The 72089-nt window shown below is 44.2% G+C and overlaps 1 long non-coding RNA gene across 3 annotated transcripts; it reads left to right on the top strand.

Annotated features, from left to right (window-relative positions):
* The first annotated feature begins 47702 nt into the window (after positions 1 to 47702).
* LOC123159143 (uncharacterized) lies at positions 47703 to 51457 on the top strand. Of its 3 annotated transcripts, XR_006479550.1 has the most exons (7): positions 47703 to 47932; positions 48012 to 48629; positions 48888 to 49064; positions 49170 to 49280; positions 49615 to 49885; positions 50939 to 51067; positions 51160 to 51457. It is a non-coding gene; the product is annotated as an uncharacterized lncRNA (long non-coding RNA). The 3 variants fall into 3 exon arrangements; XR_006479549.1 differs by having other exon boundaries at positions 48440 to 49064; XR_006479548.1 differs by having other exon boundaries at positions 48012 to 49064.
* Positions 51458 to 72089: the final 20632 nt, after the last annotated feature.

Raw genomic sequence — 72089 nt, 5'->3', positions numbered from 1 at the left:
AGCACTAGTGCAGAAAAGCCTAAAATATGGCGTGCCACAAACAGTCTTGCTGACGTGGACACACAACACCATAAATATGGCACCATTGCTAAAAACTAGTGGCGGCGTTGGAGCCCATGTCAGCAGTATCCTACGTGTTGCTGGCGTCTTACCTGTCCAATGCCAGCAGTAAGTTCATCTTAACTTTGTCATGCCTCCTTGGCCAACGCCATCAAATGTTTTTTTTTGGTAATAAAAAAATTGTTCATCAACACTAGCTACTTACTTAATAGATACTCATTAGCACAATATACTCATCAACACTAGCTACTTACTTAATAGATAATTATTAACACAATATGCTCATGAACTTAACAAGTTAATTAAACTTCACAAATGTTTCTCATCAACTCTAGTTACTCGATCATCACCAACTAATAAGATGGACTAGCTAGTTAAAACTACTCTTCATCAAGGATTACACTCAGCTTGCGAAGCTTCTTTCTATTGCCCTCTCCATCTATTTTGAAATGAGCTATGTCCATCTTGAGGTCAATCCTCTCTGCCCTGAGGAGTTTTCTCTCCTACTTCAGTTTATCCCAATCCTCGATGAGCTTATCCCTCTCGTACCTCAGCTCATTAGTCTTCTTAATGAGTTGAACAGTCTCGTTGTGCAGCTCTTTAGTCTCCACCTTTAGCTCGTCATTTGCCCATTGCAGGTTGTTGATGCGTGATGAGCGTCTAAGAGATCTTTGTTGACCATGTCCACATCGTACACATCCTCGTTGTTGCCTCCGGAATTGGCCATGACCTATAAACACATCATATACGATCAAGAATACATGGCATTTTCTACACATACAAACACATACTATGATCGTGAATACATGGAATTTTCTACACATACAAACACATACTATGATCAAGAATACATGGCATTTTCTACACATAGAAACACATAATATGATCAAGAACACATGGGATTGTAGTGGATTACTAGGAGGATAGCAAATACTAAAATGTCACCGAAGAGCCTTGTGGGAAGCATATATTGTTGACTGAACTTTTGTATACATAAGTAACAATTTCTGTTTCAGTAAGCAACATATTCAGTTTCAGTAAAAAACATATTTAGTTTTAGTAACTTAATATGCGGTGATCTGTTATGAGATTCAGTGCACTTGGTTATGTTAATATGAATTGACAAATGCGGCCTGGAGGTGTTAATTGTGGTGTTGCTGAGTGGGTTGACCAGCCTTGTCCTCCAGTTCTTCAGAATTGTTTGTCCATGCTATGAGAAATGTTTCATGAGCAAAACCATGGGAGGGTAGCTGACAAGCAGGAATATGAGAAGCAGTTGACACTGACTTGGGAATGCACTAGAGCAAACACTACACTAAAAATGTATCAACTAAAAATGCCAACAATGTGGCGCTAACTTGGGAATGCACTAGAGCAAACACATTTGTAGAAATGCAACAAAGCAAACACATTTCATCGACAACACACATGATCACAATAACAATATTGTAGTGCCAGAAGAACACCACCACACATTTCTAAAATTATCTTCCACTGCCAGCCTACTCATTCTAATTCAATTTTGCCTACCATTCTAATTCAATTTGGCCTAGTCAAATCACTAAAACCCTAGCGATGCAAATCAAAACGAAATGAAATCCTAGCGACAGAGGGAGATTAGCTGTTAGCTCCGTCGTTGCCACTGAAACCCTGATGTAGGGGGATGAACCCTAGCCGTTAGTCATTTCCGTCTTCGTCGTCGCTGAAAGTATAATATTATTAAACACATTCTAATCAATTAAAAATAAATAGTTATAGATAAAAGTAATTCCAAAAATAAAACTAACTACAATATATATAAAAATGAACCCCACGTGCGTTTGATTAGTGCCCAAGGTTGCCCTACCAAAGCATTGGCTAACCAAAATTTTGGTTGAGGTTTTGGTTGCCCATGATTTTGCCAACATTGAAAGAAAAATGAACTAGAGTTGAGTTCATTGGCATGCCAAAAAATTGGCAATCATCCAAACAAAGACCAATCTTTGGGTCGTGGCCAAAATTTTGGTAAGGTGCACTTTGGCTACAATCCAAACACACCCGTAGTACTGGCGTGGCAACCCATGTTACGCCACAACTAAACATAATTGTTCTGGCGTTCTTTGTTATACCACGCCAACACTATATTACGCCTTTTACTATCCGTGGGACCCGTGTACCTGTGACATTCAACGATTATCTAGCGCCACCACTATGTCCCTAATAATGTTGTACCAAATAATCCAACACCACAACTATTTTAAAAAACTAGTGCTAGCGTTGGTTGAAAATGACGCGCCATCAATGAAAGTTGTGGCTAGCACTTTTTCCACTAGTGAAATATGGGCCACTTCTTGTCATTTGAGTATTTTGGTGAGTTTTACCTTGAATGGTGGGAGGGTTGTTACTTTTTTCTTTTCTTTTTGTAAGATCCCATTTTCTAAATTACGAGGAGCCTCGTGCGTTTTAGAGAGTGTTGCTACAGGCGCAGAATAAGAGCACTTGTCGAAACGCTAGACCTCTATAGTCTTACCCGAAAGAGAAAATACCCGTTGGCTCTCGGGTGTGTATGCACCTGACACAGGAAAAAAATAAGTACAAAAATAGTAAAAACAATCGAAAACTATTAGAAGCGAAGATGAAGAGTGGGTGTTCTTTCACGTGGCAGAGCATTTGTGCAGGGATCAACACCTTCAATAGAGGTGCCATTTGGAGGATCGGAGACTGTTCTCAAGTTAATATTTGGTCTGACCCGTGGATCGCTGGGAGCGCGGACGGACGCGTAGTGACCCTGAGAGGAGCAAATCTGCTGTCAAAGGTGGACGACCTGATCGATCCGGTAACAGGAGTATGGGATCAAGAGCTTGTGATGGATACGTTTTGGCAGGTTGATGCGGAGAGAATTTTGGCGATCCCGCTCGCGCCGCAGGGTATTATGGACGACTTTGTGGCTTGGAGATTTACGAAGAATAACATGTTCACAGTCCGGTCGGCGTACCATGCTGAGTGGGATCACCAGTTTGGACGATGGTTTGAGAGAACGGAAGGCCAACAATCACAGCGCTATCTAGTATGGGCGAAGCTGTGGGAGTCCTCATTGCCGGGAAAGATCAAGATCCACGCATGGAAAGTCCTGCATGGGTTCGTACCATGTTTTGGAGTTCTGGCAAACCGACATATTGCTTTGCCTAGGAACTGTCCGATGTGTGCAGGAGGCTGTGAGGACATCAAGCATGCATTATTTACCTGTCCAAGAGCGTCGGAAATATGGAGATGTCTAAAACTAGATGGATTTGTGGGGGAGGCGAGTAATGTAGACAGAGCTGGTTCTTCAGTTTTGGACCATATTTTATGTATGCCAACGAGAGGAAGCCTGCTTCCAGAGGTGAGTGCACAAACATTAATCCTCGTTGGGATATGGTATATCTGGTGGGAGAGAAGGCAACTAGTTCATGGAGAAGAGGTCCAATCGCCAGCTCGGTCGGCTTTGTCAATTTCTGCCCTAGCTGCAAATTATACGCATGCAAGGAAGAAGGAGACTGGGGTGAAGAAGGAACGATGGATCAAGCCTATGGACGGATGTGTTAAGCTCAATGTTGATGCAGCATTCCATGTAGAAACTCTCAGTGGAGCGGTCGGGGCAGTGCTGAGGGATGACAGAGGGGGATTCATAGCGGCGTCCAATGAAAAACTTGAGCATGTGGTGGACGCGGCAACAGCTGAAGTGTGACACCCGGATATTTAAGCTACAGTGAACCTCTGCTAATGATGCCACATCACCCCGATCACTGTTACTAATCTCGTGTTAGTTCGAAACCGGTTCAGATTCAAATAAAAAAAATCAAACAAACAACAAATATCTTCAAATATTAAAAACTAAAATGTGCTAAATGTGAAAAATAAATCCTAAGTATTAATGGTGGAGAAATCAACATTTTTAGAAGTATTTGAATACCCTAAAATAATTAAAACAGTGACCAAAACAGGCCCATTAATCCATTTTCATTTATGCAAAATCCAAATGAATTCAAATGCTCACCAAACCTTTTTGTGGCAATACGAAATGATGCCTAGTATTTGATCTGGCAAGTTTCTTATTTTACAAAATGCATTGGTGGCTCTACTTAATGCAAAGCAGTGTAGAAAAACTAAACAGAGAAATAAAAAATAAAAGAGAAGAAGAGTTAAAGCATAACACTGTTCACCTAAAAGCCTAGTACTATAGAAGGCCCAGCCCACCAGTGGGCTTTTCTCCTACCACTTGAACAGAACAGGGAGGCCATGGCGCTGGCAATGCTCGCACGCCGTCCACGCCGTGGATGTCGCGCTGTCGGCCATCCCGCGGCTCCCTGGATGGATAAGGCTACATCTCGACATCCCCGACGGAACCCTAGCTCTAGTTCTTCCCCACTCTTCCCTCTCGCGCCGTTTCCCTCGATCCCGAGCGCACCCGCAACACCGTCGCCATGGCCATCATCGATCCCGCGGCCACCGAACTCCTCAGCGCCTAGGAGCGTGTCCTGCTGCTTCTTCTACGACACCTACTTCGCCTACGAGGAGCAGACCGACCGGATTGGCCCGAGTGCAGGCAAATCGGCCATCTTCTTCCTTGTTCGTCGCCGCTGTTCTTCATCGGTCCGTGGCATCTGCAGCTCCTAAGCCACCAACGGGCCTCCGTGTGCCTCCGTGGTGAGTTCCTCGTCACTTCCCCTCTTGCCACGCATCGATTCTATGCCTTGTGTTGCTACTGCCATGGTCGCCGGAGATCAGTGTCGCCGCCGTGTTAACCGTCGTTGCTATTGTGCTCCTTTGGCCCAACCAAGCGCGCCACCCCACTCGTGGTCTCACGTAGAAGTTGCTAGTGCCCTTGGTGCATCAGCTGCGTGCCCGTGGCTTTGATCTACATCGAGCCCAAGCCCCTGCGTGCATTGCTAGCGCCTCTGCGTTTGCCCGCTTGTGCGTGGCCTCGCCTCTCCGCCCGCGCCTGCCGAAACCGTTGCTGCTACTTCTGTTAAACTACTGCTGTCGCTGAAATCTGCTCCCTCGCCCCGTGCAAGCCCCATCGCGGCCAGGCTGCGCCCTCCCGCGCCGCTGCCGTCGCTCGCCGGCCGCGCGCTCGCTCCTTCTTCTCCTTGCAGTGCCGCTGCTGCGCTGCTGTTGCTTCTTAGCTACTGATGTTGCTGTTTGCTGCCGTGTTGCCGCTGCTACTGCATCCTGCCGCTGCTACTCTGCTACAGTAACTGAATGTTACTGTAGCAGTAGCTAGCTTTGCTACAAATACACTGACTACCCCTCTGTACTGCAGCAAAACATCAACAAAAACAACTTCTAATGTGGGTAAAGATAATACGCGTAGAAAGTACACTTAGCAAACTCCGTTTTATCCCATTGGCCCAAATTGAAAATACGTAAGGATTAAATCCTATGAAAATCACAAAATCCCATGTTCGTATATTTTAACAGTTTCTGGAATTAACTTCAAGAGGCACTTTTCAAATACAGTTCCGATCAAGCAACTGAACTCTAACATGGATGTCAGTGATACTGTCATGTAGATCACAGAAAGAGGACAAAACTGGTAAAAGGCACTAATTCATAGGATGTACAGAACACTAACTATAGCCTCTGAAAAATAGCTAAGTGATGTTCAAAAGCTTAACAATTCTAAGACTTAGCCAATTTTTAGGAGATTCCATAATATTGATTAAAACTTTAGAAAATCATATAAAATAAACCGTAGCTCAGATGAAAATACTTTCTACATGAAAGTTGCTCGAGACGAATCCAGATACGCACCCTGTTCGTCCGTCACGCATCCCTAGCTTAGTGAACCCGCAACTTTCCTCCTCCGGTTCATCTGTCCGAAAACGTGAAACACCGAGGATACTTTCCCGGATGTTTCCCCCTTTCGCCGGTATCACCTAATACCACGTTAGGTCACCCCTAGCACCGCATATTGTCGTGTCTTGCTTTGTGTTACATTTGATTGCTCTGTTATTTATTGTGTTCCCCTTCGTTACTTCTTTCCGGTAGACTCTGAGACCGGTGCCGATGTCCGTGTGTTTGACTACACCGAAGATGACCCCTCCTTGCCAGAGCAACCAGGCAAGCCCCCCCCCCTTGATCACCAGATATCGCCTATTCTTCTCTATACTGCTTGCATTAGAGTAGTGTAGCATGTTATTGTTCGGTTACTCCTATTCTGTTGCATAGCTTGTCATTGTTGCTACAATCATTGATACCTTACCCGCAGTCCTAAATGCTTAATATAGGATGCTAGTTTGTCATCATTGGCCCTACATTCTTGTTAGTCTGCCTTGCTATACTATTGGGCCGTGATCACTTGGGAGGTGATCACGGGTATATACTATACATATATACATACTATACAGATGGTGACTAAAGTCGGGTCAGCTCGTTGAGTACCCGCAAGTGATTCTGATGTGGGGGCTGGAAGGACAGGTGGCTCCATCCCGGTAGAGGTGGGCCTGGGTTCCCGACGGCCCCCGACTGTTACTTTGTGGCAGAGCGACAGGGCAGGTTGAGACCGCCTAGGAGAGAGGTGGGCCTGGCCCTGGTCGGCGTCCATGGTTATTCATAATAACACGCTTAACGAGATCTTGGTATTTGATCTGAGTCTGGCCACTGGCCTATACGCACTAACCAACTACACGGGAAAGTTATGGGCACTCGACGTCGTGGTATCAGCCGAAGCCTTCTTGACGTCAGCGACTGGAGCGGCGCGCGCCGGATTGGACTGGTAACGCCTACTCTTGTATAAGGGAGGCTAGGTCTGCTTCCGGCCGCCTCGCAACATGCAGGTGTGCAATGGGCGATGGGCCCAGACCCCTGCGCGCATAGGATTTAGACCGGCGTGCTGACCTCTCTGTTGTGCCTAGGTGGGGCTGCGACGTGTTGATCTTCCGAGGCCGGGCATGACCCAGGAAAGTGTGTCCGGCCAAATGGGATCGAGCGTGTTGGGTTATGTGGTGCACCCCTGCAGGGAAGTTACTCTATTCGAATAGCCGTGATCTTCGGTAACAGGACGACTTGGAGTTGTACCTTGACCTTATGACAACTAGAACCGGATACTTAATAAAACACACCCTTCCAAGTTCCACAAACAACCCGGTGATCGCTTTTCCACAGGGCGACGAGGGGAGGATCGCCGGGTAGGATTATGCTATGCGATGCTACTGGAGATGCTACTTGGAGATGCTACTTGGAGGACTTCAATCTACTCTCTTCTACATGCTGCAAGACGGAGGCTGCCAGAAGCGTAGTCTTCGATAGGACTAGCTATCCCCCTCTTATTCTGGCATTCTGCAGTTCAGTCCACTGATATGGCCTCCTTACACATATACCCATGCATATGTAGTGTAGTTCCTTGCTTGCGAGTACTTTGGATGAGTACTCACGGTTGCTTTCTCCCCCCTTTTCCCCCTTTCCTTTCTTTCTGGTTGTCGCAACCAGATGTTGGAGTCCAGGAGCCAGACGCCACCGTCGACGACGACCCCTACTACACCGGAGGTGCCTACTACTACGTGCAGCCCACTGACGACGACCAGGAGTAGTTAGGAGGATCCCAGGCAGGAGGCCTGCGCCTCTTTCGATCTGTATCCCAGTTTGTGCTAGCCTTCTTAAGGCAAACTTGTTTAACTTATGTCTGTACTCAGATATTGTTGCTTCCGCTGACTCGTCTATGATCGAGCACTTGTATTCGAGCCCTCGAGGCCCCTGGCTTGTATTATGATGCTTGTATGACTTATTTATGTTTTAGAGTTGTGTTGTGATATCTTCCCGTGAGTCCCTGATCTTGATCGTACACATTTGCGTGCATGATTAGTGTACGATTGAATCGAGGGCGTCACAAGTTGGTATCAGAGCCGACTGCCTGTAGGAATCCCCCTTCCACACTCCTTGGCCGAAGTCGAGTCTAGTCATTGAAAAACTTTTACTAACATGGCTGTGTGGCTTACGGGCCCACGTCGCCATTGGGTGGTATTAGGATCTTTTACTCCTTGTCTATACTCGGGGACTCTGATCTCTCTTCTATTCGGGTTAAATGATTTTGCTAAAGACTAACTTTAGGTTCTCGAAAATACTTTCTCCCGGAGAGCCCCTCACTCCAGTTGATCGCTTGCTGCACCAGAAGATTCCGAAGATACTCTTTGAGGTTTTCCCGAGACCCTTGTGCCCACCAACTTTACAATCCCCTACCACCGATATACCCTTATGGATAACTACCTACAATTGTCGTTCATACCTTCATCCTCAGTTGCTCTTGTTATTACAAGATGCCCTAAATTGCTCTCCGTTGTTCCGAAAATCCTTTAAGCTTACTGCCTTGTAGTTCTTTACCACATGAATATCCTTATTGAAAATTCCTCGCACTTATTGAGTATCTGTTCACCCCCAGTTGTTCGTATGCTTCATAAGATACTCTGAAATACTATCCGACCTTCTGAGCATCCTCTTCAAACCATTGCTCTGCAAATACTTGAATGCTTACATTATGGATGCTCCCATATCACTAGCAATATTCACTAGTATCTTTTGACACCGTCATTTTGATCCTATTGATTCAACATGTGTGCGAATGCACACAATCATCTATCAACCCTTCTAAATTATTTTTCCGGCTCAGACGTCATTTTGAACATGAGTTGGTTCTCGACCAAACTATTTGTCGTCAATTGTGCCTCTGGTCTATCCAACTTATCCATCCTTGATCAGAGCGTCTGCTTCTGATCATTTGTTTTGGAAATCATAATTCCTTTGTTATCTAAGCATCGAATTATTCCGATGTTCTATAATATGATGCCCGTGCATTCTTTCTGGAGTACCAATACTCACATCAGCTCCGTTGTGGATCGCCCGACCCATTGTTGGATTTCATCCGACATCGTCCTTCATATTCAATAACCTTGTGAGCTTTTCCACGGGTATATAATGCCTTTGGTAAATTGTATCCTCTGCTTTGTCAACCATGCTCTACTTTCGAGCTGGTGATAATTATTCCTGATGTTTGTGGTATATGTTCCTAAGATGCCCCTATGGGTTGAACCTATGCCTTCCCTAACCGTATACACCCGAGAGTTTTCACGAGTCATACTCTTCTGGTGTTTTGCCAGATAATATTTCAACACTACAACTTCATTGAAAGCGAGAAGTGAATGAAAGGGTATGCATTGGAGAAGTGGGAGTCGACCTTGAACTCTGCGTTCATGCCCATGGACCCGATGTGGAACTTATCATGGAAGCTTCTTGCCAAATATTTACTCATTCGAGTAATTCTTTCGGTGTCATTAAATTGGACCCCTTGTAGTTATGGTTTCGACCATATTGTTCTTCTTTGTTCCCATTTCTCGGGCAAGTTTAAACATTTGTCTTCTGCGGATCAATACCCCAGTCCAACCTCTACTTTGATCCGTCTTCGAGTATTACCCCCCTGGTATCTCGAGATTATCTTGGAACTGCATAACTTCTTATGAGTTCTTCATCAAGTACTACATTCTCACTGATTACAGTTTTCATGGGCTCTGAGTTATTAAACACTCAAAGGCACCGTTAACTAAACCGAGTCTGCACTACGGTTCAACAACTTTTGATAATCTTCTTTAAGTACGAGTTTGTACCCGATCGCGTCATTTCTAGCCTGTTCGGCTACATCCTTACCATGCTAATTTTAATTTTAATTGTGCTACTTGGTCCTTCCCGGAGCACAAATTTCGACAGCGAGCTAATCTTACATCGATCTTCCTCGTCATATCATTTCACCTTGAACATCAAACTTGATTTCGAGTTTGTGTCGTACCCTCGGTTCCAATAACCTTTCGCTTCACCATTCATTTGACTTGATGTCATCGCCGATCGATTACATCTTCATGAAACTTCTCGACAAATGTGTCGTGATCATCATGACCATTCTGAGCTCTTATATCAATTGAATTCATGATGAGAAATACCATCCTTGCCCTCGCTGATTTGTGTTGTCATCGACCACTTTATTGCCTTCCCTCCAACCCAAACTTGTTCATGTCCTGGGTTATACCTTGACTTCCTTGCTACCAACATTTGTTCTTCGTTAGCTTGGAGTGTTACCATCTTTTATCTCAAGAATGTTGTTAGAATTTCACCACCTCTTAAGAAATTCTTGGTATAGTGATGCTTCTCGCCATCATCATTCTTTTCTTGGCCCCCGTGTTGAGTGAACTCTGTTGTGAGAATTTGATATCTCTAGCAACCCTATTGCTTCAAAGTTAATGGACAATAATTCCAATTTGGTGTGCTGGTGCTAAATCGCCATTCTGATGTTAGTCGTGCAACCCATCCCGCATTTCAAGTGCACCTTTCAACCAATGTTTAACTGTGGATGTTTTCCTCGAACATAAATCATTATATTATACCATTTGATCTGACAAATATTATCTCCTTGTTCACATAATTATGGAGATCCATCTTGTTGGAATTCTTGATAAATTGTCGCTGAGCCCATCAGCCACCTCCTCATTCCCTCCTTGGTTTATTAATGAACTATTGTTTCAGGAACCCGCTCCCGTAGTTCATTTCCCGAGAATCTTGCAATGTCATTTCGTCGCTTCGTGTTGCACCTTTTCTTCTCGGGCATCCCGAGTCTGAGGTATCATGACACCAATCGGATCTGAATCTCGGTCAGATATGATGGTTGGGACAACTTTCCAGGAGTTATGATGTTGGTCCTTTGATGACCCAGTAATATGATGTCTTGCCTACCACCCCTGGCTGGAGGACCTATCATTATAATTTCTTTTGCAAGGATAACCATTCTCCCTGGAGGAAAATGTAAGACTTATTTTATAAGTTGCTCCTGATGGATCATTTGTGTATCCAAAGTCCAGCCCTTGATTGAAACACCATGTCATTGCTACCTCGAAGCATGACTATGATACCCCGCTCATCAACAAGAACATTGGAGGCGCGATGCTAAATGTTTCTTGGTCAGTTATCCAAACACTGTTGTATGGGTAACATCTTGATTAATACTTGCCTCTTATCTGAATGGTTGGGTACTTGCTCTCCTACCCTGATGCCATGTTCTGCTTGTACATGGGAAGGATATACTCCTAATAATTGTGTGTAAACACAATTTTCCTTTCCATTGTTCTGTTTAATCTGATAATCGCGTTTTCCTTTCCATTCTTTTGTTTAACCCTTCCTGAATCTGACTTAACTGAGCAGAGATAACTCCCTGCTTAGGTAGGCACCTTGTTGTACCATTCTGTCTGTAAGACCCTGTTACTATTGTTGATGACATTTTGTTAACCACCGATGGGTGATAACTTTGCCAATTGGTTCGCCTTATTCAACAAGCAGGAAAATTGCTCTCTTCGTTCCCCGTCCTTGGTACCGACATTGTTCCCAGCATAGCTAACAAGCTATTCATTGACATGCCTCCGTGTCGCAGTTGTGCAAGATGTCACCACCCTTCCTACTTTCAACCCACATGGTGGGCCCATAACCCACAGGTCCACTGGATCGAAACCTGACTCTTCTTTACAACCCGGATTCTAATGTATCCTTTGCACCTGGCTTCATATGTGATTCACGAGCTAAATGCTATACCATTATTCATCCTAGAATCAAACACCATGTTATTCTCATTGTTCAAACCCCCATTCCAGCTTCTGTCTAGTCTTCGAATGATTGCCTACCCGTTTGAAACTTTGGTACCATTGTATATTGCACTCAACGAATTCACCGAAATACAACTCGTGGGGTACCTTGTGTATTTCCCATTGAGTTCACCGTCAGATGCCCAGCTTTGTGGAGATGCGTTCTTCCGGAGTTTTTCCCCTTGGTCGCGTTCGTAGGACGATGGAGATCCCGAAGAAAGGATAACACATTGATCATGGTGACTTGAAGCAGATAAATGAATACATCAACGAAAGGGATCAACCTCTTCGAAAGGGCAGCCAAGACCGAGAAGACTCGTTAGGTTTTTCACTACCAGCACCTTCCCCCCTTACCCCACCGCTTAAATCTCGGGACAAGATTTCTTGTAGTGGAGGAGAATTGTGACACCCGGATATTTAAGCTACAGTGAACCTCTGCTAATGATGCCACATCACCCCGATCACTGTTACTAATCTCGCGTTAGTTCGAAACCGGTTCGGATTCAAATAAAAAAAATCAAACAAACAACAAATGTCTTCAAATATTAAAAACTAAAATGTGCTAAATGTGAAAATAAATCCTAAGTATTAATGGTGGAGAAACCAACATTTTAGAAGTATTTGAATACCCTAAAATAATTAAAAGAGTGACCAAAACATGCCCATTAATCCATTTTCATTTATGCAAAATCCAAATGAATTCAAATGCTCACCAAACCTTTTTGTGGCAATACTAAATAATGCCTAGTATTTGATCTGGCAAGTTTCTTATTTTACAAAATGCATTGGTGGCTCTACTTAATGCAAAGCAGTGTAGAAAAACTAAACAGAGAAATAAAAAATAAAAGAGAAGAAGAGTTAAAGCCTAACACTGTTCACCTAAAAGCCTAGTACTATAGAAGGCCCAGCCCACCAGTGGGCTTTTCCCCTACCACTTGAACAGAACAGGGAGGCCATGGCGCTGGCAATGCTCGCAAGCCGTCCACGCTGTGGATGTCGCGCTGTCGGCCATCCCGCGGCTCCCTGGGTGGATAAGGCTACATCTCGACATCCCCGACGGAACCCTAGCTCTAGTTCTTCCCCACTCTTCCCTCTCGCGTCGTTTCCCTCGATCCCGAGCGCACCCACAACACCGTCGCCATGGCCATCATCGATCCTGCAGCCACCAAACTCCTCAGCGCCTAGGAGCGTGTCCTGCTGCTTCTTCTACGACACCTACTTCGCCTACGAGGAGCAGAGCGACCGGATTCGCCTGAGTGCAGGCAAATCGGCCATCTTCTTCCTCGTTCGTCGCCGCTGTTCTTCATCGGTCCGTCGCATCTGCAGCTCCTAAGCCACCAATGGGCCTCCATGTGCCTCCGTGGTGAGTTCCTCGTCACTTCCCCTCTTGCCACGCATCGATTCTATGCCTTGTGTTGCTACTGCCATGGTCGCCGGAGATCAGTGTCGCCGCCGTGTTAACCGTCGTTGCTATTGTGCTCCTTTGGCCCAACCAAGCGCGCCACCCCACTCGTGGTCTCACGTAGAAGTTGCTAGTGCCCTTGGTGCATCAGCTGCGTGCCCGTGGCTTTGATCTACATCGAGCCCAAGCCCCTGCGTGCATTGCTCGCGCCTCCGCGTTTGCCCGCTTGTGCGTGGCCTCGCCTCTCTGCCCGCGCCTGCCGAAACCGTTGCTGCTACTTCTGTTAAACTACTGTTGTCGCTGAACTCTGCTCCCTCGCCCTGTGCAAGCCCCATCGCGGCCAGGCTGCGCCCTCCCGCGCCGCTGCCGCCGCTCGCCGGCCGCGCGCTCGCTCCTTCTTCTCCTTGCAGTGTCGCTGTTGCGCTGCTGTTGCTTCTTAGCTACTGATGTTGCTGTTTGCTGCTGTGTTGCCGCTGCTACTGCATCCTGCCGCTGCTACTCTGCTACAGTAACTGAATGTTATTGTAGCAGTAGCTAGCTTTGCTACAAATACACTGACTACCCCTCTGTACTGCAGCAAAACATCAACAAAACGACTTCTAATGTGGGTAAAGATAATACGCGTAGAAAGTACACTTAGCAAACTCCGTTTTATCCCATTGGCCCAAATTGAAAATACGTAAGGATTAAATTCTATGAAAATCACAAAATCCCATGTTCGTATATTTTAACAGTTTCTGGAATTAACTTCGAGAGGCACTTTTCAAATACAGTTTCGATCAAGCAACTGAACTCTAACATGGATGTCAGTGATACTGTCATGTAGATCACAGAAAGAGGACAAAACTGGTAAAAGGCATTAATTCATAGGATGTACAGAACACTAGCTATAGCTTCTGGAAAATAGCTAAGTGATGTTCAAAAGCTTAACAATTCTAAGACTTGGCCAATTTTCAGGAGATTCCATAATATTGATTAAAACTTTAGAAAATCATATAAAATAAACCGTAGCTCAGATAAAAATACTTTCTGCATGAAAGTTGCTCAGAACAACGAGACGAATCCAGATATGCACCCTGTTCGTCCGCCACGCATCCCTAGCTTAGTGAACCCGCAACTTTCCTCCTCCGGTTCATCTGTCCGAAAACGTGAAACACCGGGGATACTTTCCCGGATGTTTCCCCCTTTCGTCGGTATCACCTAATACCACATTAGGTCACCCCTAGGACCGCATATTGTCGCGTCTTTCTTTGTGTTACATTTGATTGCTCTGTTATTTATTATGTTCCCCCTTCGTTACTTCTTTCCGGTAGACTCTGAGACCGGTGCCGATGTCCGTGTGTTTGACTACACCGAAGATGACCCCTCCTTGCCAGAGCAACCAGGCAAGCCCCCCCTTGATCACCAGATATCGCCTATTCTTCTCTATACTGCTTGCATTAGAGTAGTGTAGCATGTTATTGTTCGGTTACTCCTATTCTGTTGCATAGCCTGTCATTGTTGCTACAGTCATTGATACCTTACCCGCAGTCCTAAATGTTTAGTATAGGATACTAGTTTGTCATCATTGGCCCTACATTCTTGTCAGTCTGCCTTGCTATACTATTGGGCCGTGATCACTTGGGAGGTGATCACGGGTATATACTACATATATACATACTATACAAATGGTGACTAAAGTCGGGTCAGCTCGTTGAGTACCTGCAAGTGATTTCGATGTGGGGGCTGGAAGGACAGGTGGCTCCATCCCGGTAGAGGTGGGCCTGGGTTCCCGACGGCCCCCGACTGTTACTTTGTGGCGGAGCGACAAGGCAGGTTGAGACCACCTAGGCGAGAGGTGGGCCTGGCCCTGGTCGGTGTCCGCGGTTACTTCATAATAACACGCTTAACGAGATCTTGGTATTTGATCTGAGTCTGGCCACTGGCCTATACGCACTAACCAACTACGCGGGAAAGATATGGGCACTCGACGTCGTGGTATCAACCGAAGCCTTCGTGACATCAGCGACTGAGCAGCGCGCGTCGGGTTGGACCGCGTTAACGCAACTTCCTTTGTAATGGAGGTTGCTAGGTCTGCTTCCGGCCGCGTACGCAACGTGCAGGTGTGCAATGGGCGATGGGCCCAGACCCCTGCGCGCATAGGATTTAGACCGGCGTGCTGACCTCTCTGTTGTGCCTAGGTGGGGCTGCGACATGTTGATCTTCCGAGGCCGGGCATGACCCAGGAAAGTGTGTCCGGCCAAATGGGATCGAGCGTGTTGGGTTATGTGGTGCACCCCTGCAGGGAAGTTAATCTATTCGAATAGCCGTGATCTTCGGTAACATGACGACTTGGAGTTGTACCTTGACAACTAGAGCCGGATACTTAATAAAACACACCCTTCCAAGTGCCAGATACAACCCGGTGATCGCTCTCTAACAGGGCGACGAGGAGGGGATCGCCGGGTAGGATTATTGCTATGCGATGCTACTTCGAGGATTCAGTCTACTCTCTTCTACATGCTGCAAGACGGAGGCTGCCAGAAGCGTAGTCTTCGACAGGATTAGCTATCCCCTCTTATTCTGGCATTCTGCAGTTCAGTCCACTGATATGGCCCTTTACACATATACCCATGCATATGTAGTGTAGCTCCTTGCTTGCGAGTACTTTGGATGAGTACTCACGGTTGCTTTTCTCCCTCTTTTCCCCCTTTCCCTTCTACCTGGTTGCCGCAACCAGATGTCGGATCCCAGGAGCCAAACGTCACCGTCGACGACGACTCCTACTACACCGGAGGTGCCTACTACTACGTGCAGCCCGCTGTTGACGACCAGGAGTAGTTTAGGAGGATCCCAGGCAGGAGGCCTGCGCCTCTTTCGATCTGTATCCAAGTTTGTGCTAGCCATCTTATGGCAACTTGTTTAACTTATGTCTGTACTCAGATATTGTTGCTTCCGCTGACTCGTCTATGATCGAGCACTTGTATTCGAGCCCTCGGGGCCTCTGGCTTATAATATGATGCTTGTATGACTTATTTTACTTTTAGAGTTGTGTTGTGATATCTTCCCGTGAGTCCCTGATCTTGATCGTACACATTTGCGTGCATGATTAGTGTACGATTGAATCGGGGACGTCACAAGAAGCATATGCTTTGAGACATGGGCTCCTACTGGTGCAACAGGTGGGCGTGAACAAGCTGGTGGTGGAGGCGGATTGCCTGGAAGTAATCAACACGATGAACATGGGTGGATTCACGGCGACAGGAGCGGCGGCAGTGTATGCAGATTGCAATGTATTGGTAGTAGGTTATACTTTGGTGTCTTTCGTCCATTGCCCTAGGGAGGCAAACTGTGTCTCTCATGAGCTAGCTAGGCTGGCGGTTTCCAACCCACCCTCGCTGTGGGTCGAGGAACCACCGGCATCGATTATAAGGTGGCTGGTGGATGATGTAATGGTTATTTGATCTAATAAAGAGGCCGGAGTTTCAAAAAAAAAACAATCGAAAACAAACTTGACCTTCTTTGTACCCGTATAAAAAGTTTCACGAAGGGAAAACTCCCTCGACTTTAGGACAAAAAGTAAACAAATTTTTTAGGACAAAAAATGTGAATAGTAAGTTGTATATAGTGTTGGGTTTTTTTTTCAATCCAGAATACGATGAATGTCATTCCTTGGCGAAACTTTTTATACAAGTACAACAGAAGGTCAAGTTTGTTTTCAAAAAGTTTCAGAGTTTTTTGAATTTTTATACAATTACTTATCGTTACATCTTAGGTGCATATACACCCGAGAGCCAAGGGTATTTGTCCTACCCTAAAGACTATGTTTTGGTGATAGCGGATTATAACACAGACACACATCCCCGCTGCATGGGTTAAGCACAATAAGGCAGCTTGGAATTTTCTCGTTTTTGTTTATTATCTTTAGTTATTTTTTCATTTCTCTATTTATTTTCTCCTTTTGCTTTTAAAATATTCCATTCTTTTGTTTCTATGCGCATGCGTTATGCCCAGTAAGGCAGGTCGGAATTTTCACCTTTATTTATTTATTTTTCAATTTTCTTTTTTATCTCTCTGTTTGTTTTCTCTCTTCCGCTTTTTAAATATTTAATATTTTTTGTTTCTGTATGTCGACTCTTCTCCGTATCTTCATTTTCTGAAATAGATAATAATTCACTAAAAATTTTACCTTTTATTTTATTTATTTTCACATTGTATTTTTGTACTTTTCAAGGTAAATAACTTGATTTTAATATGACGAAGATGAATATATTGATGGAATATCTTCTTTTTTACTTTTTAACATTAACTCATTTTTAAGATATATGTACATTATGTACAAAAACCAAAATTTGAACATACATGAAGATTTTTAATTTGATATGTGTGAACTATTTTCACATACTAAGACATTTTAAAGAGGATTTATTATTTCATATATGTAAAAAAATGTTATCCTTTAAAAAATATAAATAATAAAATGAATATATTTCATGATTTCATGTCTTTTGAGAAATAGTTGTAACTTTATTTATGTTCGCAATCATTATAGCTACACTGCTTTGGATCCAAGATTCAAGAAATTACAATGTAACTCATACAACTAATAATTCCAACGTAATCTCTTAGTCATCTTTTGTAAAGGGACAATTATTGGACTGCAACTGTGGTACCGCAACTCATTCATCTGCACGAACTTGATCACAGATAAAGGTTTCTGGATGCCCCTTGAGCTTCCCATCCAAAAACATGGGAAGTGGTGAGCGATGAAAATACTTGGACCTGAGATGATCCCCTCAAAGTGCAAGTTGTTGGACCATCAGATCATCACCATAATGTAAAGGAAAGATTCTAACTCCCCAAAAAACCAAAAGAAATATAATGCAATAACAGAAACTCATCCAAATAACCGGCTCTACAATGACACGCACTCCTTTTTTACTCCATCAGATCTCTACAAAGAACCGATATAAGTTTATTTGTAAAAATACCACGATGACCACTAAATGTCGAGGAAAACTACATTTTTTTAAAGATTTGAGGTCCTCATCCCTCAGCACTAAGGGCATCTCTAACACCGACCCGCAAATTCCTTTGGTATATGTTCGTTTTTCTGTCTGGACGTGGTCCGCGAATATGATACGGGAGGGAGCCATCTAACGCTAATTACAAAGTATCCGGTTGGGAGGAGAAAAAGTAGGCGAAGACAATGCATGTGGTGGCTATTTGTGGTGTGATGTCCAGTTGGGAGGAGAGAGAGAGGAGAGGGGGGCCATGCATGTGAAGAGAGAGAAAAGAGAGGAGGACCACACAGAGGCTTTTGGTTGGTCAAGTGGATGTCTGAACTCTGTTATATTTCCCCTACTTTTGTTTCCACTCTGCCCAAAAACGGACGTCCGGACTGCTCCGCGGATTGATACAGGTCCCCATTAGATTGCAAAAGTAAACAAATGTGTCCGGTCGGACATATATCGAAGCTTTGCGGGTCTCCTTGAGATGCCCTAAGATGACATCTGGAGGTGACGGGGCCGAAATTCCCTCGTGCAGTGTTGCTAGGGTTCCTACGTAAAGGAAACTATATTTCAAGATTTTGTGTAGAAAAAAACAGTACCGGCTAATGGGCTGCATCAAGGCTAACCCATGTAGGATCCTTCATGCGCTATGAGCGAGATGCAGGGCTATGTGTTGTCTGTATCGATTCCTATTAGGAATTGCCTACAAACAGGCGGCTATCGGGTAGGCCCAACACTGTAGCCGAGCGGGAGGTTTTTTCCTATTTATTTTGTTTTTCCACCATTTGTAGCAAAAACTTTCCCTGGTGTTTTCCTACACATTGTACATTTTTCTTCTACATTAGTAAAAAAGATATACACATTAAAAAAATTCCAAATAATTAAATAATATTTTTTCAAATATATGTTTTGAAACCAAATTTTACCCATACATACTGGACATTTTTTATATATATAAAACATTTTCTTGTATATGTTTACCATTTTTTAATACATGTCTTAGAGGAACATTTTTAAACAGATGAAATAACATTGTTTTTACACATGCTTGTTTTCAATTTCTTCCGAATGCACACTGAAACATTTTTATATGATCAAACCTTATTATAAACGGTGTGAACATTTTTATATATTGTATAAATAGTTTTTTTAATGTCAAAATAATTTTGTTTGAAACACGTAAACATTTTTTTAAAATTTACCGTACATTTTTTTGTATGACAAGAAACATGTTTTGATTTGCAAGGACATTGTTTTATATTGTATATATATTTTTGAAAATCACATTGATTTTTTGAAATCATGAACATTTTTGTATTGTTACATACATTTTTTAATGATACAATTTGTTTTAAATGTTGAGGTAACAATTTTTAAAGTAAATTTACAAATTTTAATGTGCGTTGAACACTTCTAAAAAACTAAATTATTTTTATAATACATTTATTCAAAATTGAAAAAAGGCAAAAAAAAAGCAAATGACACCCGCATGATGAGGCCACATGGTCACGATGCCGGCTCATTACATAGGGGTATATCACCTAGAAGTCGCCGCGCGCGGCACGCTCCCACAAGTGAGACTCGTGGTCGCGCAAGCACACAGCCAACAGGTCATCGCTGATGTATAGAGGAGCGCCCAATGTGTGGGGCTCCCTGTTTTCTTAGTTACTTCATAGTATTTTTCTTTTGTTTTTCTATTCTTTTTTTCTTCTTTAAATAATTCGGTATTTAAACAAGTATTGAAATTTAAAAAAATGTTCAAGAGATAATAAAATGTCCATGGGTTCAAAATATATCAGGCATTTAAGAAAATATGTTCGCATATTAAGAAACGTTCACAATTTTGAAAAACATGTTTGTGTATTAAAAAATTATTTGTGAAATTGTACAAATGTTCATGATTTTTTTAAATGTTTGCGAGTTACAAAAAAAGTCATCCATTAAAAACGTGTTTGCTGACTAAAAAAATCATGTATTGGAAAAATGATCATATATTTCCAAATTATTCATCAAAACAAAAAATGTTTATGAATTTCTGAAATTTACCCCAATTTGCAAAAAAAACATTGATTCGAAAAAAATCGGTGATTCAAAAATAAAGTTCATGGGTTTCAGATTATTTTTCACAATTACAAAAAATGGTCGTGAAAAATGTTCAAGATTTATAAAAAAATCATGAATTTGAAAATGAACACTATTTTAAAAACTGTTAATGAATTTGAAAAATGTCCACAATTTAAAAGAAATAAAAATAAAAGTAAACGAACATGAAAAAGAAGAAAAAAGGGATGCAAAAGAAAACACACACAAAAACCCGGTTTGGGAAGGAGGTTATTGAACCTTCCAAAATCAGAAAGAGCAAATGGGGGAATCTTCCAAAATCAGAAAGATCAAATGGGCCGACCCAAATATACGTACCGGTAGCTGAGGGGGATGGGCGTACGAGCTCGATCGGGGCTCGCGTTGGTGAAACAGCGTTAGGCAATTTATACAATCGCTAGAATGCTTGGCCGGCGCTTGGGCTGACCGAGGCCTGCAATATTTTTTTCGCCTCGCGTTTTACTGGCGCGCGTCCTAGGGCTCGTTCATTCCCAGGTTTCTTTTCATTTCTTCATCTTTGTTCATTCCATGGGTTGGTTTTTCTCCTGAATTTTCAACATACTTATTGAACATTTCTTAAGATAGGCTTTAGTATATAATGAACATGTTTTCAAATACATAATGAACATATTTTTAAATACATGATGAACGGAAAACTCAAAACGGTGCCCGGGCTCATCTGCTCCCTCTCAGCAAAAAATTCAAAAAAAAAATACTAGAAAAATTCAAAAAAATTCCAAACTTTTTTGTGGTGGTAGATAATTTGACGCATGAGGTGCGCCCTAAAATTCAACTCATTTGGACATCTGAGCAGCTCTCGGCAAAAAAGACAAATCGGGTCAAAACAGTGCGTGAACAGTATACATTTTTACAGACCCTGATTTTGTCTTTTTTGCCGAGAGCTGCTCAGATGCTCAAATGAGTTGAGTTTTGAGGCGCACCGCACGCGTCAAATTATCTACCACCACAAAAAAAATTGGAATTTTTTGAATTTTTCTAGTATTTTTTTTGAATTTTTTTCTAAGCGTGGGTGCAGATGAGCCCGGGTGCAGATTAGCCGCACTCATGATGAACATATTTTCAAATACGCATGAACATTTTCTTAATGTACGTTGATCACTTTTTCCGAGAACAGTGGACATTTTTTAATGCACGATGACATCTTCTTTCAAATGCTGAAGATTTTTTTAATATAATGAACTTTTGGTAACATACGTTGAACAGAAATGCAAATTGATTATTTTTATAATATATGTTGAACTTTTTTCTCAATATATGATGAACATTTTACATAATGCACGGTGAACTTTTTGTAATTTATGGTGAACATATATTAAGAAATTTGTTCAACAAATATTACAAAAATGAACAATTTGCATTTTTTACAATAATGATCAATATATGTTGAACAATTTTCTAAATATATGTTGAATAAGGCACGCTGAACTTTTTGTAATATATGGTGAACATATATTAAGAAAATTGTTCAACATAAATTACACAAATGATCATTTTACATTTATTAAAAAAATGATAAATATATGGTGAACAAAATTTTACATGATGCGCTGTGAACTTTTGAAATTTATGGTGTATATAATAAGAAAATTGTTCCACATATATTACTTTTTTTTTAGAATCTTCAACATGTATTACAAAATGATCAATTTTTATTGAATGAAAAAAGATGAAGAAACGAAAAGAAACTTGGGCCCAGTAAAATGCAAAACGAAAAAAATATTGCAGGCCTCACTGAGCCCAACCGCCGGCCCAGCGTTTGCGGTATCGTATAAATACGCCGACGGTTGTTTTACAACATTAGCCATGCTGTGGCGGAGTTGCTAGCGCGCGAAGCTTCCAGCGGCAGGTCTCAGGTTCGAATCCTGCCTCCGCGTAATTTTTATTTCTTTTATATATTTGTCCAATTCGACGGAAATTATGAAATGAGTCCGCTGCGGCGGTGAAAATTGCGAACGGAATTTGTCCAATTCGACGGAAATTATGAAATGAGTCCGCTGCGGCGGTTTATACGCAGTTTAGATCTTTTTGTAACGAACTTGGTACTGACATGTAAAAATTATCAAAAATGGTACCAATCCGCATGTAATACCCCAATTGTGGTACTTCTGGGCAATTAACTCTCATGGTTCACACCCACCGACTGATCGGCCACCCACGACTTTACCTTTTCCTCACGCATTTCCTGTTCTAGCTTCGAAATCACTGATGTTAATTGCCTCTTTAAGCCCATACTAGTAAGGTAGATGGGCATTGTACGTAGCTTATATAGATAACCAAAGTATGAATTGATCACATTTTTTATGAATTACTATCGACATACCACATTATAATAGAGGTAAACGTGTAAATTGAGAGACATATATGCATGGCGTAGATGTAAATTGAGAGTCATATATATTTGTCCAATTCAACGGAAATTATGAAATGAGTCCGCTGCGGCGGTGAAAATTGCGAACGGAAAAAAGAGCCTCTCAGTGAGCCTTTTTCCCGCAAAAAAATAGGGCAGGTATGTTATTACATATAAAGCAAGGGGGTTCCCTGCAAAAGACCATGCCACATTAGAACCTGACAGGCGGGCCCTGCCAGTCAGATACACCGTCAATACGTATTTATATGCAGTTTAGACCTTTTTGTAACGATTAGCCTCAAACTTGGTACTGACATGTAAAAATTACCAAAAGTGGTACCAATCCGCACGTAATGCCCCAATTATGGTACTTCTGGGCAATTAACTCTCGTGGTTCACACCCACCAACTGATCAGCCACCCACGACTTTACCTTTTCCTCACGCATTTCCTGTTCTAGCTTCGAAATCACTGATGTTAATTGCCTCTTTAAGCCCATACTAGTAAGGTAGATGGGCATTGTACGTAGCTTATATAGATAACCAAAGTATGAATTGATCACATTTTTTATGAATTACTATCGACATACCACATTATAATAGAGGTAAACGTGTAAATTGAGAGTCGTATATGCATGGCATAGATGTACATATAGTTTTCATAGTTTATCCTATTGAAAATCATTACAAAAATATTTGAAGACTGCATGGCATAATATTACACGAAACTCGTGTGAAATATATGCAACACATTTATGTCATATTGTAATTTTAGTCGCTACTGTTGTCATAAGCCTTGACAAAAAATAAATAATAAAGTAAAAATGAATGACACTTATTTTAGAAGAGGACAAAAGTGGAAGGACTAAAGTATGGAAGAGTCTAGAACTAATAAGAAGTGTTTGTGATATGAGGTTTGTAGATATTGTGCGCTGTAAATGATACACTAAAAATGAATAAGAAAAAAGTTTGGATAATGAAAGGTTGCATGATTATAGAGCAAAGGAGAAGTGGTTGTGTTTCGAAGCTTGTGCATACTGTGCATTCTAAATTATAAAGTCAACAAATGGTAATTCATTTAAAGCAATGTTGCAATGTTTTCAAATAATTAAAGTATGGAAAATCCTAGAATAAAGGAAGCTTGTGCATACTGTGCATTTTTGTAAATTATAAAGTCAAAAAAGATAATTCATTTAAAGCAATGTTGCAATGTTTTTAAATAATTAAAGTATGGAAGATCCTAGAATAAAGGATTAGTGCTTGTATCGTGAGATTTGTGCCTAGAGATTAAGCTCAACCATGAATATCTAACGACCAATAGTGCTAGGATTTGCAACCTATTTTTCATCAATTGACTTCAACCAACGGTCAATATTCAAAGTTATTCATACACTATCTAGTAGTATATATATATTGATAAAAGCAATGAAAGCAAAGTACAAGCTGCATAACTAGCTAACTACTACATAAACATATTGTAACCAGCTTTATATTATAAGTTTCCTAAAAAAAGATCTATGTTATAAGTTTTGTTACATTTAAAATGATCGAGAAATAACTTTTCTAAATTACATCTAACAACCACCCTTCAACCAAAACATACTGAAAGGATCGATATGGTTGACTAGAGGGGGGGGGGGTGAATAGGCAACTAACAATTTTTAAGCTTTTTTCTTTACCAAATTAAACTTTGCAACAAAATAGGTTGTCTAGATGTGCAACTAAGTGAGCAACCTATATGATGCAATAACAACTAGCACATAAGCAAGCAATGGATGTAACACAAGTAGGCTTGCAAAAGTAAAGCCACGAATTAACCAAGAGTGGAGCCGGTGGAGACGAGGATGTGTTACCGAAGTTCCTTCCTTTTAAAGGGAAGTACGTCTCCGTTAGAGCGGTGTGGAGGCACAATGCTCCCTAAGAAGCCACTAGGGCCACCGTATTCTCCTCACGCCCTCACACAATGCGAGATACCGTGATTCCACTATTGGTGCCCTTGAAGGCGGCAACCAGACCTTTACAAACAAGGTTGGGGCAATCTCCACAACAATTAGAGGCTCCCAACGAAACCACGAAGCTTCACCACAATGGAATATGGCCTCAAAGTGACCTCAACCGTCTAGGGTGCCCAAGCACCCAAGAGTAACAAAATTCACACTAGAAAGTATGGGGGAACCAAATATCCTTTGGTGGAAGTGTAGATCTAGGTCTCCTCCTTCAAACCCTAGCAAATCAACAAGTTTGAGTGGCTAGAGAGAGAGATCGGGCAAGAGAGCTTGAGAGCATTAATGGTGGAGTGAGAGAGGTAAGAGGTGGGCGTGGTAGGTGGAAGAACCACCTTATATAGCAGCCCACTTAAATCCAACTGTAACTGCGTTTTCAGTACTGCAGCGGTACAACCGCTCCTTGTCCCGGTACAACCGGGACTCACGATGTAGCTGCAGAACCCTACCAGGCGATACAACCGGACCATCGGGCGGTAGTACCGGTCATTAGCAAATAACCGGACCAACCGCCCAGCCACCGCACAACTACTGCACCGAAACAGAACGGAGTCACCCTTGAGGGCGGTAGTTGGGCGGTGCAGGGCCGGTGCAACCGCCTGGCCTTGAGCGCTTGAGCGGCTAAGGTATGAGCGGAAGAACCGCTCGAACCTCCGGTTGTACCGGTTGATAAGGAACAACCGAACCTATCAGGCCACCACCGCCCAGCCACCGCATCAAAACAGGAGCCTGATCGGTACATGGGCGGTGCATGGCCGGAACAACCGCTGCTGGTCTTTGCAGAGTCAGGTGGCGGTACCACCGCCCGAAGGCAGCGGTACCACCGCTCAACAAAGGCAGAGAAGCGTCAAGAGCCAGCGGTACAACCGCTCGGACGAGCGGTACAACCGCTGGGAAAACACAACAAAGATTAGATTAAAAAAGGAGGCACTCTCTCGACAAAAGAGGGGTGATGGAGGTGTGCGTGAATGGAATCCCCTATTCTTCCCAAAGTGGATTCCCTCTAGATAGTACGGGATCCCTACGACCAAAGAGATAAAAAGCGTAGAGGATTCCGTCTTCAAACGATTCCTTCGAGAGAGAACCACTAACCGATGAAAGCCTAATCATTGAGAACTTGAAACATTTAGCACAGGATTAGACCAACAAAGGGTTGTCATCATCATCCAAAACATAAGGTAGGGAAATGCCCTTTCAATCTCCCCTTTTTTGGTGGATGATGACAACAACACGATATAAGATAGAAGTCTATAGAATCTAGACGGAGCTCCCCCTAGATGTGAGCCCCAGGTCGAGACTCCCCCTAGATTTTATAGGCTGGCCACATAAAGCATATAACATGAAGGTAGACAACACAAAGAAACAAGAGCAATACTACCAATAAAGACCAACAAGCATAAAGATAAGATAGCAGGAGTGGCACAAAATCCACACAAAGCAAACGAGAACGACCAAAGGTTCAACTGGAGACCACAGACAAGTTCAACACGAGACACACACTACGCAACCACCCATGGAACTCCCGAGTCCTATCACACTCTCTCCCCCTTTGGCATCAGGACACCAAAAAGGAAGAGAGCGAAGCTATCGCCCCAGGCTCAGTCGTCCTCCTCTGACTCCTCGGTAGCATCTGGATCTTCATCATTGTCAGAATCTTCACCATTATCAGAAACTTCATCATCGTCCCGATCTGAGTCCTCCATGATATCATCAGCAGCAGAAACGGTGGTGGAGGGCTGAGGAGGGGCTTCATCATCAGTCCAGGTGCTGTGGGAAGATATCCAACGCTCCTCTGGTGTGATGATCTTCTCAGAACCACTCTGAACCGACATGCTGAGGTGCCTCATCATAGCAATTTGGCGACGCCGTGCAAGCTTCTCATTGACATGTGCCTCATACATCCTCTTCTGGATGTCAGACTGAAGGCAGAAAGTCTTCTTCACCTTCGCAGCGAGCTTGTTCACCCATGATGGCTTGGCCCCTGGTTCCAACACAAAATTCTCATCATCAGAAGTGGCATAGACATCCTCGGGAGCATCAGCAGGGAAACGTGGCTCGGCGTGCTTCTTCTTCCTAAGGAGCTTGACTTCGTGAATGGTAAGATTGTCAGGAGAGGTGAGGGGCTCTCTAGGACGGCGAACTTCCCACATGGAGTTCAGAAAGCACATGACAAACGGAGCATAAATGGGGACCTTCCTGTAGATGACCATGTTGTACATCTCGTGCCACAGCCAGTTGGACACATCAAACGTCTCCCCGGATCCCACCTTGATCTTCATAGCAACCATCAAGTCAACAAGATAGCCATGGATTTCATCTTGATTCCCCACTTTGGGCAGAAGCACATTGCGAAAAACACGATGCATGATGTCATAGACCTTCACCAAATCCTTAGATTCACCAATAATACCACGGCCCCGAATGTACAGAGGGGCAAGCTTCTCCTTAGGCATGGGGTCAGGATGATCATGGGGGCGAATGCCACCCCTTCCTTCCAGACCGGTATCATCGTACCCAATAGCATTGCAGAAGGTCCTCCAGGGAACTTGAAAGAGCTCATCACGACACATGAAAGTGAGGGTGCGCGCGTCATCTTCTCCAAAGTGAACGGTGGCATAGAACTGATGGATGAGTTGAACATCAAAGTCACAGTTGACGGACATGAGCTTGACAAGATCAAACTCCTCACAAAGAGCCAAAGCCTCACCAAAATACTCCAGGTTGTTCCGCCAATGATCAAGATCGATGGTCCACTGCTTGGCATATCTATTCTTGTTGTGCTCAAAGAGTTCATGAACAATTCGTACTTGCATCTCATTCTGAAACTGAACAGTGGTCCAACGAGGAGCTACAGGAACCACATAAGGATTCTTTGAGCGGAAGGCTTCCCAATCCTTGGCTTTCCAACGGTGGAGTGGCATTACCACACGTTGCTTGGCAGCGGCAGACTTTTCACGGCGAGTGGGCTTGGTGGGGATCACAACTTCCTCTTCAGACTCAGCCGGGCGCGGAGCCCTGCGAACCCTCTTCTTGGTCTTGCGAGGAGCAGAGCGAGAACTGGAGCCACCTGAACACAAACACGAAGGGGACACACGAAAACCAACAAGAATGAGAGGAAAGCATACGAAAAATGCAACACCATAGAAACCAGAACAGTGTTGTGTGGTGCATACATTCCGGTTGTACCGGATCTCCCACCGGTAGAACCGCCCCACCGGTTGTACCGCCCGTCTGGGCGGTAGAACCGCTGTCAGTGGCACTACCAGGGTAGTTAGATCTGTTCAAGACGTGCAACTCACCCAAGCAAGATTCGGAGTTCTAGGTACTGCACATACACAAGAAAAACAACGATCTCTCCCAACCAAAGAATGAACACTAAACTAGGAGGGTAAAGTAATGCCCTAAGACAAGATGAAAACCTAGAACAAAGAACGAAGGACAAGGGCATTACCACCATCCATGGGAGAAGACTGGAAGGCTTCCACGGAGAGAATCCACGGAGAGCCCTCGGTCCGAAGCGCGGGGCGCACTCCAGGGCGGGGCAGAGGTGACTGGCGGCTAGGGCAAGGAGGAGGCGAACGGGGACGAAGGGAAAAAAGAAAAACCCTTCACCCCGTCGGATATAAATAGGCCCATAGCCGCGCGGCGGTAGAACCGCTCCTAGGACCGGTTGTACCGCAAGTCAGGTGCTGACAGATTGTAGTGGGCGGTACTTCCGTTTCCTGAAGGGCACCGGAAGTACCGCCCGGAGACAACTGGTAGAACCGGATGGAGAAGCCCCAGTGAAAATGGGCGGTATAACTGCCCAAGCACCGAAAGCAACCCAACTGGGGCAGCACAACCAGGTATCAGTGGTAGAACCTCCCGTGACACCGGTTGTACCGCCCGACCACCAAAGCCCAGACCAAAAAAGAAGAGAACAAGACAAACGGGACAACAAATAGGAGAAACCAAACACTAAGAACAGGGAAAAGAACGAAGGGAAAACAAAAGCAACCGCACACAAGCAGAGCGAGCTCAGTCCTCTCTCTTAAGAGAGGGCGATGGCCAAAGCCGCCTATGTTTGAGTCAAATGGTATGGCACCTCGAAGAATTATCCTTGGGCCCATGACCAAAACTCATCTTTGAAGCACAAGTACCATCAAAAATGGCTAATGTGAAGGAGGTGATCGATTTATGCATGATGGGGGGAGGGAGAGCTCATTGAGAGAACAACACTCCCCCTATGTCCATGCCTACACCTAAACTAGACAACAAGTTGAGTGTGGTGGTGGGTACACGGGTTCAAGTCACATTGCTCAAATCAATGATATTTAGCTCATGCCTTAACTCGCGAAATCTTGTTTCATCCAAGGGCTTCTTGAAAATATCTGCAAGGTTATCATGAGTGTTGACATACTTGAGCTCGATCTCCCCTCGCCTAATGTGATCCCGGATGAAGTGATACCGAATCTCAATGTGCTTCCTCTTGAAGTGTTGTACCAGGTTGAGAGAAATCTTGATGGCACTTTCATTATCGCACCAAAGAGGCACTTTATCACAAATGACACCGTACTCCTTTAGAGTTTGCCTCATCCATAGGAGTTGAGCACAACAACTACCGGCCGCCACATACTTTGCTTCGGTGGACGAGAGAGACACACAACTTTGCTTCTTGGAAGACCAACTTACCAAAGAGCAACCAAGAAATTGGCACCCTCCGGAAGTGGACTTCCTATCCACTTTGTCCCCCGCCCAATTGGAATCCGTGAAACCTTCAAGCTTGAAATTTGCTCCTCTTGGGTACCATAAGCCAAAGTTTGGGGTATGAGCCAAATATCGAAAGATTCGCTTGACCGCCACATAGTGACTTTCCTTTGGTGCGGCTTGAAACCATGCACACATCCCCACAATCAACATGATATCTGGTCTAGATGCACAAAGGTAAAGCAGGGAGCCAATCATGGAGCGATATACCTTTTGATCCACCGCTTTACCATTGGGATCGATGTCAAGTTGGCACTTGGTAGGCATTGGAGTAGTAGCCGGCTTGACATCACTTAGCTTGAATCTTTTAAGCATGTCTTGAGTGTATTTGGCTTGGTTGATAAAGGTTCCTTCTCTCCTTTGTTTGATGTCAAAACCAAAGAAGAACTTCAACTCTCCCATCGAAGACATCTTGAACTTGGAGGTCATGAGAGCGGCAAATTCCTCATTGAAAGCTTTGTTAGGAGAACCAAAGATAATATCATCAACATATAGTTGGCATACAAACAACTCCCCTTTGACCTTCTTAGTAAAAAGAGTGGGATCGATTTGTCCTACTTCAAATCCACGATCTTGTAGCAACTCGGTAAGGTGGTCATACCACGCACGTGGGGCTTGTTTAAGGCCATAGAGTGCCTTATCGAGTTGATACACATGATCGGAAGAAGTAGGGGTCCTCGAACCCGGGGGTTGCTTGACATAGACCAACTCATTAATAGGACCATTAAGAAAAGCACTTTTCACATCCATTTGTTGCAACTTAAAGTTGTGATGGGAAGCATAAGCAATCAACAAACGAATGGATTCAAGACGAGCAACGGGAGCAAAGGTTTCACCGTAGTCGATACCCTCAACTTGGGAGTAGCCTTGTGCTACCAATCTCGCCTTGTTGCGAATGATGTTCCCCTGAGCATCTTGCTTGTTCTTGAAGATCCACTTGGTTCCAATGACGTTGTGGTTCCCCGAAGGTCTTGGCACCAATCTCCACACCTTGTTGTACTCGAAGTTGTTGAGTTCTTCATGCATGGCATTGAGCCAATCCGAGTCTTCGAGCGCCTCATAGACCTTTTGGGGTTCAACACAAGAGACAAATGCATGATGTTCACAATAGTTTGCTAATTGTCTACGAGTGCTCACCCCCTTTCTTAGGCTTCCAACCACGTTTTCCATGAGATGGCCTTGGGTGGTGAGCTTGGAAGCAATCTTCACGGCACGACGCTCTAATTCCTCCTCGGATGTGGAAGGAGAAGGGTTAACTTGATCATATTGAGCGCCGTCTTGAGCTTGTTCTTGATCTTGAGCTTGCTCATGATCTTGAACTTGCTCGAGAGGGAGAACTTGACCTTGGGCATCATTTAGAGGTTCACCACCATCTTGAGGTTGATCTTGCCCTTGGTCTTGTTCATGAGGGTGAGGGCCTTCACTTTGTTCTTCGGAAGCGTGTGGGTCTTGGGGAGGTGATGGCTCCACTTGAGTGGAGCATTGTCCTTCTCCTTCGGCCACAAGGGGTTCCTCAATGGGTAGGATATGACCAATACCCGTTCTTCTTATGGCTTGGGGAGGAATTTCATCACCTACATCATAAGTACCACTTTGCTCCACTTGGGAGCCGTTGTTTTCGTCAAACTCCACGTTACACGTCTCCTCAATGAGTCCGGTGGACTTGTTGAGGACACGGTAAGCATGAGAGTTTGTAGCATAACCAACAAATATGCCCTCAAGAGCTCTAGCCTCAAATTTATACAAACAAACACCTTTCTTGAGAATGAAACACTTACAACCGAACACCCGGAAGTACTTGAGGTTGGGCTTGTTGCCGGTAAGTATCTCATAAGGAGTCTTGTTCAAGCCTTTGCAAAGATAGAGCCGATTGGATGCATGACATGCGGTGTTGATGGCTTCGGCCCAAAAGTTGTATGGAGACTTAAACTCCGCCATCATGGTCCTAGCCGCATCCATCAATGTCCGGTTCTTCCTCTCTGCAACACCATTTTGTTGAGGGGTGTATGGAGCAGCATATTGGTGCTTGATCCCCTCATCACTAAGAAACTCATCCAAGGTGTAGTTCTTGAACTCGGTGCCGTTGTCACTCCTTATTGTCAAGATCTTTGCATTGTGTTGACGTTGAGCTTCATTTGCAAAGTCGGTGACGGTTTGTTGAGTCTCACTCTTCCTCTTGAAGAAGAATACCCAAGTGTATCTTGAATAGTCATCCACAATCACCAAGCAATACTTTCTACCTCCAAGACTATCAAAAGATGGAGGCCCAAAGAAATCCATGTGAAGGAGCTCCAAGGGTCTCTTCGAGTAGATTATGGTTGATGGAGGGTGAGCCTTTTCATGAAGCTTTCCTTCGATACAAGCACTGCAAGCACGATCTTTGGCAAAACTAACATTTGTTAGTCCACGGACATGGTCCCCCTTGAGAAGACTTTGCAAAGATCTCATATTGACGTGGGCTAAACAGCGATGCCAAAGCCATCCCATGTCAACTTTAGCCATTAGGCATGTCGCGGTCTTAGTGGGTCGCTCCGAAAAGTTAATAACGTAGAGAATATTCTCAACATGCCCAACAAAGGCTACTTTAAGAGTCTTGCTCCACAAGAGGGCCACGGTATCAATGTCAAAGAATGTAGCAAAACCCATGAGTGCAAGTTGACGAACGGAAAGCAAATTGTATGCAAGGGACTCAACAAGCATGACTTTCTCGATCGTAAGATCATGAGAAATGACAACCTTGCCGAGACCCAATACCTTAGAATGTGATGCATCACCCCACTCGACATTGGTGGGCATAGATGGAATCTCTTGCACGTCCACCACCAAGTCCTTGCTCCCGGTCATATGATTTGTTGCTCCACTATCGAGCAACCATGATCCCCCACCGGAAGCAAACACCTACAAGAGATCAATGCTTGGTTTTAGGTACCCATTTAGTAATGGGTCCTTTGATGTTAGTCAAGGGTCTTGGGTACCCAAATAGACCATTCAATGTACTCATAGGGAGAACCAACAAATCTAGCATAAACATGTCCATCACTAGCACGGCACAACACATATGATGGGTTAAAGTCGCCGGCTTTGTTGGGGGAAATGCTTTTGCCCTTTTGAGTGTCAACCCCCTTCACTTTTTCCTTCTTCTCCTTAGAAGCACCCTCTCCATCTTTTACAAAAGTTTGCTTGAGAGGAGGAGGACGTTTGGTCTTGTCATTCTTCTTCTTCTTGCTCTTGGACTTAGGTGCAAATCCAATTCCTTCCTTGGCCACAATTTCCTTTTGATTGATCAAGAGGTCGTTGAGGTTCTTCTCACCTTGAATGCATGAAACAAGGCCTTTCTCAAGTTGATCCTTCAACTTGTCATTCTCCTCCACAAGATGCACATGCTCACAACACGGGTTAGTAGCACATGCATTATCAATTAATACCATATGAGGAAAGGTGCCTTTTTCCTTGGTTAGCTTAACTTGGAGTTGAGCATGAGACTCTTTGAGGTTAGCGTGAGCACCCTTCAAGACCTTGTGAGCCTTGTCAAGTATCTCAAACTCCTCTTTGAGTCTAGCATGATCAACCCCAAGTTTAGACTTCTCGGAAGTTAGCACACGAGACACGACAAGAGCATGATCAAGATCTTTCTTTAACTTAGCATGGTCATCATTGTGTGACTCCTCAAAAGTCAAACGATGCACACGCTCTTCCTCAAGAGCATTAGAGAGATCCGATATCTCATCAGCATAGTCACGACTATGACCTTCCATCTTAGAGATGGTTTCTTCGTGAGCCTCGTTCATGTCATTGGCCTCACCAAGTTGTTCCAAGAGAGCAACAAAATGCTTCTTTGACTTGCCCTTGAGCTTACTCATAAAAGACTCAAACTCATTCACTTCTTCATTAGACCCATCATGTTCATCAATGCAATCCTCCATGGAGGGATTAGTAATGATGGTGGTTTTAATGTTGGGGGTTACCTTGTTTGAAGCTTTAGCCATGAGGCATTTGGCGGTGATGTTTTCGTTGGGTGAATCAAAGAGAGACACCCGGGGAGTAGTAGCAATGGCAACGGATGCCATGGCCATTGCTTCTTCATTTTCATCATCATCGTCATCCTCTTGGTATTCTTCTTGAACCACCAACCCACGAGTGGGAGTCTTCTTGGCGAAGTTGTTCTTGTTGGGGAGGGACTTGGCTTTGTCTTTTCGGATGAACTTGCCACCATTGTCTTCCCTCTTCTCGTAAGGACAATCCGCAACGAAATGGCTCACATTGCCACAATTGAAGCAAGTTCTAACTCGTTGCTTGTCCTTGACGCCACGTGAGTTGTTCTTGTTGAAGTTGGGTCTTGAATTCTTCTTGCTCCAAAATTGTCTTGAAGCAAGGGCCATGTGCTCATGGTAATCAAATTTGGTGTCTTCGGGGTTGCTTTCCTCATCTTCCACTTCTTCCTCTTCTTCCACAATAACCTTGGCCTTCAAAGCAAGGTTGGGCTTCTTTTCCCTTTGAGAACGGAGCACCGCATTGTCGGCGGTCTTGTCCAAGGTGCTCATTGCAACGAACTCATCCAACACTTCACTTGAGGTCATGGAGTGGAAGTCCGGTCTTTGACGAATGACGGAGGACATGGCCTTGTTGTAGGGCATCATGGCCTTGAGGAACTTTCGCTTGATCCAATTGTCATCCGTATCCTTGCTTCCATGATCTCGGAGTGCGACCGCGAGTTTGGTCACTCTTCGAAAGAGCTCACGAGGTTCTTCATCTTCTTTCATTGCAAACTCATCGGCTTCATCTTGCACCACTTCATAGTTGGAGCATTGAATGCTAGCACCTCCTCGATAGAGACGCTCGACACATTTCCATGCTTCTTTAGCCATGACATGAGGTCGAAGATGAGGAAGGTCTTCGGGAAAGATAGCATCTTGGATGATGAAGAGAGCACTCTCATTGAATTGATTGTCCACGTCTTCTCGAGGGGTGAAGTTGCTTGGGTCATGAGGATAAAAACCTTCTTCAATGATTCTCCAAAGGTTAGTGTTCACATGTTTTAAATGACGCTTGAAACGATAAACCCAAGAGTCAAAATCTTCATGCTTCTCATATTTAGGAGGAGGACCGGCATGATTTAAATGAGTGGAGGGAATCGGTCCTCTATAGATAGGAGGTTCCACATGGGCATAGATGCCGGTGCCATTTCTACCATTAGTAGAAGGACTCTTTTCATTGTTAGCTTCCCCCTTGTCGGAGGTAGCATCCGTCACCTTGTTAGTAGGATCACCCACTTTCATCGGCGAGGTAGATAGTTTAAGTCCTTCTAGAAATTTAGTAAACATGCTTTTAACCTCGACCGTCATGGAGGTTTTCAATGTGTCTAAAGCCACATTGAATTCCTCACGTGAGACTGAGGTTCCCCCTTTGGCCGAAGACGAGATGGGATTCACACCGGAGTGTTCCTCCGCACCGTCGTTGGTGTCAACCATACTCTTCGGACGGCAAAGTCCTTAATAAAGAGACGAGGCTCTAATACCAATTGAAAGGATCGATATGGTTGACTAGAGGGGGGGGTGAATAGGCAACTAACAATTTTTAAGCTTTTCTTTACCAAATTAAACTTTGCAACAAAATAGGTTGTCTAGATGTGCAACTAAGTGAGCAACCTATATGATGCAATAACAACTAGCACATAAGCAAGCAATGGATGTAACACAAGTAGGCTTGCAAAAGTAAAGGCACAAATTAACCAAGAGTGGAGCCGGTGGAGACGAGGATGTGTTACCGAAGTTCCTTCCTTTTAAAGGGAAGTACGTCTCCGTTAGAGCGGTGTGGAGGCACAATGCTCCCCAAGAAGCCACTAGGGCCACCGTATTCTCCTCACACCCTCACACAATGCGAGATGCCGTGATTCCACTATTGGTGCCCTTGAAGGCGGCAACCGGACCTTTACAAACAAGGTTGGGGCAATCTCCACAACAATTGGAGGCTCCCAACGAAACCACGAAGCTTCACCACAATGGAATATGGCCTCGAGGTGACCTCAACCGTCTAGGGTGCCCAAGCACCCAAGAGTAACAAAATCCACACTAGAAAGTATGGGGGAACCAAATATCCTTTGGTGGAAGTGTAGATCTAGGTCTCCTCCTTCAAACCCTAGCAAATCAACAAGTTTGAGTGGCTAGAGAGAGAGATCGGACAAGAGAACTTGAGAGCATTAATGGTGGAGTGAAAGAGGTAAGAGGTGGGCGTGGTAGGTGGAAGAACCACCTTATATAGCAGCCCACTTAAATCCAACCGTTACTGCGTTTTCAGTACTACAGCGGTACAACCGCTCCTTGTCCCGGTACAACCGGAACTCACGATGTAGCTGCAGAACCCTACCAGGCAGTACAACCGGACCATCGGGCGGTAGTACCGGTCATTAGAAAATAACCGGACCAACTGCCCAGCCACCGCACAACTACCGCACTGAAACAGAACGGAGTCACCCTTGAGGGCGGTAGTTGGGCGGTGCAGGGTCGGTGCAACCGCCTGGCCTTGAGCGCTTGAGCGGCTAAGGTATGAGCGAAAGAACTGCTCGAACCTCCGGTTGTACCGGTTGATAAGGAACAACCGGACCTACCAGGCCACCACCGCCCAGCCACCGCATCAAAACAGAAGCCTGACCGGTACATGGGCGGTGCATGGCCGGAACAACCGCTGTTGGTCTTTGCAGAGTCAGGTGGCGGTACCACCGCCCGAAGGCAGTGGTACCACCGCTCGACAAAGGCAGAGAAGCGTCAAGAGCCAGCGGTACAACCGCTCGGACGAGCGGTACAACCGCTGGGAAAACACAGCAAAGATTAGATTAAAAAAGGAGGCACTCTCTCGACAAAAGAGGGGTGATGGAGGTGTGCGTGAATGGAATCCCCTATTCTTCCCAAAGTGGATTCCCTCTAGATAGTACGGGATACCTACGACCAAAGAGATAAAAAGCGTAGAGGATTCCGTCTTCAAACGATTCCTTCGAGAGAGAACCACTAACCGATGAAAGCCTAATCATTGAGAACCTGAAACATTTAGCATAGGATTAGACCAACAAAGGGTTGTCATCATCATCCAAAACATAAGGTAGGGAAATGCCCTTTCACATACTATGTCACCCACACAACACATACTCTACACGCTTCACTAGGTTAGTCCGTATTTCCTTAGTCAAACCTCAGCACGTGAGGATTCCGTTGAGCGTTTGGACTTTACTTCGGAGTATAGAAGTGGGTTATCCCGTGCAACTAGTTCGGCCCGACTGACTCAATGATTCATCGCATGTGGCAGAGAGTCAAAGATTGGATTCCTTCTAGCTATGACAAAACATGGATTAGTACTTAATTAGTTTATTGCTGCTTGCTTGAAGAGTTGTCTCAACGCTTGGCTACATGTCTAGGACAATGTGACATGAACCATTTTCGGTGATAGTTGGACAAAGTGTCTCTCACCTTTGTTGCGATGTCTTCCTGACACAACATGTCAGGTGAAATCGACTAGATTTTTGTAATTGAAATCAAACTTGATGGCATGATCACCCATAGCATTTGGGCGTATTTAGCCAGCACTAACAAAAGAAAGAGATCAAGCACAAGATGTGCATGGAGGTGAAGGCTCGATGGGTAGTAACTAGGGCATGTTCTTGCACAAATCGGAGGTTGATACTACTATAGAAATATTAAGATCAACATTGTTAGGAGAATTTATTTCTCATCATTATCCACAACACAGATCTACAACCATTTTTATCAAGATAAATTTAAAAATAGTGTAATTTAATTTATTAGCAATCGTACCTGATTTTGGTGAAAAAATCACCCAAATTTTGTAAGGAAAAGCTTTTTTTGGTATAACTTTTAGACCAAATGTATGTTTTCTACTATCATCGAAAATATCTATGGCTCATGAGTTTCTATATTTTCTCGGTGAATCGTCTTTTAATACACTTTTGTTCAATTATGTTGTTTCTAATTCTTTGAAATTTAAGACACAATGTCATTGAAAGGAATGAATTCAGATGTTAAAACTACGTTATCCATGTTAGCTTGGTCATGTTATTTTTGTAGATAAGTTTGGTCATGTTACATGACAAATAGATGGAAGTGAGTGGTAGCTCCGAGCAACTTGATTGAAGAACTGGTATAATGGGCAGAGAGTTATCAAGTATATAGATAAAATACAACTTGTGCATTTAAAAAATAAATAATGGATTACAAAAAATTATGGGGAAACTTCTCTACCCTTTAGCAATATAATAATTTACCAAATAATGAAGTTTACATCTCAAAGACTCTTCGATTCTAATGTGTCATGTATTTTAGAATGGATAAAGTAATGAGAGGAAACAAGATTTGTACAAAGTAAAACAAATACACTTACCATTATGTTGTCTTCCTATTAAGGAGGAAAATTTACTTAAACAAATTTATTTTTCTGTCCCATCCAAAAGATCACTATGTAGCTATTGCACAAGTGAAACCTAATTATTATCAAGTCCATGACATATATTAAAATTTCTCACGTTTGTACATCTAATACAAATGATTGATAATATGGATGTTGACCTCACATATTGATCTAACATCACATATGAACTACTAGCAAGGTCATAGTATAAACTTTCTTATACTGATTTAGTCTCATGTACAAGTATAAACTTTTATGTAACGATTTAGTCTCATACACAAATGAGTATCTTCATTAATATGGTGTTTTTGGAAATATATAGTATAATCATATTTTCCCAACAAAGTACATATGATTAAATATATTTTTAGAAGTAGTAGGACCCCAGACAATTGCAAACCAAGCTTGCAACACACCAGAAGCCTGATATCTTTCTGGCAAGCTTCTTGAGCCTTGGCAAAGTGGTCACTATTCTTACATTGGGGGGTCGAGAATGTCTTCACAAATATTGACCATGCAGGATAGATGGAATCAACTAGATAGTATCCCACATCAGAACCATGGTCATTGACCTTAAAGTTGCATGCTGCAGCATCCCCATTTTGCTAGCCTTGCGAAAAGAGGAGGTCCGGGTGGTCACATTCTCTCAAAATAGGCTTTCGCCCCGCTTTACAAATAAAGCCACCACCTCTTCCATACAAGAGTTTTAAGTGCATCGAAATTGTATATTCTGCTGGGGCAACAACACAAACACGCCCAAGGAAAAGCATAAAAGAATAAAAAGGCCACCAAGTGGCCTCGGTCTCAGGGGGGCCGCTGCAAGGTAAGGCGGCGAGCAGCATCATGCATCATGTACTTCATCAGTCCCAGTCGCTCGCGGTCGCGCTGCCTAGATAGCGGGTGCCGGTGCTGCAAAAACGATAGGAATGTGAAGATCGAGTCAAAGGCCCGTTGAAGAAAGACCCTCTCAGTCACCTTATTATTACGCATCATCCACATAGTCCAAGCTAATGCCGTCAACACAAGCCAGAAGAGGCATCTCCTCCTACCGATCTAGTTGGCTCTATTTTGAATGAACCTAGCCAGGTCCAGGGCCTCCCAGTCAGGTCGTAGAGCCTCATAGATAAAACTCTAAAGAAACCTTGCTGCCGTGAAAGAGAAGAGGATGTGGGTCCCTGTCTCCGGGACCTCACACAGAGGGCATATATAGCCCATTCCCTGGGTTGTTTCTCTTGATCACCTCCGTCCCAAATGGTAGGTGATCCCTCAATAATTGCCAAACAAAATTTTTGATTTTCAAGAGCAAGGGCTCTTTCCATGGCGACAATGCCCAAGCAATAGAGGGATGTTCGCGGTGTACTCCTGTGATGTGGCCATGACGGCAGTTGGGTGGGTCACGTCAAGCTCAGGCGGGTTGGCAACACGGGAACATGAACGAGTTTGCAAGGCGGAGCCGTTTGGCAGCGATTTGCATGGTGAGATGGCCGACATGGGAGCATGGGAAGATGTTGAGACTTCCTACCCATCGAAAATCAAGATGATAAAGTTGCATGTATATTTCCCTCTCTTTTCTCTATATATTTGGAGGATAGAGACTGGACATGGAACTTCTACACTTGAGCTCGAATGCACCCTCATGTTTCAAAAACTTCTGATTTTTTTGGCAACAAACATTGTTGAATTATCTTCTTTCATGCAAAGTTTTGTGACGCAATCACATCCATGGAGGCCTGGACCAAAAATAATAAAATTCACACTCCAAAAAATATATTTTTGACGGCATTTTGGAGAACTTATTTAGTAATTTCCGTCCAGACATCCACAAATTTGATGTCATCGCGAAACATTACACACATGCAAGAAACTAAGCAGTGTTTGTTGCCAAATAAGTTCAGTTTATATTTTTATTTTTTTTTAATTTTACTGTTCATGCAGAAGCATTTGAGCTCTGGATTATAAAACCACTTTCGGGTTAGAAAGGTGTTTTTAGAGGGTGCCCTAAAATCTTAGGGAAAAGGGGGCATCAGACTGGCATTCTCCCCGCTTAGCCCTCGTCCTGGCATTGTGTCTAGCAACGTCGGAAAACATGTTGAGGTGTGTCTCCAGCGGATCTCGCAAGATTCGGTCGGAGAGCTAAGAATTGAGCCGAATTCCAGTGAACTGTCCATGTGGCGTGACTCGTAAGAGCTCAGATGGTCTGGTTCTTTGCAACTGTAACAAAAGGAGAAGAGTTAAATACATCACGGGTGCCTTAACTTGTCCGTTACGGTCAGTTTAGTGCTTAAACTTGTAAAATACACAAAAATTGTGCTATAACTTGTCGCACGGTACATATACGGTGCCTCCGCCCGTATGCCATCGTATGTGTTGTTCACGTGGAGTGACAACTGGTGGCTGACCCACATGTCAGTGGGTGTGAGCAATGCCTGCGCTGGGTGAAATGCGTACGAGTATTTTTTGCAAAAAATCCCCTATGATTTAATTAAAGTCACAAATAAGCCCTTGCTCAGTATATGTCAATAATAGGAAAAAAATTAACTGCGTCTTTGAATTGGTTTCGACCCAGGGACATCCAGGGTAAATAGCTAGTACGCACGCTAGCCACCAAAACTAATAATACATTTTTTTGCGGGAAAAACTTCCAATCTATTCATCTTCAATCATGGTAGTACAACGAATACTAGAAATAATAAAAATTACATCCAGATCCGTAGACCACCTAGCGACGACTACAAGCACTGAAGCGAGCCGAAGGCGTGCCGCTGCCATCGCCCCTCCCTCATCGGAGCCGGGCAAACCTTGTTGTAGTAGACAGTCGGGAAGTCGTCGTGCTAAGGCCCCATAGAACAAACGCATCAGAACAGCAACCGCCGCAGATGAAGAGTGTAGATTAAAAGGATCCAACCTGAAAACACACGAACGAAGACGAACGACGAACAGATCCGAGCAAATCCACCAAGGACAGATCAGCCGGAGACACAACTCCACACGCCCACCGATGATGCTGGACGCATCACCGGAACGGGGGCTAGGCGGGGAGACCTTTATTCCATCTTCAGGGAGCCGCCGCCTTTTCGCCTTCCTGAGCAGGACGCAAACCCTAACAAAGATCGAAAAAAGATCTAAAAACGGAGCCCTCCCACCGGCAAGGGGCGAGATCCACTCTGCCTCCATGGCCCTAAGGCCACCGGAGACGGGACGGATCGGCGCCGGCGCCGGCGGGAGGCAGAGTATAAAGAGATATAACTTATTAAAACTAATAATACTTTGTGTACAGTTGTTAGGTGGAAACTCTATCTATTGCTTTGCAATTGCTATTCTGTTTTTTAAGTTACTGTTTGGTTTTATGATATACAATATTATAATATTATAATACAATAATTATCAATAGGCGTTTATTGTCTATTTAAATTTTTATTCTATTTTTATTATTTGTAGTTCGAAGACTTAACCATGAACTTTTTCAGAAAATTATGTTGATTTAAACAGTTCAAAGTATATTATAAAATATTACAAATTTGTTTTGCATCTTCACTCAGGACCACAAGCATGCATAATTATTTTGTATCTTCATTGTATTTTTAGAATACATAATTATTAAAAATTAACAAAGTTTTATCAACGTGTATTAAAAATCATTGTGTAGAAGCAATACACTTTATATATGTAACACATGTTAAAAGATGTTTGTAGAAATGTAAGAATAATTTTACACTAAATTTTTTAATACAAATTGAACATTTTAAGAAACAGATGTTGTAAATTTTTTGGATGCATGACAGACATGTTTGAAAAACACATTTACAATTTCTTAATACACGTGAGAATTTTCCAAAAATATGATGATTTTTTGAAAATGCACCAACACTTTTAAAAATTGATTGCACGTAATATGTTGATTAGTTATTTTTTTCAAACGTGAGAATTTCTTAATATTTTTTTTCAATTTCCCATGAATTAACTTTTTCTTTTTTATTTCTCTTTATTATTTCACGCGGTTTCTTAATAAATAGAAGCGTACTAGGATATCACACAGTCAACTATTCTAGGCGTAGTGATTAGCACATGTGTGTAGGCTGTGCGCCCTCGTACTCAGTTGGAATCCTGCTGGGTGCTTTTTTTTTGTTATTACTATTTTATTCCAGGTGGGATCAATTTTTTTTTCCAACAAAGAGTATATATTAATATCTTGAAGATACCTAGCCAAAAAAAGAAGAAGAAATTACAGCCAAAAAAGAAGAAGAAACTAAAAAAAGAAAGTCCCGCTACAGTGTTTCAGGCCTTGCAGCAGTAGCACAACCACCACCAAGACAACACCCGATGTCCAGGTTCTCCAACAAGTGGGATCAATGCAGTTTGACGTATTTAAATAAAATGTTAAGAGCTTTTGTGAAAACTATATAAAGTACAAGGAGTTTTCTGTAAAACAACCAGCACACTCTTCTCACACCCATTGACATGTGGGCTGATGCCACGTTGGCACGCCATGTGGGGGAACGAGATCCTCTGACTTTGAAGAAACTACTGCCGAGGGACGTCGTACACCCAGCGCCGTTGATCTATATCCAACGACACTCGCTACCAGCGCTACTTTCACTTGCATGGACACGGAAACAAACAGCCCATATGGCCCAGTACGCCCAGAACTCCTCGCTCGTGCGTCACTGCAGAAAAAAAAAGTTGTTCGGCCGGTCGCTGTCGCCTCGCTCACCTTCAGGCGCGACGGGGAAGAGCAGCCGCTGCTCCTTCAAGGCGCGACGCTGGCCGGCGGGGAAGAGCAGCCGCTGCTCCTTCAGGACGCGACGCCTCCTAGCCACGCCCCAGAGCCGCGGAGCAAGCTACATCGCCGCCGTCGATCTATCGAGGTCACGAAGCCTGCCGCCGTCGATCTACAAGAACTCCGTCAGGCCGCACGCGCCTAGCTGTGGAGGGGGCGGAGCAAGCCACTACCCCGCGACTCACCGGAGCAAGCATCGTCGCGCTGTCGAGCTTTCTAGGCCACGAATCCAACGCCGTTGGCTACTCAGGCTCTGGACTTCTGTTGGAAGTTCCCTGCTACTTCAGTTTTAGTTGGATAGAACCAGCAGAGGAAGCAATGGCAGCAGAGACAAAGCCAAATGCCAATTTGAGATTGTAATTGATTTAAATCAAAAGTAATGTGTAATGAATAGTGTGACTGAATTTAAATTCAGTTTGCAATGTCATTTGAGATTGGAGTTCAGTGAATAGTTTGACTGAAGGTTTGTTTGGCTGTTGAGTTTGATTTGGCTGAATATTTCATTTGAGAGTGGAGTTGAGTGGTTCCAGGACTACAAAGACCAACAAGTCAATGCTTGATTTGGCTGCTGAATGTACAATTATCATAAAAAGTGACTGAGATTGAGCAAAATAGATGCCAAAACATATCTCATAAAAAGTGACCCAGAATTGAACTTGCACACCAATGCCCTCTCATTCATTTGCCCAAAAACAACAGTACTTCACCATGACCCAGTGAAAAGATCATCTGTAATTGGCCCCTGAAATTAAATAAATAAGAATACCGTATGAGCAAGATTTTGCAATCTCTAGTTGGATCATTCTAGATTTTTAAACTACATGGGCAAGATTATACCATCAGCAACTGAGTGAAGCTAAGGTTGGTCTTGTAACCTTCAGGCACCTCTGCATTATCCCTATAAACTCTATCATTTGCAACTTGTGCACCACCACCACCTGCCACTTCCCCGACCTCCTGCACCTTGTTGTGAAAGAAAATTGGAGGCTGTAAGAATTAATGGACATAATGATAACACCAAAAGCATTGTATTGTTTATCAACATACCTCTTCACCCAACTGTGATGTAGCTCTGCTTTCTCTCTTTTTCCTAGCCTTGTGCTTCTTATCGAGCCAATTTTTTTTTTCCGTTTTGAACTCTTTGTTTGGACCTCCTTTTTCTTTAGACGTGCATTAGTCAACAAGTCATTTGATGGGCTAGCATCTGTCGGAATTGTACACGGATACCCCAATGTGCTTGCACATGCATTAATTTTTTCTTCAATTTGCTTACCAAGGATGTCAAGTGTGTTGTCTACTAACACAACACATTCTGGAAAGTAGGCTGCTCGATCTGCCAAATTATGAAATTTGTGGGACATATATTTGTAGCTAAGCATGGCATCCATATTCGGATTTAAGATGATATTTCTTCCTTCTTTGTCTTGTACAGTTCCACTTCGTGCTTCCTTTGTCCAGCGCTTTTAACACATAATGTGGTGGTAGTGACTTGATATTCATCAAATCGAGAACTTTAAGAGCATGGCCACACAATATCCCAATTCTATCAAATTGCTGGCAGCCGCACACAACTGTTTGCTTCAAAGGATCACCTATAACTTTATACTCCTCCTCAAAGATACAATCTCCTACTAGATATTCATTACAACCATCTAATGCCTTGGTGCAAGCTGACAAGGATATTTCATATTCACCTTGAAAAGCTTCAAAAATACCAGGTGTATATAACTTGCTAGCTTGCACCAACATAGGTGGTGGTCTCTTCATAAATATTCTAGGCAACTTTTTCCTTGATTCAAATTCTGAATTCAGTTCATTGTTCCTTTTCCCTTGCACCACCCTTTCAAAATGCTTAAAGAACCGGATGATATCAAAATCAGATTTAAAATGTATTTTCAAGTCATTATTCAAACTCTCACTCAATTGTGTACTTCTCATTCCCAATGTGAAGACATCCTTCATATAACATTTAGCCCATTTTTCCTCCTTTTCCTTCTCTTCTTTTTCCTTCTTTTCATTCACCTCTTGCTTCTTCTGTTTTTTCTTCCCTTTTTTCTTCTTTTTTTTCTTCTCCCCATATTTCTCTCCATCATCCTCTTCATGTAGATGTTTGACAACATTCTGCATAATGTGGAAGGTGCATAAACCATGTGGTGCTTCTGGAAACACATCCTCAACTGCATTTCCCATTGCAGTATCTTGATCAGTATAGAATGTTCTTGGCCCCTTTCCTTTATGGGCTGTTAGAAAAGCCTCAAACAACCACTTAAAGGATGCAAATGTTTCATCATACATGAGGGCAGCACCAAAAACTATAGTTTCCCTAAAGTGATTGAATCCAACAAAGACACCAAAGGGCCTACTCTCCTTGTTTGTTCCAAAAGTAGTGTCAAAACTAACAACATCACCAAAATGTGCATAGTCCATGATCATTCTAGCATCAGCCCAGAATATGGTCGCTATTTGTTCTTCACAGTCCATTTGCAATGCATACTGGAATGATGGGTTTTCAGCAATTTTGTCTTGAAAATACTTAAGCATGCTACCCGCTTGGCTATATGCCATTTCTCGTTGGCGCTTGGTCCGCAAATGGTTCTTGTGATCACGGAGGGTATAACTAAGATTGAGTGGTCCACCAACTTGACGACTAGCCAACTCATGTGCGGCTTTTGGCCCAATTCCCGCATCATCTGCTGTTGCAATTTGAAAAGCTTGTAACTCTGAAATTTTTCTTTGTGACACCATTAAGTGTAAGGTTTCTGCTAGGTGTAGTGTGTGGTTGTGTTCCAAAACCAGCTCCGACACTTTGAGATTTCCCTTCTTCCGGTCCATTTTAAGCTTCATGTGCACTTCACAATTGGTTCTAGTTTCAGCTCGAGGGCACTTTGTCAAGTGATCCCTTTTGTCTTGTGCTCGCTGACCCTCATTTGCACAAACAAATTTACATGATGTAACCTTGCCTTCGGCTGAACTTTTGTTAGTATACCTTTTCCTAACCTCAAAGCCTTTCTACCCACCGTAGCTAAGCCAATATGACCAAGCCTCATCCGAGCTTCTAAATTCCATGCCAACATAAGGTACCAAACTAGGCAATACAACTCTGCAAAGTAAAAACACCACGAGTAAGGGGATTGTAGAAGTATCACTGAACTATCGAGAAACTTGGTAAATCTGAATATGTCCATACTTGCATATGTGCAGAAATTATGTAATAGTAACACTTAAACTATTGAGAAATGATGTAAATCTGAATATATGCAGAAATTATGTAATAGAACTATCACTGAACTATTGAGAAATTATGTAAATCTGAATATGTGCAGACTTGTATATGTGCAGAAATTACCTATTGGAATCGGAATCCTGGTGGGCTGTGTTGGCATGTTCTTCCATCTCGGTTGCTTCCTCCATGACAGAAAAGATGTTTGATCAAGTTCAACAAGCTGATTCTTCCATGAGAAAAACAGAAACTTGATCGAGTTCCAAAGCAACCTGATGGTGAAAGTTCGATCAGTTGTAGTGTTTTTATTCATGTGAAAGATGGCGTGAGAGGAGCAGAGTATTAGGACTTACATGATATTGACGAGCAGAGCAGGGCGTCCACCTCCGGGCTCCGGCGATCTCTTTTTCGTCGGATGGCGCCGTCTGCGTACTCTTCGCGCCTTTTTCTTGTCTCCTCGCGCCCTTTTCCCCCTCGCCTGCCTCCCTCGCTTCGTAGTGGGCCGCATGGGCCGCTCGTTTTGGTGCCGATCTGAGCAAACCAGAGAGCTGCCGTCTGATGGTTGATGGACGGTGCCAAGCAAAGGACGTCTCTCTGACTTGGAATCGCCAACGTCAGAGGATTTCGTTCCCATGTGGGTAGTGCATATGCCCGGATACGGACGAAGGCACCGTATTTGAACGCTCGGACAAGTTACGATATCAGTTTTGTGTATTTTACAAGTTTAGGCACTAAAGTGACCGCACCGGACAAGTTGAGGCACCCATGATGTATTTGACTCAAAGGAGAAATTTCGTGGAAGTGTTGAAAAGTGAATCAGGTGTGCGCGTTTATGAAAGGAGAAGAGTAAAAAAGCATATGGTCTGCGCATTTACGAAAGTGGGTCAATAAGAATATGAACACGATAGGTGTTTCTCAAACGGTCAAACTTTTACCTTCACTTTATTCGGTCTCCCACTGAGCCCCCTGCTGGCTCTCCACTGCCTTTACTGCACAGCTGAGCTTCTGCCTATATTGAACATATAAATCCTGCTAGCCTACCCGCCATACTGGAGCTACCGCGCGCGCCAAGCTTGTTGAACCGCATGATTCTGTTACTATCGCTTAGTTTTGGCTGCTGGCGTTGGGTCAGCCGTTAATTCATTTTTACAGTCGCAGCTGCTTCAAGAGTTGATGACAGGTGGGGCTTATTAGCCGTACGGTCGAGAGAACTGGAGTAGATGGTTTCCTTACGAGTTTGTGTACGTGAAAGTTTTACCACAGCAGGGTCGATGGGAAGTGGGAACGTAGGATGGATTTCGCGTGCGCTGTGAAACCCTGCAACCAATCCCCACTCTCCTCGAGCCCCACGTCCAGCTCCTCCTCCCCCACTTTCCACTCGTTCCCCTCGCAGCCGCCGCCTCTCCCCGCTCTCCCCATCTCTCCATCTCGGAGGAGCCGGCGCCTCTCCCAGCTCTCCCCATCTCACAGGAGCCGCCGCCGCCGGGTTCTTTCCCTGACCTCGGAGGGGCCCCCATCCCATCGGATGTGGATTTTTAGAACAGCTGCACCCCGGCCCTTGTATCCTGGATGTCCAATCTTGCTTTAAGATCTGTGCAACACAACTAACTTTTCGTATGAAAATTTCTCTTTTTTGTTTCTCTCACATAAAAGATGTCTTGAAGTTCAAACCTTTGCAGCGTGGCAAAGCTTTCCATCTAGAATCTAGGATAAATCTTTCAGATTTTCTTGTCAAATATAAATATACAAAAAATGATTTTTTAGGATTAAAAAATCATTTTTTGTATATTTATATTTGACAAGAAAATCTGAAAGATTTATCCTAGATTCTAGATGGAAAGCTTTGCCACGCTGCAAAGGTTTGAACTTCAAGACATCTTTTATGTGAGAGAAACAAAAAAGAGAAATGTGTTTGCACGAATCGCGATGCGTAAAATGGATGGCTAGATAGAGAGGGCCCTGGTGCAGCTGTGCTATTTTATATTTTCGCCATCCCATCCCCGCACCGGAATTTGGCGGCAGCGGAGAAAAGGATTGATGGCGAGAGAGGTGAGCCCCTCCTCGTCCCCGCGCCGTCGATCTCCTCCCGTGACGTGTCTCTCCTCGCTGGTCGTCGCCACATGCCACGGAGGAGCTGCAGCCAGGTCCGAGTAGCTGCCTGATATCGCGGCTGATGGAGCATGGGAAGCCGGTCAAGGGGAGGGGGCGTGCTACTCCTGGTTCAGGTGCTTGTTCGATTGCCACGGTTGATTTTCTCTGTTGCTTTTGGTTTGGTCAGGGGTCTCACATTGGATTTCGTTGCAGGTCCGTTGTAGACATCGTTCATTCCATTCGTCTAGGCTTCGGTCGGCTTGCCGCCTGCTGCTGTGTCGAGAGCTTGCAATGTTTGAGCCTGAGCTCTTCCTTTCCTTCCTGACTATGTGCGGCTCCAGTACTTTTTTTGGCGTGTTTTCTGCTCGGATTTAGGTTAAAAAAATGGATGCATTAGTTGGTCAAGCGGTCGGATTCCTTTGTCATGGATTAGGGAATCCCCTATGTTTTTTTGTTGCTTTCCTGGAGGCTCGGCCGCATGCTGAGATTCGTGGCAGTTTAAGATATTTTGCCACTGTTGATTTGGGTTAGTCCCAGTTTTAGGTGTTTTCTTGCATGATTAATTGTTGGATTACATGGATAACGTCAAATTTCAACCCAATGGTTTAATTTGGTCTCACTTTGAATGTTTCTCTCTGCAGCTAGAGCAAGACAGTAGTATGGAGGCAGACAGTAGTATTGGTCGGGTATTGCAAAATAAGATTTTAGTGTGTGTTTTACTTTTCTCTCTGCAAGCCAGCTTGCTGCAGTTAGTGAAGAACAAGAGAAATTAAGGAAGTACTGTGCTATACTACTATGTTGAAACTTTAGGGGAGGAGTACAAGCAGCCAGGTTAGTGTGTACATTGCTTTTCTATTTTTGATGGGCTGATGCGTATGCATTGTTTGTGCTTTACTAAAATGAGCAATTAATTAACTAGGATCGATTGAATCCAGTACACATTTCAATTAACTAGAATTAAACGAAGTTCTTGGTCTAGGCAATATACGTCAAGCTGCAAAGATATAGTGCAGCCTAATTATTTCTTGGATTTGGTACACTTACACCTTCATTCTATTTTTATTTTGGTCTGCTGTTGAGTACATTTAGATATCGAACATATAAACGCTGCTGTGCTATCCGTCTTCCTGGGCATCTGCATTAGCGAGCGATTTCTCTCCGTCCGATGGAATTACTGTGCACGTTTTTACCTCTGCAATGGGGGATTTGTCCACAAAGCTTGTCTTGTCATGTGTAGGCTACGCGACTGTACACCAACATGGCCAGGTCGGTTCATCTCTATAACTAAATATAGCAAGCTATGCCAATATGGCAATATTTGATAGTTATTGATGTCATTTTGCCTCTTGAATTCAAAATTTCTATTTGTAGGAGCTTCAGAAGGGTTGCTCAGCAACGGACTGGAAGATTTTTTTTGTCCTGGGTACTTGCATGATTTAGGAAGAAATTAGTTGTTCCTAAATGTGCTATTGCAGATCAAAGGTGAGCTCATCCTATTTTCTTTCTTCAATCTTAGCCTAAGATTTATCTCGAGTTTCCTAGCATTTTGTCATGCTGGTTCTTTGTGTAGATGTGCCAGCTAGCTTACAATCTGTGTCATCATATTTATCTTTGAGTAGAACTGAACTGGGGATTTGCTATTTGCATCTGGACTGCCTTTTGATGTGCTTTACTCTATAGAGTTATTGCCCTGAACTGATGAATGGACTTATAGAGATAAAATTATTGATTGGTAGGGTCTCGGTTTATTAACCATTCTATTTATTTTTAGAAACAAAGACAAATCATATATTGTTTCTTCTTGGGGATGAAACAGATCATACGTGTGGCGTCGTCTAAGATCGTAATCTGGTCATCATAAGGCTTTATTGATTGTTGATTATACTTCCATGGTTTGACCTATCCGAGGTGTAGCCAAGATCAGCCGAGAGGACAATGTTTTGGTTGTTTCGACGGAAAATCCTACTGACTTCAGCTTGAAGCATGAAGCCCCTAGCCCAGTGTTAAAAAATCCAGTCATCGTAGCTAAAGCTGGAATCACATAGAGCAGTGGCTACTCCAGAAACACTTGTTCTGGTCACTTCCAGGTAATTGATTAGGATTCATATGGTCTCTTTCCAGCTATGTCAGGTGGTATACTACATACTGATGAGGATAGATAATTTATGTTGATTTACTATTTTAGATAGTTATAATGAAGTGCTATTCTACAGATAGTGTTTGGTTGTTCTTTTGCATATTTCCTCTGCAAAGATATATATTAACGGACAAACAGTGCATACATGTTAGGTTGTTGTCTGCGTTGGCCGTATTAGCATGCCTAGCTGCCAAGTATAAATAGTATGTGCGTCACTCAGAAATAGAGCATTCCGGTGGAATATGGATGAGGCAAGAATTGGGAAATTTCTCTCAGAAAAAATGATCTCCTACAGTGTAGAGTGAATCATATATGTACTAGATGCACTAATTCTGCAGCCTGTGTAGTCAAGTCCTCCCTTTCTTTAGGCTAGGCAGAGGTCTTAACTATTGCAGTTTGTAGGTTCTGCAGTGGTCAAGTCCTCCTTTGATCGGGCTGGGAGGTCTTAGCTCTCACAGTTTGTATGTTCCGCAGCATCCACGGTCATACCCCCCCCCCCCTTTCTTCAAGCTGGGCAGAAGTTTTAACTGCACGTACCTATGTGCCATTGCACCAATAAGCCTTGGTAAAATATTTCCAAATCTATCAAATATTACAGTTTTTATATTCTCCATTTCTGCTCATCCTGATCTAACCAAACTGTCCCCATGGATTTGAGGTTGTCATGCCTGTCAGGTTTGGACATGTCCTTATTTGTACTAAATTGCTAAATTAAGCTGTATAAATAAAATAAACCCCCCTCCTTTCCAACAACTTATTTATTATTAGAGCGAGCAACGACATGTTATCATACTCGGTTTCTTGTGAGTAGTACTTCCGTTTAGATTGACATGTACTCTTTGGTATATAGCATTTTTGCCTACCTCTTGCCTATTTCGAATAGATAGATGGTTTGCTTTGGAGAGTGATTAGATGAGGCCTATGAGCCCTAAGTGTGATAAGAAAGCCCTGCACTTGTATTTACTATTAAGCGCCAACTGACTTTGTGATAATGGCGTTTCAGGGATAATACAATCAATCTAACTGTTACTTTTGGTGTGCTTTTTGGATGGACTAATCTGAAGATGCTGGCTAGCTTGCACCACCTCCATATAGTCTAGATGCAAGGGCAAGGATTATAGGGAAAATAAAGGTACAATGCTCCTAATATATTTTACTTTCTTGGTGAAGTTTTGGTGCTTGCACAAGTGACACCATCATTATACCTACTACTCTCTTTTTCAGGCAATTCGCCACGAGGAAATGCCAACTAATACATTTTTTTTTACTTTCTTTCTTACTATTGACTATTTGAACTGTTGTAGTAAGACTCAGGCTTTTCAAAGTTATTAGGCATGTGGACATGTATTTATTTTAGTTTGTACAGTTTTGTGTTCTTGTGGCTTCAGGTTGCTCCTGCACAAAAAGTGCAGTGAACTCAGGTGACACATGAAAAAACTAGAGACCTAGCATAGTTTTTGTATTCGGATTTTGTAACTAATCGTGTGATGCCTTTATGTTAAAATGCTTATTTGTTCTCCAAGTAGGCCAACGATGGCTGCTAGCCATGATACATACATATCGACAATTCTAAGGAAGTGCATATGTCAGGATGGATAGCATATGCCTGACCCTGCGACTAGAGGAGATCCAGGAATATATGAACTCAAAATCATCCGTGATTTAATTGGAAAATACTCTTCAGCATCTAAGCGATCACTCAAAAGTATTTTGTACAATATAACCAGCTTGATGATTGGAGCAGTCCCAGCCGCTAATTAGTGCTACGAGTGTTGAATCACTCAACGAAGTATCAACATTGCCCTACAAACTTGGCTATTAGCAATTTAGCATAGTAACAACAAGCCGAAGGAAGTTAGTATTTACCTGAGCGGAAACGGCGGCCACCTCCTGCGGCGAAGCAGCGCTTCACCCAGCCGGCCGTATGCCTTGCAGTTGCAGTTCCCCACCTTGTCCCAGGGATCTGGTCGGTCCAGGAGGGGAACGGCCTTGGCCGGGGCTTGGGCGCGTCGGACTCAGGCAGCGCTGCCCGCGGCTGCTCTCTCATGTCGCTGGCCACGACCACGCCCCCTCAGGGCGGACCTCACCTTGTGGAATCCTCTCTCATGGAGCTCAGTTCAGTTCAGTGGAATAACGGCAACTTGAAGCGTCGGCCGCGGATAAAGCAAGGGAAAGTAATTCTTTAGTAAAATGAACAAAATAAAAATGTGTTATTAAGTGGTGGGGGTCCAAGAGGACAGGTGTTTGCCCCTATCATGCCACCTGTTGGTTTGTATGTTATGGCATCTTTCGCAAATTTGCTCTGTCATCTGTCAAGAAATTCTGCCCTGTTGGACCGGTAATTTAAGTTGCCGTCACATTGTATTGCTCCGGCCATGGCGACGTCTGAATGGCGGGCGACACCATCGGAGCTCCGCGACCTCCACCATGTCTGCGATAAGCACGCCCACCGCCATGGATGCCATCAACACGCCCCCCGTCGGCTTTCCGCTTGAGCTTCTCCTCCTTTGCAGCCTTCGCTTTGACGCGACGATTTTGACGTGTAGTCGAGATGATCTTCCAAGCGAGGGTGATGTTGGGATCCTCCTGCACCTCCGCCACCTCCAACTCTTACATGCTCTCGTCCTGTTCCATGCGTCGGCGGTGGGATGGAGGAAGAAAGTGGGGGGAAAGGGAGAGAATTGGGTGGAGAGCAACGAAAGAGAGTAGGATTTTGTTGTGGAAACAGACCGGGCATCTACAAAAACGTGGGCTCCACCTTCCGTTTGGGTGGGCCATGGATGTAAGAGTCAGACGTGTCTTGTGTCGGGAATCCCACAAAACCCCCCACGTTTGGTTATGTTTTATGGGGAGAACGTGGTCCGGACCGCTCAATGGACCGATACAAGACCACGTTGGACGGCAGACCACGTCCGGACAACGCGGTCCAAACGTATGCCCTTAGTTCTATGACCTGTGCCTATATGACAGTAATATGGCCGGTCCTATTTTCTCCACATGCTTAACCATTTTGAGTGCATCAGATTGAACTTTTGGGACATTATCACCATTTCTGCTTTGTTCATAGTCAAGTTCTTATTTAGTTTAGAGTTTATGCTGCCACTAACGTATGTTCATCTTAGGTTAATAGATTTTGTAGCTGAATCAATGTGATATGGAAAATCCGTCACCCCAAAGGTTCTTCCCTGTTGGTTTAAAGATTAGTAATTTGGTCACTATAATCTGTTTCTGGTTATTGTTTTTTTCCTTTCATTTCCTCCTGCATCGAGAAAATAAAGGAAACTAATTGCTGACAATGAAAATTTCATAGACTTTTGCTTGTCTATAATCAGTTGGTCGATCAATGGACGAACACGCAAGGCAAGAACGGTTGGCCGAGAGGCAGCCGTTGAGTTCTATCCATCTGAGTACCAACTAAAGAATGAACTTGCAAAAGAATCAATATTCACATGTCTACTGAGAACTGGAAGAAGCTGAAGATCGGCTTGCAACCAAAGCTCTTAAATACATGGAAGCCTCTTACAACAAAATACTTCAATACTTCACTGCAATTAGTTTAACTAAAAATAAGACAATGGTATGAACCATACTCTCTCGCAAGTAAGATATGTCATAGAGCACCTTGACGATACAACTTTACAATCAGAAGACATTCTAAAGAAAATAAACAAGTATATTGTTGGGATTAGACGATGAATTCAATGATATGAAAGACATTTGTTCTTTCGCCAATGACAGCCCACCAAACACACCTACCATTGAGCTGCTTAGGTGATGATGTCATTTTCAGTACTGATGTAACATGCAACGATGACTTTGCCTAATGTCAACGACTGCATGTCTTGGTCTTGCCCACGAGCACAAGATAAAAAAAAATCAACCACAGGCTAAAAGACAAGGGTTATCTATATGATGCATGTCTGCCTATATAGCTTGCTTTCTAAAACCAATGTAGATAAGCTATCATGAATTGACCTCATAAATTTGTTTTGGGCTATCATGCCACCATGCAATGTACTAATATATATTGCTATGTACGAAGTATCTATTTCCTGCTTGAAGGATTTTATTATCAATCTCTAAACACTCTTACTTGCATAGTTTGAATGCTTGGTTCGCTCTTGCTTTTTGCACTAGGGGCACAACAGAACTACCAACCGAGTTCTACAACCCAGCTATAATAGAAGACACCCTCAGGCCTTATTGCATTCTAGAGAATAACAACTATCATATTGGTGATTCCGTTGAGATTTGGTTGTACAAGTGTGCCATATGGACCAATGAATGCAAAGATATTCCGGAGATAATAACTATATGGACTGCTCCAGATGGTTTAGCAGTGGAACCATCACCTTTTAGAGGCCTTCAAGTGCTTATGGAAGTGTACCGTGCAAGCATTATTCAACATTGACACTACCCTTATTCGTACGTTCACACCCTCTGAAGATCATCATCTTACTAAGAAGATGCCTTAATAAGTTGTGAGGCTGACTATATATGTATTTCTATACACCAATCTAAGTCATTCTACTATCTGTATTACAATCCATATTGCATCATATTTCCAGCTACATCTCCCACGTACTCACTGCTAACATTGCTTTTAACTGGCTTCTTGCGCCATTGGCGCAACCGGGTCATCTAGTACTCCAAAAAGCTCGGAGACACAACAACATCCACGTCAATGCATCGCAAGTCGCTCAAACGGCCAAACTTTTTGGCACTTGAAACATGTGATGACTTCACTTTATCGGTCGAGCGACTCCAACCGGGCAACCTAAACAAATGCCCGCTGTATGTGCTTTCCGTCTATTTGGGTCGGTCAGATGGACGCTCATGTCCAGTTTCGTGTTTCGGTTGATGTTTGCGTCCAATGTTGGCCCGATTTATTTTTTCCACCCATGGAAAGAAAAGAAAAAACAAAAATATTTTGAAACTAAAACGTTAATTAAACATAATGCCAGCCTGAAAGGCCGGCGAGAGTCCACATTATATTAATTAAAACATTAAATAAAAAAGAAAATGCGCGCTGCCCTAGACGTCCTCGTCGTCGTCATTGTCGGGGCCGGTGAGGTCGACGAGCGTTGGCAGCGCGCCAGCCCAGGGGAATGTCGTCTCCCAGACTTGGGCAACGTCCTCCGCCGCCGGCTGGGCTGCCCCACCGCGGGCACAGCGCTCCTCCTCGTCCGCCTCACGACGCTTCTCCCCCGTCTCGCGCTCCAAATGCATCTGGCGCTCGCCGTCAGCGCGTTCCTCCGCCAGTCAGCGCGTCCGCCACTGTTCGAGGTACAGCTGCTCCTGCCTAGGCGTCACCCCAAACCAGATGGGGGGCGCGCTGACCCACTCGCGCACCACTCCATCCCAGGTGAACCGCTGGGTCGCTGGCACAGGGGACGGTGCCGGCTCGGCCTTGACAGGGGACAGCGGCATCATCGGCAACACGAAGCAGTTGCCGGAAGCGGAGAGCGCGATGGCCTCCTGTAGTCGCACATGGTACATCGCCTCCTCCTCCACTGCCTTGCGCCACTCATCCTCTACACTATTCTGCATGGCGGCCGCCAGAGCCGCCTGGTAGGCGGCCTCCTCCTCCCAACGAACACCATTAATTATTCATCGAATGTCTCACAACCAACACCATTAATTATTCACACATACACATGTATATACATATACAATTTCTCTTACATATGTTGCCTTGGTGCCTCCGGAGCACGATGACAAGTGGTTCATGGGGGCGGTAGCGGGTAATAGTATTCTCCTTTGAGATCTATGACCTAGTCAAGCAAAAATCCGGCTATTTCCTCTTGAAGTACTAGTATGCGGTCCGATGGTAGGAGCTTATTCCGCACCTCTCTAAACTGTTAAGAAAGACATCAATATGCATGTGTGTTAGTTGTGTGACTAGATATCGATAATGGTGTGAATAGTGTTCTGACAAACGTACCCAGTCCTGTCTATCAGATCTACTCCTTTCGGACGCCATCATGCGAATGTTCTCGCAAACGTAGAATGCACACAGATTATTCCCCGGCGCCTGCTTCAGGGCCTTTACGAGAATGGAATTGAATCAGATAATGATTAATCAAGCATGATAATTAATTAATGATATTGAAATAAGAATTAAAGAGATGGTAGCTAGCTAGTACCCTCCGTCCGAGAAAAGTTGTCACCAGCATAGTGTACTACCAATTTTGCAAAACCGCCCTCGCAATTTTAAATCTGTTACAAACTGGTGGTCGTCCCCTTCCTTCTTCCTCTGTCTGTCGCCGCGCGCGTCGCCAGGGTCAGTCGTCGCCCAGGACCTGTGCCGGCGCCGCCCAGGGCTTGCCGCTCAGCCCTCCAGGACCCGCGCCACCCAATTGATTGCTCCTCCGCTGCCCAATTGCTTGCTCCGCCGCCGCCCAGGTCATGCGCCGCCCAATTTCTTGCTCCGCCGCTGCAGGATGTGCTCCTCCGGCGCCCAATTTCTTGCTATGCCGTCGCCCAGGACGTGCTCCTCCACCACCTAGGACCTGCGCCGCCGATATCCCCTCCCGCCACCCACGACCTGCACTGCCGCCGCCCAGGACCTGCGTGCGCCGGCGTCTCGAGTGCCTGGACCGCGAGCTCCCGCCGCGCCTGGATCCCAAGCTCTCTCTTGCGGGCCTGGAACTCAAGCTAGAGCTCCTTTTGCTTCTCCTCCCCTGCTCGTGTTGCCGCCCGGAGCTCCCCTGCTCGTGCTGCTGCCGGTGAGAAGAAGTACTACAGGGCTCCTTGCTTTTTCATCTCCAGTACCGGAGCTGTACCTTGCTCCCAGTATCTCCTCTACAAGCACTCCGAGAAGAAGTACAGGGCTTGGCCCTGTACCTTGCTCAAGCTCCTACTTGTGCTGCTGCCGGTGAGAAAATGTGCTCCAGAAGCTCCAATTTTCGAACAAATTCTTTACACTGCACTGTGTACCTTGCTTGCTCTGTAATTTGAAACACAATTGATCAATGTCCTCTGAAGAAAAGTTACAAAAAAAAAGTTCAGACAACTATTTCTAAAATGGGAGAAGGAAAACATCTCTGGAATCATTCATGGTCTTTAGCATTTTCACCAGTTATAAGTGTTCTGTCAATTTCTGTAATGTTCACTATGACATGGAGTGTTAAGTACTGTCAATTTTGTTTCTATAATTCCAATAAGAACATTACAGTGGATTATTGTCATTTTTTGTAATGATGATGGAACAATCTTTAGGTTGCCATGATTGAAATTTCTGTTCCTGAAATGTCAATTTCTCAACATTGATGTTGATTTCTGATGGAACAATTTTAGTACTGCCAAAAAAATTGTTGTTGATGATGACAGTGGAGTATAATGATCAATTGTGAATGTTGAACAGAGGGTAGAACAGAGGGTAAAATCAAACTGGACAAGAAGCAATGGAGGAAATTACTAGAGTAGATCCATGATGTTGAACAGAGGGTATTACCTGAGCACAGTATAGCAAACTGAATTGAACTGAATTTTAGTAGATCAATTTGTAAGAATTTGTACAGGGTCATTACAGTCGAGAGGAATTAGGTAGATTCTTCTTCTTCTTCTTCTTCTTCTTCTTCAATTATGTTAAGATCAACAAGCAATAGCAAAACAGTAAGGTAACTAGATATTGACAGTAAATGAATGCTACTCCAAATTTAGTTTTCTTTGGGCGAAAAGTTGCTTCTCTTAACAAAATTTTGACTATTTTTTTGTCAAACAGATTAGAACAAGCAAAAAAAGACATCACAGTTTTAATCAAGGACCGAGTCTTAGATCACAAAAGGAATAGCCTAGAGTTTAGACTTTTTCTCTATTAAACCAAGAACAACAGGCAGGAACTCCTCGAGGACGCGTTGCAATTCAGAGACAACCGACATACCACCATGATCTTCAGAGAAAAATCAACAGTTCAGAAAAATAACATGGGACCTAATTCTCACTACTCACTCATCACTAGTCAAGTAATCCACGACAGGCAAAGGGCAGTGATCAACATAGAGATATCCTCAGCCAGTAGGACGACGTTCAAACGGAGGGTCGTCAGGTGATCGCCGAGCTCCTTGGAGACCAGAAATGGGTAAAGTTCATTCTAGTCTGGCCTACTGTTCTAGTTTGGCCACTGTTGATTCTATAACTGAATTTAAAAACAGTGTCCACGCATGCACTGAGCCAGTTTTATGACATGAAATAAGATGCATTTGAATACGATGTTTACGTGGATTTCTGGACTTTTCCTAAACTTTTTCTGAACATTTAGATGAACGGCACTAGCTCACTTAATACTCCATGTCTGAACTTTTGCTCTGTAACTACACTGGCTCACTAATGTCTTCATGATGCCATGCATTTCTTTATTTCTTTCTACTCCAGTGTGATATCCAACTTACTAATGTGTTCAGAAATGCTCCATTCACCATAGATTTCATTTGCTACTGAACCAAATGCAATGTAATTCGGTCTGATTCTCTTCTAAAAGCTCACCTGAGATCAATAGAGGCATCATCCGTACTCGTACTCCATTCCTCTGCACCAAGTCCTACAATCTCTGCACAAACCAAGAGGACAAGAACAAAATCAGCTCACCTGCTTGCTTCATCTGATAGAAATGAGCAGCTAGAAGACGGACTTGCGCTGCCTTGGGTGAGCGGGCAGCCAGCAGCAGAAGCGGCAGCGGCGGAGCCGGCGGAGCGAAGAGGATGGGCCCCCCATCATCAGTCCGCCAGCTCGAGGAGGGAGCACGGGGGAGTGGCATGTGGCTGGAGCAAGTCTTCGTCTTCCCCATGTCGTGGTCGTCTTCCCCACGCCATCGACTTCCGCAGCAGCCGCTCAGCGTGTGGAGGAGGAGCTGGTGGATGAGGAGCTCGAGGACGAGGAACTCGAGGATCTTCCATGCCTCCAGGTCGAGCCCCAACTCGCTCCAGGAAAGTAGCGCCGCCGCCGGAACTGGCAAGTCGCGGGCTTTGTAGAAAAGGGGATCCTTCCCTCTGGATCTCCTGGTGCGGACGAAGAGAAGCGGCGAGACCAGGGGAACGAGGCGGCCGGCGCGTGGAGAGGCGACGGAGCAGGCAGCGAGACGGCGGAGCAGGCAGCCGGCGCTTGGCGAGGTGACCGAGCAGGCGCGATGGGCTGCGTGGCTTGTCGGAGGAAAGGGGAGGGGTATTCGTAAAATGTCCGCGTGGACAACTTTTCTCGGACAGAGGGAGTACTACTTAATTACTTACCTTTGGTTGATGCCAAAACAACTTTTTTGCCCAGTTGCCTGGAGTCACCTTGATGAACTTTGCCCATGCCCTGCCCGCCGGCAAAGAAAATCAATAAAGGGGTTATTAAATAGTTCATATCAGGAAATGACGAACTAATAATAGGCCGAGATATAGTTAATAATGATTGAAATTACCTGTTGACTATCCCCTTCACGATGATCAAGTCTTTAACTTCTTTAGTTAGTGAGTCCAGTAATTCAGCTTTTCCTTCCTCAACTTTAATGTCTAACAAGACCCAGTGTCAACTGCATGCGCACACGTTTGCATGTCTTAATTAAGCAGGCATGTGCATAAAATTAATCAACTATCGTAAACCGTATACACTTAATTATTAACATCTAGCTAGCTAGTAAGCAAAAACAGAATTTGTAGTACAAGACAGTGTGACTCACGGGAAGTTGTAAGGAAGTAGTATATCTTCATTGCTATTGAGGCGCTTCAAGAACTCTAGCATGCTTTCCTCTACACCTGCTTGATAAAATGGAAGCTTCCATATGTCCTCATTAATGGTATTTGGGTCAATGAACCCAATGCCATAGCGTCCAGATTTTTTTATTTCATACATCTTCATCATGCATATAATACCACAGAAAAGAATATAGTGAGGATAATTACATGTAATGATTGATCAAAATTATCACTACATAACTAGCTTGAGACTTAAATTACAGAAAGAAATCACTTACAAACAATAGCAACTGATGATAGACTTGTCGAGTGCGTCTTGATTGTATAACTGAAATAGTTCTGGATACTCAACGGCCAGAGCTTTCTCATGGTAATAATGCTCATGCTTGACATTCACCATGAGGGACTCTCGATTGGAAATCTTGGTAATGTTCATGTACCATTGATGTAATTCATACATTCTCGTTGGGAGGTCCTTGACCTTGTCTGGATGGACCAAAGGTTGGCCCCAGACATATTTCCATTTTATTTTCGATTCTCTAAGCGGAGACATGGGCTCGATTTCGAGGAGTTGTCCAACAGGGATCTTGAGCATTTCAGCCTGCATTATATGCTCCTCCGTTATTACCACATCGCCCTGCTGGGGAACGCTAACGGTTTGCCCACAATAATATTTGGCGCGCGTACTCCTCTCATGTGTTGTTGGCACAACTAGCGGGGGATCACTTGCGCCGCCTGTTCTCCCAGCTGGGGAACGATTTTCCCGCATTTTTGCCAACTGCTTGTTGGCTCGAGCTCGAGCTCGCTTCCTTCTGTAGCCGTACTCGATGTAGTTTCCTGATTTGACGCTCATAGTCTGAGTCATCAGGCTTGGGAGCTGGTGCTCTAGCCATACGAATGAATGGTCAATCATTTTCTCAGGCACTTTCTCCTTTGGCGGCGGTGCCAGTTTCGGTCCAAAATGGGCGTCCACTTGGGCCTGCACTATGGCTGCGTTTTGCTCCTCGGTCATGTCATAAGGCCTCTGAGGAAGAGGAGCGAGGCTTGGACCATATTTATATCGCTTGTCTCCGCCTGTACTTCCTGTACTACCTCGACTCGTACCGCTACGCACCATAGTTGCGGTGTGTCTCTTCTGCGATTGCTGAGACGGCGGAGACGGCTGATGTGGCTGACGTTGTGCCGGACTTGAAGCAGGAGGAGTGGCCTGACGCTGTGCCGGACATGAAGGAGGAGGAGTCTGCTCAAGCGTTCGGGGACTTGGAGGAGGTGGCAGACTTCGAGGAGGAGTCGGCTCACGCGTTTGTGGACTTGGAGGAGCGGGAGTCTCCTAACTCGGTGGCGGACTTCGAGGAGGAGTCGGCAGACGACGCGGTGTCGGTGGACTTGGAAAGATGATGCAATCCTTTCTCCATAGGATGATACGATGTACGGCCTCTCCCAGTGTGCGCTCGCCATCACCTCCAGCAATGTCAAGTACTAGCATCGAATATGGCTCCACCACTTCATCAACCATGACACGAGTATAGCCCTCTGGAATCGGGATGAAATGGAAGGTTGCTTCAGAGGTAATTGTGAAATCAACGCTGTCCGCCACCTTCATGGATATGTTCTTCATTTTGGAGTGTAGCTCACAGTTAGTGCTCTCTATGATGTCATCCGCAGGGTGGTATGTATCCAGCAGTGTGTCGCCCGGGGCAGAACCAACGCTGCTTCTCGGCATGGATGGGACGGTGCTATCCAATGATGGACGATCATCCGCTTGCTGCTGCCGCTGCTGAGACCCCCTTTCCTGGCTAAGTGAGTCGATCTGCTGCTGCTACTGCTGGAATTTGAGTGCCAAGTCCGCGTGCCTTGCTTCTAGGCCTTGAAGGCGTTCTGCGTCCTGCTTCCTCTGCTCCTCCTCCAGCTTCCTCTTCTTCTCCTCCTCCATCTTCTTTCTTGCACGGGACCTGTAGTCGTCGTTCCAGTCCGAAAAGCCCTCATACTAGGGAATAACGCCCATGCCTCGTGTTCTTCCCAGGTGTTCAAGATTTCCCAGGGCACGCGTAAGCTCGTCGTTCTCTTTGTTGGGCGTGAACGCCCCCGCTCGAGCTTCTTCTATTGTGTCAAGTATCTTTTGTTCGGCTCCTTTTAGACTTGCCTTCTTCGAAACCAGGCATGTCTTCGGGTCCAACGCCCCCCCCCCCCATGCGCATGGAACCAAGTTCTGCACATGGGGGGCCAGCTCCTAGTAACCGGAGTGACCCATGCACCCTCCATCTCTTGCTCAGACTTATCCCACTTAGGCATTCCCACCGCGTAGCCACCTGGACCCAGCCTATGGAACTGCGTCTTTTTTGCGGCATTGGCCTTGTTTTTTATCGACCGTTCCTTAGATATTTTTGAATCCTTGAATTTCACGAAATTGTCCCAGTGTTCTCTTTGCTTCTCCAGTGTTCCCGTGAATTCTGGAGTCTTCCTTTTTGCGGCGAGGTAGTTGGCCCATACAGTTTTCTTGTGGGTGTTGAATGCAATTGACATCTTTTTAAGAGCAGCGCCCTTCACTTTGTCCACATCTGCTTTAGTGAAATAATCTGGTAGGGTGAAATGTTCCATCAGATAATCCCAAAGGTCTTGTTTGGCTTTGTCATCGACCCAAGTAACACCTGGACGTTTAGTCTTGGCTCTTTCCATTCTTGAATGGAGATCGGGAGTTTGTCCTTCACAAGAACTCCGCACTAACGAGTCCACTTGTTTGCAATGTTCTTAGGCGTCAAGGGTTCGCCACTAGGTTTGACAGATTTGATGTTGTACTTTATACCGTCCTTCAACAATCTGCTTGGGCCTCGCTTTGTCCTGCTGTCTATAGAAGCAGATTTGCTCGATCCGGAGGGCTGAAAGAAGAAGATCGATTCGTTCATATATCTTAAAATAAAAAAACATGTGATGATCACCAGATGCCTGCTTATATAAATATACCTCGCTGGTAGTCTTTGTTATTTGAAGATCATCATTCTCTGTGTCATCATAAACATTATTTGTGTCATCATAATCAGAATCATAGTTCATGACTTCATCAGCTCGGTCGTCGAGATCGAATATATTTTCATCACCCTCTCCGGTATTGTTCAGATATTGGGAGCCGTCATCTGCTTCATTCAGATCATCTAGCCTGCCAGGGCTGCATATGATGTCGAACAATTCCTCTTCTCTATCTGCCGGTATTGTCCGCCATAGCTTTTACTTAACTAATACAGAAGAAATATAGAACAATTTAGTATTCAAATTGCAATGCATGGATGCAATCAATAAGGAAAAACTGAATCATATAGTACATAATATATATGCATCGTCTCGATTAATATATAATCTCGAATATACATCATCATCTCGCATAATATATATAATCTCGAATACATCGTCTCGAATATTATATATCGAATACATCACTGGCTACATACCTAATAAAGATCAAGTACTACAGAAGAATATAGGGTGCCACTCGCGGTTCCTGGGGCGCAGGCGGTGGACACCCAAAGAGAAGGAACCATCACAGGATCATATATCCCCGGTCATCTACCCAAAGAACTTGCCAAGTAGTGGAGAACCTGACGTCGTCCATAGCAGCCATGTAGCGATGGACGTGCTCATCTTCCTCCCTGACACGGCGATGCACCACCTCCGGCGGGGCCGGCTGCCTCTGCACCGAATGTGGCCCACGCGAACGCCGCCAAAGGAGATCAGGGTCGACGATGGGACCCGAGGTCGGGTTCCTCACCAAGCGGCGCCCCCCTCCAGGTAGCACCTCCCAGTGCCAGCCCGACAGAGCCCAGTCCCGGACATGGGTCCTCTGAAGCATGACGTCGTCACGAACGGGTCAACAGCGAGGATGTGGGCCGGGCATATCGTTGAGAACAAATACTATATGCCCGCAAAAAGTAACGTTAATCTAACATTCTATATGCAAATTCTAACAATTTGACATTAATCTAATTCATCTAACTAAAACTAATTCTAAAATTTCTAACATTTCTGATTATATAACTAACATTTCTAATATTTCTATAACTAAAAAACAGAAAAATTGCTAACATTTTTATAAATATTTCTATAACTAAAAAATAGAAAAAAATTATAATATTTCTATAACTAAAAAATAGGAAAAAATTATAACATTTCTATATAACTAACATTTCTAAAAATATTTCTATAACTACAAAACAGAATAATTTCTAACATTTCTATAACTAAAAAACAGAAAAAATTCTATAACTAAAATTCTATAATGTGTGTGTGTGTGTGTAGTGTGTACATGTGTGTGTGTGTGTGTGAACATGGCGGACGAGGTGAGCTCACCGGCGAGGCGACGACGGGGCGACAGGACGGGGCGGCGACAACGGGGCGACGGGACGGGGCGACGATGACGGGACGGGCCGACGACGACGGGGCGGGGCGCGGCGACGGGGCGGCCGGGGCGCGGCGACGTCGACGGGGGCGGCGACGAGGGGCGGGGACGGCCGGGGTCGGCGATGAGGGGCGGGGGCGGCAACATCGACGGGGACGGCGTCGATCGGGGCAGGGCGGCGCGACGGAGGGAAGAACCAGAGAGGGAAAGTGAATTTTTTTCAACTATTGTATATATAGGATGGACCTTTAGTACCGGTTGGTGCCATGACCCGGTACTAAAGGTCTATTTTGGCCAGGCCAAGCGGCGGGAAGCGCCCCCTTTAGTACCGGGTGGTGGGTCCAACCGGTACTAAAGACCCCCCTTTAGTACCGATTGGTGCCATGACCCGGTACTAAAGGGGTGCGCTGGCGCAGTGCGGTGCGGCAAGTTTAGTCCCACCTCGCTAGTCGAAGGGCTACCGCACTGGTTTATAAGCCCCAGTGCGGTAGCTCACTCGAGCTCCTCTCCTAAGCAGGCCTACTGGGCCTACCTGTTCAGTGCTGCCTTGTGGGCCTACTGGGCCTTTGCGGGCCTGCATCCTGGCCCAACAGAAGGTTGTGTTTCTAGTCGTATGTAGGCCGCTTTGGCCCAGTAGGCAGGCTTTTTTATTTTCTTATTTTTTTTGCTTTATTTATTTTTGTTTTATTTATTTTGAGTTGTTTTTTGCTGTATTTAGAGTTTCTTTCTGAATAGTTTTGCTTTAGGTACAAAAAATTACAAACTTTCTGTTAGTGCCGGTAGTTTTCAAATTTGAATAGTTTAAATTTTGAATTATTTGAAATTTGTGTGAATCACTAGTTTGTGAATAACTTAACTTTGAAAAAAGATTTTTTTAGTGATTCTTTTTTTATGTTTAATATTATTGTGTTTTATCATGATATTCAATTTGGCAATGCTTAGGTTATTTAAAAAATGAAATGCCTTTGTAACAGATGAGTTTTCGTCCGAAACCCTGATACTTCGAAAGAGATAGTAAATGCATGAAAGAATTTGTTTGCACATAAAATTTCTTCGCGTTTCAAATGCCAAAACACATAACTACCCTAACTATTACAGACATTCCCTCCTGGGTGTGAAACACAGAAGAAAGTGATGATAGTGAAGCCAATCACATCCCGGATCTTTGGGTGTGAAACTTTTTCTTCGCTTGTGTCCCTTTGCACCGTAGCCATGGAAAATCTTCATCATTTAACTGGATGCTCGGGTCAATATTCAATGCGAATGGAGCAATTTCATCAAATTTTTCATAATCTTCTGACATGTCTGTCTTGTCATCCACTCCCACGATGTTTCTTTTCCCTGAAAGAACTATGTGGCGCTTTGGCTCGTCGTATGATCCATTCGCTTCCTTATCTTTTCTTTTTCTCGGCCTGGTAGACATGTCTTTCACATAAAAAACCTGCGCCACATCATTGGCTAGGACGAATGGTTCTTCTGCATACGCAAGATTGTTGAGATCCATTGTTGTCATTCCATACTACGGGTCTTCCGTTACCCCGCCTCATGTCATATTGACCCATTTGCACCGAAACAAAGGGACCTTCAAACTACCTGCATAGTTAAGTTCCCATATGTCCTCTATGTAACCATAACATGTTTCCTTTCCCGTGTTGGTTGTTGCATCAAAGCGGACACCACTGTTTTGGTTGGTGCTCTTCTTATCTTGGGCGGTCGTGTAAAATGTATTCCCATTTATCTGGTACCCTTTGAAAGTCATTATATTCGAAGATGGTAACTGGGACAGCGAGTATAGGTCATCTTCAATATCGCCATTGTGCATGGCACGTTTCTGCAACCAACCGGCAAAAGTCCTCGTTTGTTCACGTGTAATCCAGTCGTCAGACTTCTCCGGGTGTTTGGAGTGTAGAAAATTCTTGTGTTCCTCCATATACGGAGCCACCAAGGCGGAATTCTGTAGAACTATGTAGTGTGCTTCATTAAGAGAATCCATGTCCATACATATTATTTGATCCCCTCCTAGCGTGCCTTTTCCATCCAGTCTGCCCTTATGCCGCGATTCAGGAATACCAATCGGCTTAAGGTCAGGAATAAAGTCAATACAAAACTCAATGACCTCCTCATTTTCATGGCCCTTCGCGATGCTTCCTTCTGGCCTAGCATGGTTATGAACATATTTCTTCAAGACTCCCATGAACCTCTCAAAGGGGAACATATTGTGTAGAAATACAGGACCCAAAACGTTAATCTCTTCGCAAAGGTGAACTAGGACGTGCGTCATGATGTTGAAGAAGGATGGTGGTAACACCAACTCAAAACTGACAAGACATTGCACCAAATCATTCTGTAACCTTGGTATGATTTCTGGATCGATTACCTTCTGAGAGATGGCATTGAGGAATGCACATAGCTGCACAATGGCTAATTGAACGTTTTCCGGTAGAAGCCCCCTCAATGCAACCGGAAGAAGTTGCGTCATAATCACGTGGCAGTAATGAGACTTTAGGTTCTGGAACTTTTTCTCTACCATATTTGTTATTCCCTTTATATTCGACGAGAAGCCAGACGGTACCTTCATGCTGAGCAGGCATTCAAAGAAGATTTCCTTCTCTTCTTTGGTAAGAGCGTAGCTGGCCTGACCCTGATGTATGCCGCCTTTTCCGTGCATACGTTGTTGGTCCTCCCGTGCCTCTGGTGTATCTTTTGTCCTCCTATACACGCCCAAGAAGCCAAGCAGGGTCATGCAAAGATTCTTCATCACGTGCATCACATCGATTGTGGAGCGGACCTCTAGGTCTTTCCAATAGGGCAGGTCCCAAAATATAGATTTCTTCTTCCACATGGGCGCGCGTCCGTCAGCGTCCTTCGGAACAGGTTGTCCACCAGGACCCTTTCCAAAGATTACCTTCAAATCCTTGACCATATCATGTACATCAGCACCAGTACGGTGGCGAGGCTTCGTCCGGTGATCCGCCTCACCTTTGAAATGCTTGCCTTTCTTTCTTACGGGATGCCTGCTCGGAAGAAATCGACGATGTCCCAAGTACACATTCTTCCTACAACTCTCCAAATATATACTGTCAGTATCATCCAAACAGTGCGTGCATCCATGGTATCCCTTGTTTGCCTGTCCTGAAAGATTACTGAGAGCAGGCCAATCATTGGTGGTCACGAACAACAACGCCTTTAGGTCAAATTCTTCCTGTCCGTGTTCATCCCACGCACGTACACCTGTTCCATTCCACAGCTGTAATAGTTCTTCAACTAATGGCCTTAGGTACACATCAATGTCGTTGCCGGGTTTCTTAGGGCCTTGGATGAGCACTGGCATCATAATGAACTTCCGCTTCATGCACAACCAAGGAGGAAGGTTATACAAACATAGAGTCACAGGCCACGTGCTATGGTTGTTGCTCTCCTCCCCAAAAGGATTAATGCCATCTGCGCTTAGACCAAACCATACGTTCCTTGGGTCACCTGCAAACTCCTCCCTGTACTTTCTCTCAATTTTTCTCCACTGCGAACTGTCAACGGGTACTCTCAACTTTCCGTCTTTCTTACGGTCTTCTCTATGCCACCGCATCGCCTTCGCATGCTCTTTGTTTTGGAACAAACGTTTCAACCATGGTATTATAGGAGCATACCACATCACCTTGGCAGGAATCTTCTTCCTGGGGTGCTCGCCCTCTACATCACCAGGGTCATCGCGACCGATCTTATAACGCAATGCACCACATACCGGGCAAGCGTTCAAATCCTCGTACGCACCGCGGTAGAGGATGCAGTCATTAGGGCATGCATGTATCTTCTGCACCTCTTGTTGGAAATATGCCCTAGAGGCAATAATAAATTAGTTATTATTATATTTCCTTGTTCATGATAATCGTTTATTATCCATGCTATAATTGTATTGATAGGAAACTCAGATACATGTGTGGGTACATAGACAACACCATGTCCCTAGTAAGCCTCTAGTTGACGAGCTCGTTGATCAATAGATGGTTACAGTTTCCTGACCATGGACATTGGATGCCGTTGATAGCGGGATCACATCATTAGGAGAATGATGTGATGGACAAGACCCAATCCTAAGCCTAGCACAAAGATCGTGTAGTTCGTATGCTGAAGCTTTTCTAATTTCAAGTATCATTTCCTTAGACCATGAGATTGTGCAACTCCCGGATACCGTAGGAATGCTTTGGGTGTACCAAACATCACAATGTAACTGGGTGGCTATAAAGGTGCACTACGGGTATCTTCGAAAGTGTCTGTTGGGTTGGCACGAATCGAGACTGGGATTTGTCACTCCGTGTAACGGAGAGGTATCTCTGGGCCCACTCGGTAGGACATCATCATAATGTGCACAATGTGACCAAGGGGTTGATCACGGGATGATGTGTTACGAAACAAGTAAAGAGACTTGCCGGTAACGAGATTGAACAAGGTATCGGCATACCGACGATCGAATCTCGGGCAAGTACAATACCGCTAGACAAAGGGAATTGTATACGGGATTGATTGAGTCCTTGACATCGTGGTTCATCCGGTGAGATCATCGTGGAACATGTGGGAGCCAACATGGGTATCCAGATCCCGTTGTTGGTTATTGAGCGGAGAACGTCTCGGTCATGTCTGCATGGTTCCCAAACCCGTAGGGTCTACACACTTAAGGTTCGATGACGCTTGGGTTATAGGGAATAGATATACGTGGTTACCGAATGTTGTTCGGAGTCCCGGATGAGATCCCGGACGTCACGGGGAGTTCCGGAATGGTCTGGAGGTAAAGATTTATATATGGGAAGTCCTGTTTTGGTCACCGGAAAAGTTTCGGGTGCTATTGGTAATGTACCGGGACCACTGGGAGGGTCCCGGGGGTCCACCAAGTGGGGCCACCGGCCCTAGAGGGCAGCATGGGCCAAGTCTGGGAGGGGACCAGCCCAATGTGGGCTGGTGCGCCCCCCCACAAGGGCCCAAGGCGCCTAGGGTTTGGGGAGGGGGCGCCTCCACCTTGCTTGGGGGGCAAGTTTCCCCCTCTCCCCCCCCTTGGCCGCCACCCTAGATGGGTTTTTGGGGCAGCCGCACCCCTTGGGGTGGGAACCCTAAAGGGGCCGCAGCCCCCTCCCTCTCCCCTATATATACTTGAGGTTTTGGGGCTGCCATACACAAGAGTTTTCCACCTCTCCCTCGCGCAGCCCTACCTCTCTTTCTCCTCGTCTCTCGCGGTGCTTGGCGAAGCCCTGCGGAATTTCCACGCTCCTCCATCACCACCACGCTGTTGTGCTGCTGCTGGACGAAGTCTTCCTCAACCTCTCCCTCTCTCCTTGCTGGATCAAGGCATGGTGATGAGGACCGAACCTCGATGGCGAGATCTGATCCGTTGTTGCGGCCCGACCTTTCACGGCACTCCACCTTCAGCAGTAGTAGCCTCTTGCCCGCGCACGCGATGTACGCGAAGTAGAGGGATTGAACCTTACGGTCCAGCATGAGAAAACCAATCTCGACGACGGTACTCACGCACAAAACAATTTCCATGAAGAGAAATCGCAACACAGAGGTTTTCTAAAGCTTCCTCCAAAACTTAGGGATTTTTAGACAGCTTCCCCCAAAACTCGATACGGGTATTTACCCTAAAAACACATCGTGTCTATTCATAAAAATATAAACTCGCTTTTACCAAAGTCTTGATTGACTTTATATAATAGTCACACGTCCTAACTAGCTTGGAAAGCAAGCACATGGTATGTAATTAAAAAGAAGATAACACCTAGGACTTAGCTAAACCGACTTGATCTAGTATTTAGGAAAACAAAAACAACTAGTAGTATTTTCTTTTGTGCACACATAGCTGGCTTCAGTTTTGGTGCTGGTGGACCCATCCAATTTCCTTCAAGCATAGTAGAGTCCAAATATCCCACGCCCTTGTACTTGCCTGATATTCCTTGCGTGGCCTTAATAAAAATAGAAACTTAATCTGCACCTTCTGCTCTTTAAACCAAAACAGACTCCGCATATCAAGTTGCCTCTGGTAATAAACAGTCGTGGCAAGGAAACGCAGAAGACCAGCCTCCTTGACGCCTCCTCCTAAACATGGTTTACCATAAGGATTAAAATATCCTTTTGTTTGGTTTCCTGTTGATGCATGCACGTCCAAACCAGAAGAAGCTAATATCTCAAACTGAACAAGTCTCTCTTCTTTGCCTATGCACATCATGTGCAACACATCAGCATGCATGCACTTAGTATTTTCTAGTGGCTTCTCATCATTGTAACTTAGCTGCTCCGACGTATATACAATGTATTTTTGCACATCATTGGCTTTAGGCGAAACAACAATGGACTCGGCATTTAAATTATAGGCGGTCGTATCATCCTCCCCTCCTTGCAACGAAACCGTCCTCGGTTTCAAGTCAATTTGTTCAACAATATTTTTATCCATAGACAGACTGACGGTTGTAGAAAAATCAACAGCTTTGTGCTTGTTCTTTTCTACTTCTTTCTGCTTTTTTATCTTCTCAAGATGTTCTTTCCTCCAAGCAACAAAAAGATCCTCACCCATTGGCACGAGGCTGCACCTCTTACCCCTCTTGACTATATATCTATGTGCTTTGCAATCATATGCAACATCATGCTCTTTGTACCATGGCTCCCCCAATAACAAGTGACATGAAATCATTGGTGCTGGAATCACGTTGCACAAAACCTCACAAAAATATTTTCCCAATAAAAATTGTACCTTGGTTTGGTGTGTCACACTGAGCTCTTCATGACCCCAACGAAACAAGTACGGTTGTGTTCGTGGTGTCATTGGTAGATCTAGCTTCTCCACCATCTCCATGCTTGCAGCATTGACCAAACTCATGTGGTCGATTGTCATGGCACATGATCTCTCCTGTACCACAACACGAGTATGAAAGAGCCCATCCCATTGACCTTCCTCTTCCAATTGAAATCCATAGCTAAGCTTCCATGATAATCCCGTCATCTCCTGCACAGTGTCGTGAACAACCTTGGTCTGATACCACTTGATGAGGACCGAACCTCGATGGCGAGATCTGATCCGTTGTTGTGGCCCGACCTTTCACGGCACTCCACCTTCAGCAGTAGTAGCCTCTCGCCCGCGCACGCGGTGTACGCGAAGTAGAGGGATTGAACCTTACGGTCCAGCACGAGAAAACCAATCTCGACGACGGTACTCACGCACAAAACAATTTCTACGAAGAGAAATCGCAACACAGAGGTTTTCTAAAGCTTCCTCCAAAACTTAGGGATTTTTAGACAACTTCCCCCAAAACTCGATACGGGTATTTACCCTAAAAACACATCGTGTCTATTCATAAAAATATAAACTCCCTTTTACAAAAGACTTGATTGACTTTATATAATAGTCACACGTCCTAACTAGCTTGGAAAGCAAGCACATGGTACGTAATTAAAAAGAAGATAACACCTAGGACTTAGCTAAACCGACTTGATCTAGTATTTAGGAAAACAAAAACAACTAGTAGTACTAGTCGTGAACCCGTGCATTGCACGGGCTAGTTATGTGTTCTTATATTAGAATAAATATTATAGAAGATACTTGTTCATATTATGGTGTATTTGTATGAATAAGTTGTGTGTACGCCGTACAGGGACATAAACTAAATTTGGTGCCAAGAAATATATGATTTGAGGTACCATGCTATCAAATCTATGTGTTGTTTCTAATTTCACTGTATGAATGAATATAATTAAAAATAAGACAACTCTTTCGTGCATGAATGGTCACCTTAAGTGTACATTTGTTTGCCTCATTTTAGAAGTGTGTGAAGTGGCCAATATAAAGCTTACATTTACTTATGCATAAATGGATTCGAAGATGCACATTAACTATCTAATTATATTCGCATAGTTGTCGTTGTTATTACTTTATGAAGGGTGTAAGAAAGAAGGCTCTTATTTGTTGTACCAGAGGAGTCTTGTATTTAGGAAAACTATTGTGTGAAAAAACAGTAATCATTACTCATAAATAATCTCATTCTAGGAAAAGTAGTAGCGATTATCATGCCTGACACTTGGTATCCTTCAAATTAATTTATAGGAAACGAACT

This window comes from Triticum aestivum, chromosome 7B (genome assembly GCF_018294505.1).
Source record: "Triticum aestivum cultivar Chinese Spring chromosome 7B, IWGSC CS RefSeq v2.1, whole genome shotgun sequence".
In the NCBI taxonomy this organism is placed as follows: Eukaryota; Viridiplantae; Streptophyta; class Magnoliopsida; order Poales; family Poaceae; genus Triticum; species Triticum aestivum.
Note: the sequence above shows the minus strand (reverse complement) of the source record. Positions and strands in the feature narration are given on the sequence as shown.